The 72,089-nt window shown below is 42.3% G+C and overlaps 2 protein-coding genes and 1 pseudogene across 3 annotated transcripts; all 3 read left to right on the forward strand.

Moving 5' to 3' along the window:
* Window positions 1-11,948: 11,948 nt before the first annotated feature.
* On the forward strand, window positions 11,949-18,361 carry LOC308237401 (T-cell surface glycoprotein CD1b-2-like; the record flags this gene model as incomplete). The annotated part of the gene is made up of 6 exons (XM_080648061.1): window positions 11,949-12,009; window positions 12,299-12,565; window positions 15,530-15,808; window positions 16,016-16,294; window positions 17,236-17,329; window positions 18,340-18,361. 6 exons carry the CDS (start codon window positions 11,949-11,951, stop codon window positions 18,359-18,361), a joined length of 1,002 nt encoding a protein of 333 aa, XP_080504187.1.
* Window positions 18,362-37,060: 18,699 nt separating this feature from the next.
* On the forward strand, window positions 37,061-40,427 carry LOC308237220 (neurofilament light polypeptide-like; annotated as a pseudogene). Its single transcript has 2 exons — window positions 37,061-37,071; window positions 39,271-40,427. The product of its transcript is annotated as a neurofilament light polypeptide-like (transcript).
* A 13,641-nt stretch (window positions 40,428-54,068) lies between these two features.
* LOC308237221 (T-cell surface glycoprotein CD1e, membrane-associated-like) lies at window positions 54,069-56,581 on the forward strand (the record flags this gene model as incomplete). Its single annotated transcript, XM_080647776.1, has 4 exons — window positions 54,069-54,162; window positions 54,477-54,773; window positions 55,735-56,013; window positions 56,205-56,581. The coding sequence occupies 4 exons, from the start codon at window positions 54,069-54,071 to the stop codon at window positions 56,579-56,581; spliced, it is 1,047 nt and encodes a 348-aa protein (XP_080503902.1).
* Between the last annotated feature and the right edge of the window lie 15,508 nt (window positions 56,582-72,089).

Raw genomic sequence — 72,089 nt, forward strand, 5'->3', positions numbered from 1 at the left:
ACCTCAGGGGGAAGGTAGGGGAGGGTGGGGGTAAAAGGGAGAGATCAATCATAGGACTTGTATGCATGCATATAAGCCTAACCAATGGACACAGACAACAGGGAGGTGAGGGCATGAGTGGGAGGCTGGAGGGGTAGTGGGGGAATAAGGACATATATGTAACACCTTAATAAAGAAATTAAAACAAACAAACAAACAAAAAACAAACTTTTATTACCCTAGCTGGTTTGGCTCGATAGATAGAGCATCGGCCTGTGGACTGAAAGGTTTGGGGTTCGATTCTGGTCAAGAGCACATACTAGGGTTTCGAACTCAATCCCCAGTAGGGGGCATACAAGAGGCAGCCAATCAATGATTCCCTCTCATCATTGATGTTTCTATCTCTCTCTCCCTCTCCCTTCCTCTCTGAAATCAATAAAAATATATATATTTAACAAAAAACAAAAAAAACCCACAAAAAATACTTCTTATCTGGGCCATCTTTTAAAATGCAAGTTTCTGGGAGGTAATCCTTAATGAAAAAAAAAATCTTAGCCATTTGAGCAGATCAATTAACTCATTTCAGCTGTTTACTTACTTTGGGCCTTAAGTTTACTTACTTTGGGCCTTTTATTACAGAAAAGCTAGAAAAATAAACTTGGTATGGTTTAGTGAATATCTTATACTTTTTTAGAAATATGTCTCTTAAAAGTGTGAGTGTGGCTCAGTTGGTGGGGCTCAGTGGTTGAATGTCACCCTATGAACCAGGAAGTCATGGTTTGATTCCCCATCTGGGCACATGCCTGGGTTGCAGGCTCAATCCCCAGTGGGGAGTGTGCAGGAGTCAGCCTATCAATGAAATAAATTTAATAAAAAATATGTTAATATAGATATACAAAAATAATGAACAGAGCTTGTATAAGGAGAAGACAAACCTTTTACTGAAGAAGTTGTATGTCTAGAGCATGATTACTCACTATAACCTGCCCAATTAGGAGCTTATGATCAGATCACCCAGTGAGATTAGTTGTCATAAAATCCTTTTTTAATCCATAGTTCTCCCTCTTGGTTACAAATCACTTTAAAGTATGCGTTGATGACCAACCTTTAGTCTGAGAGTGTATCTTATAATGCTGGGGAGGCTTATTCTTAGGAAGTCTCAGTATCAATGGTGTCTTGTTGGCCTTCGGAAATGGGCCAATGGGATGCAAGTTGAAGCCAAAATTTCCCAAAACAAGAAGAACAGGTAAATGGAAGGCACCCAGGTCTTATGGCCTTTGTTGTGAAAAAATACTCCATCATTTTACAATGTGGGCAGCTGCCCTAAAGTGGTAATCTGTTCACTCTAGTAAGTGGTCCATCTTGGAATTTACACTTGCTCTCAGGATGAGATTCTTTCCAATCTTGTAGATATGAGAGGTCAGAGGACATAGGACAGAGGCAGGTTCTGCCATTAAAAACCAGAAAGGGAAGCCCTAGATGATTTGGCTCAGTAGACAGAGCATCCCAGGTTTGATTCAATTCCCGTCAAGGGCACATGCCCAGGTTGCGGGCTTGTTCCCAGTAGGGGGCATGCAGGAGGCAGCCAATCAATAATTCTCATCATTGGTGTTTCTATCTCTCCTTCTCGCTTCCTCTCTGAATCAATAAAAAAATATTAAAAAAGAAAGAAAGAAAGAAAACCAGACAGGAGAGAGATGTGCTTGAAGAAGTGCTGATGGGGAAATGAAAGGCCCAGTAAAAGGCATGTGGCTGTGGGAGGTAATGGGGTTTTCCAAAGAGGGAAGTGGGCAGAGGGCAAGGCTTTTGTTGGCAGAGAGGAAGATAATAGAGTGTGAGACTGGGAAGGGCGTGGCGGGGTGGGGGAGGAGGGTGGGGACCCCATCAAATTTCTGAGGAGAGTTCTCTCTGTGGGGGTGGGGGTGGGAACGTCTGGCCCGAGGGCATTATTTGGTCTGATCCTGCCAAGGCATTAGGGGTGGATTAATTACGTTTGACCAAGATAGCAGGATGATTTTTAAGTTGGTAATTTTGTATGGACCACAAATGATGTTCTAAATATCCAAATGGCCCTTGACAGAAAAAAGGTTCCCCACCCCTGATGTAGGAGAACAAAAACCACCCACTGAGGTGAACTTGGAACAGTGTCAGATAAGAGCTCAAACAAAATGACCATGAGCATGCCGGTGGTCTGAGCACGAATGGGGCGAGACGCAGGAGCATGGGAGAAGCCAGTGACAGAGGAAAAGGCCTCGGTTCCCTCAGGACAGCCAGGACCCCTAGCCAGGCTGGCTTTTAATTATAGAATGTCCCACTCAACTCAGATGATTGTTTTGGGATTAGGTGTGTCTAGGGGGCTTATATAGCCATTTTCTTCTCTCCCCATTACATTTTACATAAATTTCAGATTCTTGGATCTGTGTTTATAAGTGTTCGCTTCGGCAACACATACACTGAAAAAAAGTATTCATACTACAAACAGCCTGCCGGTTTTCCTGGCCACAGAGCCCATTCTCTTACTGCACAGGAGCTCCATTTCTTGAATATGACTTTTCCTAGTTCACGCTGCCTTTGACCAGTGTAACAGCACATGACTCACTTGTCTTCTTTCAACCAGCTCCCTCCACTTTTGTACATATCAGCCATCCAAACCCTTAATCATTAAGCCCTTAATATCAGGTTTTGGTCAGTTCCCAATTTTATCTTAAGAAAAACACCTCAGGTTTGTTGACCAAGCAAACAGAGTTTTGGTCAAACTAAAGGTAAAATCTTTTGTTTTGTTATTTTGTTTTGTTTTGTTCATCCTCACCCGAGAATATTTTTTCCATTGATTTTTAGAGAGAGTAGAAGAGAGAGGGAAAGACAGAGAGAAACATTGATGTGAGAGAAACACATCGATTGGTTGCCTCCTGCATGAGCCCTGACCAGGGCCCGGGCCAGGGAGGAGCCTGCAACCGAAGTACGTGCTCTGGAACAGAATAGAACCCGGGACACTTTGATCCGCAGGCTGACACTATCCACTGAGCCAAACTGGCTAGGGCTAAAGGTAAAACTTTGACTTCAGTTGTGTTTCAGCCCCAAGCCCATGAAAGCGGAACAACCCTATTGACCACAACCTCATGAAACTATACAGAACAATGTCATGATCTGATACAATGACCAACTACACTCTACCCTAACCCCAACCAATGACCCAACTCCACTAGTCATCATGACTAATAAATTTTCCTTATTTAACCTATTCCCTAGGCGCCATCAGAGAGTCAGGTCTTAGAGCAGTGGTTCTCAACCTTTCTAATGCCGCGACCCTTTAATACAGTTCCTCATGTTGTGGTGATCCACAACCATAAAATTATTTTTGTTGCTACTTCATAACTGTAATTTTGCTGCTGTTAATGAATTGTAATGTAAATATCTGTATTTTCCTAAGGTCTTAGGCTCTACAGCAGCGGTTCTCAACCTGTGGGTCGCATTAGAAAGGTTGAGAACCACTGTCTTAGAGCATTAGATCACCTATATTTCTGGGCTTGGCACCATTTCTTCAAATAAACCTTTACTTCCTTTGCTTCAAACTCCTGTTCTCATTCTATTGGGCTTTGATGCACACAGACAAACCCCTTTAGTCTGGTAATATTCTCTTTACTTTCCTTGTTGTTGGGGATTTGTGTGTAAAATTGATATACTCAGGAGTTTTGATTATTTTTCATAAAAGCAATTGAAATGTCTCAAGTGTGAGCTTGCTGTAATAAGGTTTTACCTTTTATGTAGCAATTCTGAAGCAGAGTGCTAAGTAAATATGGAGAGAATGTGGATTGCAATGTACAGCTAAGAGATTGTGGCAGTAATCCAGATCCCGCACAATAAGAGCAGAACTATGTTGACGTAAGGGACATCCAAACTTGTAGAGAATTTTTATAAAAGTTTATTTGAGTCAAACTGATGACACATGATGAGTAACAAGATCTCAAATGCTCTCAAGAATGACAGTTTTGCCTAGCCGGTTTGGCTCAGTGTATAGAGTGTCGGCCTGTGGACTGAAGGGTCCCAGGTTAGATTCTGGTCAAGAAAACATTCTTGGGTTGTGGGCTCGATCCCCAGTGTGGGGCGTGCAGGAGGCAGCCTATCAATGATTCTCTCTTTTCACTGATGTTTTTCTATCTCTCTCTCCCTCTCCCTTCCTATCTGAAATCAATAATAATAATAATAAAAAAAAATATATATATATAAAATGACAGTTTTGCAGTTTCTCTTATGCTTTTAAAATAAAGGAAGGGAAGTAAGAAAGATTACATGAAGGTGGGAGAAAGCAAAGTGGGGATCCGATAGCAAGATTATGTGCTCTCTTGAGGGTGGTTTTGGTTTATTTCTAAGGTGTGTCAATCTAGAAGCACAGAAAGAATGGTGGACAGGGCTTGCTTAGGGCAAAAAGTTATATGCTTGGGGTATGACTACCTACCATGACCTTCCCGGTTAAAATATTTTTTATCAGATCCATCCTGTGAAGTTACTTTCTATGGAACATCATTCTTTGTTCACAACTAAATGTCAATGAAGATAGGAAGAGATAAATTTTACAAATTATGGAGATAAGTGATATGGTGACATGATGAGTATGGGGAGTGAAGGAGAAGTAAGTTTCCAAAGAATACAGGTTTCTAGGTTTCTTTTTAGATAATTGTGTGGGCAATGCCATACATGGGATAGAGCTATTACCTATTCTTCTAGTTCCCCTGGGGGAAATTTCCCCTAAATACTTTATAAAATACTCACTCATCCCCCATCCTCACCCAGCCCATGAAAATAGAGGGAAGTATCTCATTGGTGGATACAGGAGAGAACATGGATACATATTTTGTTTGAACATCTTCTTTCCCCTCTTTATTTCTTGAGCTAAGTTCTCAGAAGTGTCAGTACTGGTCTCCTCCTCCATGCCCTACTTCTCACAAGAGCAGGCCTTCAGTTCAGGAGTATTTGGAGTTTTCCAGCATTTCCCGAACTAAGTGAGTGTATCCGTCTGCTCAGGCTGCCCTAACAAAATACCACAAAGACTGGGTGGCTTAAGGCAGACATCCATTTTCTCATAGTTGTTGAGACCAGAAGTCCAAGGCAATTTGGTTTTTGGTGAAGGCTCTTTTCTTGGTTTGCAGACAGCTGCCTTCTTGATATGTACTCACATGACCTTTCCTTAGTGCATGAGGATAATATATATGTGTGTGTGTGTGTGTGTGTGTGTGTGTGTGTGTGTGTGTGTATGTACACACACACACACACACACACACACACTGAGTGGCCAGATTATTATGACCACCTGACGTTTGTAGGCAAATTAGCCGTACACTGCATCGTATGGGATATGGAAGCCGAAGGCCTGTTCGAACACCTTTGCTGTCTGCAGTTACCAAGATAAAACGTCTCCAATTCGCACAGGAACACAAGGATTGGACAGTTGAGCATTGGAAAAAAGTCATGTGGTCCGATGAATCACGTTTCCAGTTGCATCATGCAGATGGCAGAGTGAGAATTTTGCGGAAACAGCATGAAAGCATGCACCCCACATGCATGAGTACAGCCTTCAAGCTGGTGGGGGCAGTGTTATGGTTTGGGGCATGTTTTCCTGGCATGATTTGGGCCCTTTAATTCATGTGGAACAACGTCTGAATAGCACAACATACCTAAGTATCATTGCTGATCAAGTTCACCCTATCATGTTGATGGCATGTCCCAATGGAGATGGCTTCTTCCAACAAGACAATACGCCATGCCACGGTGCTCATATTGTGCAGGAGTGGTTTCAAGAACATGAGGGAGACTTTACCTTGCTTAGGTGGCCCCCACAATCACCAGATCTCAATCCAACTGAGCATTTGTGGGACAAAGTTAAAAGAGCCATCAGGCAGCTGGTTCCATAACCATCAAATCTCACAGAACTGGACAGTGCTATTCATCAGGCATGGTGTCAGATTCCTCGCATCACCTTTCCACATCTCGTGGAGTCAATGCCAAGAAGAATCGCTGCAGTATTGAAGGCAAAAGGTGGCCCAACGGAGTACTGATGGGGTGGTCATAATAATCTGGCCACTCAGTGTGTGTGTGTGTGTGTGTGTGTGTGTGTGTGTGTGTGTGTGTGTATGGAGAGAGAGAGAGAGAGAGAGAGAGAGAGAGAAGGAGAGTGAGAGAAAGGGAGAGGAGAGACAAAGAAAAAGAGAGAGAGAGGGGGAGAGAGAGAGAGAAGGAGAAAGAAAACTCAGTCTCTGATGATTCTTCTTATAAGACTCCACTCTTAGGACCTCATTTAACCTTAATTACTCTGAGGCCCATCTCCAACAACACTGGAAGTTAGGCCATCAACATATTAATTTTGGGAAAACACAATCATTTTTTTGAGAATGAGTAAGGCCACTTCATTTGGAGCTCAATACCAGCAAGATTCTTGCATTACACACTTAATGGAAATTCTCTGGAAGATTTATCTAGAAGCTTTATACAAAGTTAACAGTTTAATCTATATATTTTATGTTTATATTCTTATTTGATTATGAGTTTAGGAGAACACTAGCCTTTATAATATTAACCAGTATATATAGGTTGAATTGCAATTATAAATAAACTTGAGCATCTTAGAGGTTTAAACACAAAAAAGTTTATTCCTCTTGTAGGCAAACTCCATGTAAATCAGGCAGCCCTTCTCCGTCCTGTAGCTCTGCCATCTGGAACAGGTGACTTCCAAGCTGGCATTGTAGGGCAAGTTTATCAGTATTTTACATGGTTAGGCCTGGAGGTGGCTTATATCTTCAGCACATGACATTCCATTGCCCAGAACTTAGTCACAGAGCCATAGCCCAGTTATAAGGGAGCAAGATGGCTGTAATTTCCCATAGGTGGATAGAAAAAAATATGGTAAATATATAAAATTGTATCAGCTATAGCTTCCTAAACCATTGACCAGGAGATTCAGGCAAAGATGAGATCTGGTGCTTATGAGTAATTTGGGTGGGGCTTACCCTGTACATAGCTCTTAGAGAGTTTGTAGGTCATAGAAGTTGCCTAATATCTGTGTCCAAATATCTGTGTAACTTCCAGCCTCATTATTAATGTTGACAAGTATAAAAGATAAACAATGCTACAAATGCAGTTTTAAATTACTGCTTCCTGCATTCAATAATTGCTTAAAGTTTTTTTAAAGAGGTACTATAATAATGAACACATGGCCTGTATATTAAAAAGATCATGTGTTCATGTGGTCAATGGTTCTCACATTAGCCAGTGAGAACCACTGACAAATCACTAACTATTTCTTAAATAGACTGCTTAAATACACGGAAATATTAACAAATGTTCCTCTTTTTTTGTCAACATATTTTTATCAGGTAACAAAATTTAACTTCCACATGAATTTTTAATGTGCCTCCATGTATCCTCTTGAAAAGCTGCATTTTCTGACTAAGAATAGGGGGCATAATGGAGGCTGCAGGCAGAATTGAGTTGAGGAAACGAATTGTCATCTGCAGGGCCCAGAAAAGCCAAGTAGTTTATGTTTTATTATTATCATCATTTTTAAAATTTTAGAGTTGAGATGCAAGTCCCAAGGAGGTAAAGTGACCTTTCTATATTTTCATGAACTTTTTTGCATTTTATTTGAGGATACTGTTCTAGTGGGTGCTCATCTGCACACAGATTTTCATTTCTATGTTTAATCCAATGACTCATAAATCTTTACCTCCAGTTCAGACCTCTTTTCTTAGTTCCAAACCAGCATATCTGATGGTCTCCTCAACACCTTCATTAGAATTCTTAATGGCATCCCAATATCTCATAGCCAGTCTGATCTCATGCTCTATTTTTCCAAGCCCAGCTCTTTATGATTTCAGCGAATGGTATTACACTCCATCTAGTCCTATTATCCTGATACTTGAGGGTCAGTCAAGTAACTGTTCTCTTTCACCTCCATTCCCCATAATCAATCAGTCTCCTAATAGTGTTCACTTCATCTCTGGAATATATATTTAAAGATAATAATTAATAATAATCATTTTCACTTCTCTCATCTCCACTGCTCCCACTTTTCCCCCCAGCTACTATTGGTTCACCTGATTTCTTGCAATAGGATGCTAATCACTTTCTGCATAGCATCATATTGTCCATCCTTTAAAAATATTTTTTTTATCTTTTAAAAAGTTTACTTTTAAGCATGTGCACTATTATTTAATCTTTCCCTGCTCCCAATAACTTCCTGCTCTGGGGATTGAAAAAAGCCTCTCTTCCTCCCCTTTGTATCTTTCCTCCTTTGCCCTCTAGGATTCAGCCATATGGAATTTATAATTACTTCAGAGGTCTATTCCTCGCCCCCCCCCCCCCCCCCCAGGATTCCTTGTGTTTGATACTCTTTACTCTTTCTATTTAGCACATCCTTCAGGTTTTAGCTCCAAACTTTTTTTTGGGGGGGGGAGGGGTAAGTTTTCCTGAAGTGACCTTTCAATGTCACACACAACTTTGTCTATGGCAGTTGAGCAGGGAAAATACACAGGATAAAGTCTAGTGATAAGAATAGCAGCTGGGCTGGGCTGGTGAGCTCAGTGGTTGAGTGTTGACCTATGAACCAGGAGGTCACAGTTCGATTCCCAGTCAGGACACATGCCGGGGTTGCATGCTTGATCCCCAGTAGGGGTGTGGAGGAGGCAGCTGATCAATGATTCTCTCTCATCATTGATGTTTCTATCTCTCTCCCCTTATCCTTTCCTCTCTCTGATATCGATTAAAAAAAAATTAAAAAAAAAAAGGAAGAAGAACGGCAGCAAAAACCCAGACAGGAGAAAATAACCTTAGGCCAGAGCTAGAGAGGAACTGAGAGATCAAGTAGGAGGCCCAAGACTGAGGCACGTAGCAGATTTTCTTGGTTCCAGTCAGCCGTTGGTGGGAGGTTGTCTATTGGTGAAAGAAGGAAGTCAGAATAGAGACACTGAAGGATAGGTTTGCTGTGAACAAAGTAAAAGAAGAAACATCTGCAAATGACATGCTGCTTTTGCAACTTGCAAAGTTAGCTGTTTTCTCCTGCAGTGACAACCCTGATGGTGAGACATCTGTCAGGGGCCCAGGTGGTGACATTCTCAAAGATGGATCTGGATTCCAAGGATACCGGAGTGCTTCCCCTCGAGCATTCCTGCCTGCAGGCCAGTTTACTCTTCTGAAGAATGGTGGGAGAGCATGGGGGCCCCGTGTCAGGAAAATACACTTTTAAACTAGTCATAACGTCTTTCTCTCCCTCTGTTAACTGGTTTATTGTCCACTTTCTCTCCTCCCTACTTTACTAGTTGTTTTGTGTTTGTTTTTTTTTTTTTACGGAAACCATCTGACCTTCTACCACCCACAGTGGTCCAGTCACATATCTGGTCCCATCTCATTCTGACCTCATTATTTATCAGCCAATCCTAAGCACAAAATCACAGTTCACATTGACAGGATGAGTCACAAACTCATGGCTGGGAGAGTGAAAATGCCACAGTAATGTCCCCGCACACATGGTCCAAAGATAACTTCATCAACAAGGAGTTGATAGACCTGGGGCTGTTACTTTATGTCTACTTCATTGGATTAACTCAGGAGAGTCAAGATCTCTAGTCAATCGCTGTTTGAATGTAACTTCATTCTACTCAATTAAGGGATTCTTCAAAAGGTTCTATTCCTGGGAAACATTCTCACATTTTTCCTAGGTCTTTTCACATTATTCTTATCCCACCATAACATTCTTTATGCATTGACTGCTTGGGGGCTATTCCAGATGTTGACTCCTCAGGATTTCTTCTGGTGTGTGTGTGTGTGTGTGTGTGTGTGTGTGTGTCTACAGCAGCGGTTCTCAACCTGTGGGTTGTGACCCACAGGTTGAGAACCGCTAGCAGGGTCGCCTAAGACCATCGGAAAACACAGATATTTACATTACGATTCATAACAGTAGCAAAATTACAGTTATGAAGTAGCAAGGAAAATAATTTTATGGTTGGGGGTTACCACAACATGAGGAACTGTATTAAAGGGTCACGGCATTAAAAAGGTTGAGAACGACTGAATTCTAGAGGGACACAATTGTCTCACTGTGTGCTTGACTTCCTTTAGATCTGATGTCTTCCTCCATTCAATTTCTTCAGAGGGCCATAGCCCACCAACCATGATGACCCATTTCATGTACCCTGGGAATGTATCCAAAGGAATAAAAAAAAAAAAAATTGAAACTATGTATGCACCTCTATGTTCATTGCAGCATTATTCACAATAACCAAGATTTGAAAGCAGTACAAGTGCCCGTCAGTAGATGAGTGGATAAAAAAAGCTGTGGTACATTTACACAATGCAGTACTACTCGGCCATAAAAAAGAAGGAAAATCTTACCTTTTGCATCAGCATGGATGGATCTGGAAAGTATTATGCTAAGTGAAATAAGCCAGTCAGAGTAAGACAAATACCATATGATTTCACTTACATGTGGAATCTAATGAGCAACAATCAAAAGTTAGAAACAAACTCATAGGTAAAAAGAATAGACTGAAAGCTGCCAGAGGGGACGAGGTTTGGCAGGGCTGAGTGAAAAAGGTGAAGGGATTACAGAAAAAACAAACTAATAGACAAAAAAGAAGTTTTTTTAAAAAAATATATTTTATTGATTTTTTTTACAGAGAGGAAGGGAGAGGGATAGAGAGTTAGAAACATCGATGAGAGAGAAACATTGATCAGCTGCCTCCTGCACACCCCCCACTGGGGATGGGCCCGCAACCAAGGTACATGCCCTTGACCCAGAATCGAACCTGGGACCCTTCAGTCTGCAGGCCGACGCTCTATCCACTGAGCCAAACCGGTTAGGGCAAGAAGTTGTTTTTGACTTAGCCTGAAGCTGCATGTAGCATAACTTCCAAAGTTCTGCTTGTCTCAGAATAATTCGTTACTCAAACTTTCACAGGTCAGAAGTTACAGTAAAGAAGGTCATATGCCAGTAACCAATGTAATTTTTCTTTTCAAAAATCGCTATGGTATAAGATAATTTTGCTTGTATGATAAGCTACAGTATTTATCTTATTTGATTTTGGAAGTTGGGTCTGCAGTACTATAGTCCAGACAAATGTTTTATTTTATTTTTTATTATTGCTGTTTTTAATTCTCACCTGAGGATATGTTTTCTTATTGACTTTAGAGAGAAAGGAAGACAGAGAAACATTCATGTGGGAGAGAAACATCACTCAGTTGCCTGCCATATGTGCCCCGACAGGGAATCAAACCTGCTACTTAGGTATGCCCCCTGACCAGGAGTCAAACCTGCAACGTTTTGGTGTATGGGAAGATGCTCCAATCAACTGAGCCACCCGGCCAGGGCCGGGCAAATGTTTTAAATGCTTTGTCTTTTGTAAATTACTGTCACACTCACACACACACACACACACACACACACACACACACACACACGAATATGGCTTTAGGTAGATCAGAAAAGGGGATCAGATTAAAAAAAAAAAAAAAGGAGCCATTGAGAATGTTGGGATAGAGCGCCAGAGAAGAGAGGGCTGTGAGGAGGAAGGCAGAGTTGGGTGGATAAATCCAAAGAATATTCCTAGGTTAAAGCAGACAATTGTTTAACATTACCTTCTGATGTAACCGATGTTACAAGAAAGGGTGGAAGAGGTAAAACAACTTTTCAAAATCATATGGAGGCTTTTTCAAGGCCGCATGAGAAAGCTGAGGCGAGGAACAACCGCTGGGGGCCCAGGAGACAAGAAGACAAGCTGGAGGTCAGGGCTGGGGTGGAAATGAGAGCAGAGTGGGAGGGCCGGGCGGGGGGAGGCACAGGTCTTCTCTGGCGTGCAGCGTGGACCAGGCAGAGATTTGTCCGTTGGAAGAGAGGAAGACACTACAGAGTGCTGAGGAAAGGTTTGCTGAGCTCAGAGATCCGACGCCAGCTTTGAGGGTCAGAAGTTCTGCCTCCAAGGGAAATGCTGCCTTTGCCACTTTTGCTGCTCGTGGTTTTTGTCCCCGGTGGTGACAGCGAGCCGGGTGAGAGTAGCTCTGGCCTCTCCCAGCGCGGGGGTGGGGTCTGGGTAAGAGCTGTGCAAAGTGTAAGTGCTGGGCCCTCTGTCCCCAGCCTCTCCCTCCATCCGGGGCTGGGGATGGAGCCCGAGGCCCTGGCACAGGCAAATGTCTCAGGCGTTTGTTGTTCAGATTCTGGGTTCTTTTTCTCTGGACCTTTCTGATTTTCATTTCACCTTCTCCTCCCATTTCCTCCTGTTTCTCTCTCTCTCTCTCTTTTTTTTTTTCACTTTTCTTATCCTCCCACTACCCACAGCTTTCCAGGGGCCGACCACTTTCCACCTCAACCAGATATCGTCCTTTGCCAACAGCACCTGGGCACAAAACCAGGGCTCCGGCTGGCTGGGCGATGTGCAGATTCACGGCTGGAACAGTGAGTCGGGCACGGCCATTTTCCTGAAGCCTTGGTCCAAGGGCAACTTGAGTGACGAGGAGGTGACTGAGCTGGTGGAGCTATTCCGAGTCTATTTGATCGGATTCATCCGGGTGGTACAGGATCACGTCAGTGAATTCCAGCTGACATGTGAGTGCCGTGCTCTGTAGAGATTATCAGTGATTTCTCTCTCTCTGGCTGAGGCACCTCACCCCCGGGTCTTTCTCTCCTTCTTCTCAGTTTATCCAACGTCTCTACACTTGCCTTCCACTAGATTCCATACGTCCACAAACGATTGCAGCTTCTTCCTGTTCCCTGTACCCTTGTCTGATAAAGATCCCCCTTTGGAACCATCACCTGGTTTAACTTTTTTTCTCTTGAACCCCACTGGAGAAGCTCTCACTGTTCTCCTCTGTGCCTGAGAAAACTAAAGTGCGAGCTCCTTCTTTCTTCACCCCATCTCCTCGAGCATCTCCTTCCTGCCGGATCCCTCCTCTCAGTGTAATGCTCCCATTCCTTCTGGAATGTTGTATCCTGACTTCATCACCCTGTTCCTCACAGTTCCCCTCCCACTGCTCCCCTCCCTCCCGTATGTCATTACCACAGCCCTTCTCTGCTGTTTGGGACCTGTGTACTTCTCCCCTATGCTCTTCCTTCTGAAAAGTCTATGAATACAGTCAGACTCCACTTAGCAATGGGGGTAGGATCTGAGAAATGTGCTAGGTTCTTAACAATGCATAGGTTCTGACAATTTCATTCTTGTGCGAACATCACAGACTGCACTTACACAAACCTAGATGGGAGAGTCCACCACATACCTAGGCTATATGGTATATGCTGTTATTTCTAGGCCACAGTTCTGTACAACACATTACTGTACCAAAAACATGAGATTAAACCAAGCACTAGAGAAAATGATGCAATCAAGAGATGCGGTAAACATGAGACCTCTGAGGCTATTGCTGGTATAACATGGCAAACTGTGTTACAGCAGACTTCTTTTTCTTATAAAGAGAAAAAGCACACTCTAAAATAACAATCAATAGTATAATAATAAAGCATAATATGCTAATTAGACTGGACGACCTTCTGGATGAAGCCATGGTGGCGGGGGCTGAGGCAGAGGCATGCTGCAGCAGCGGGGACCAAGCCCCTTGCACGAATTTTTTGCACCAGGCCTCTAGTAGTATAATAAATACAGAAACCAGTAACATTTATTATCGTTATCAAGTATTATGTACTGTACATACTGTGTTGCTATACTTTTTTTTTTTTAATATATATTTTATTGATTTTTTTACAGAGAGGAAGGGAGAGGGATAGAGAGATGGAAACATCGATGAGAGAGAAACAATCGATCGGCTGCCTCCTGCACACTCCCTACTGGGGATGTGCCCGCAGCCAAGGTACATGCCCTTGACCAGAATCGAACCCGGGACCCTTGAGTCTGCAGACCGATGCTCTATCCACTGAGCCAAACTGGTTAGGGCTGTGTTGCTATACTTTTACACAAACGGCAACACAGTTTGCGTAAAAGACATGAGCAATGCATTGTGCTAGGATGGTATGATGGCTCTGATGTCACTAGGCAATAAGAAAATTTCAACTCCATTATAATCTTACTAGAGGCCCGGTGCACAAAATATGTGCATGGGGGGGGGTGTCCCTCAGCCCAGCCTGCACCCTCTCCAATCTGGGACCCCTCAAGGGATGTCCGACTGGGCCTAAACGGGCAGTCGGACATCCCTTTCACAATCCAGGACTGCTGGCTCCCAACTGCTTGCCTGCCTGCCTTCCTGATTGCCCCTAACTGCTTCTTCCTGCCAGTCTGACCACCTCCTAACCCCTTCCCTGCCAGCCTGATTGATGCCTAACTGCTCCCCTGCCAGCCTGTTTTCCCTTAACTGCCCTCCCCTGCAGGCTGGGTCCCTCCCAACTGCCTTTCCCTGCAGGCCTGGTTGCCCCCAACTTCCCTCCTCTGCCGGCTTGGTCACTCCCCTGCAGGCTTGATCACTCCCAACTGCCCTCCCTTGCAGGCCTGGTCCCTCCCAACTGCCCTCCCCTGATGGCCTGATCACCCACAACTGCCCTCCCTTGCAGGCCTGGTCGCTCGCAACTGCCCTCCCCTGCTGGCCATCTTGTGGTGGCCATCTTGTGTCCACATGGGGGCAGGATCTTTGACCACATGGGGGCAGCCATCTTGTGTGTTGGAGTGATGGTCAATCTGCATATTACTCTTTTATTAGATAGGATAGAGGCCTGGTGCATGGGTGGGGGCCAGCTGGTTTGCCCTGAAGGGTGTCCTGGATCAGGGTGGGGTTTCCCTTGGGGTGTGGGGTGGCCTGGGCGAGGGGCCTGTGGTGGTTTGCAGGCTGGCCACCCCCCCTGGTGACCCAAGCGGAGGCCCTGGTATCTGGGGTTTATTTATCTTCTACAATTGAAACTTTATAGCCTGGAGCAGAGCCAAGCCTTCTGCTTGCTCCATGGTGGCAGCCATTTCTATTGGGATTTATGTATCTTCTATAATTGAAACTTTGTAGCCTTAAGTGAGGCCTGGGCCAGCCAGGGTGTGTGGAAAGCTTGGCTTCCTCCATCGCCTTGGGCAACCCTAGCCTCCTGCTCTCTCCAGCTCCATGGCTGCCGCCATTTCTGTTTGGATTTATGTATCTTCTATCATTGAAACTTTGTAGCCTTGAGTGGAGACCTAGGCCGGCAAGGGCAGGAGGAAAGCTTGGCTTCCTCCATTGCTGGGGAAACCCAAGCCTCCCTCCTGCTCTCTGTGGCCATAGCCATCTTGGATGGGTTTATTTGCATATTCGCTCCTGATTGGCTTATGGGCATGGCTTGTGGGTGTAGCGGAGTGATGGTTAATTTGCATATTGCTCTTTTATTAGATAGGATTAGATAGGATGGGGCTACTCTCATATATGTGGTTTGTTGTTGGCTGGAAAGTAGTTATGTTGTGTATGACTGTCCTGAATTGGTTGTTGGCTCATCATCTTACACCTCAGACCTTTCTCCCCACCCCAGTAAAATACTCTCTAGGCCCTTTCTCCATCCCTTTCCTCCTTGTTTGCTTGTAAATGGATTTTTCTCTGTTTCTCTCCTATCCAGATCCCTTTGAGATCCAGGGCATAGCAGGCTGCGAGCTGCGTGAGGGGGAGACCACAGTCAGCTTCCTGCGGGGAGCCTTAGAGGGAGTGGATTTCATGAGCATCAGGAATGGGACGTGCGTGCCTGCTGCGGAGGGTGGCATCCGCGCCCAGTGGTTCTGCACACTCTCCTCTCAGTACCAAGGCATCTCTGACATCATCCAGAAGCTCCTCTACCACACCTGCCCCCGGTTTCTCTGGAGCGTCCTCGAAGCAGGGAAGGTGGAGCTGCAAAGGCAAGGTTAGTCCTCTCTCTCCAAGTTCCCTGCTGCACTCCCCACCACCACCCTACATTCCAGTAGGAGGTAGAAGAGAGGGGCTTACTCAGTAAATTATTTGGTTTCCTGAGGAGCGGAAGGGGTTGCTGTCCAAACCTGTGGGTTTCGGAGTCCCTATGTTCTAGATGAGAGTCATAATTTGACACTGTCCCTGCTCCTTCCTGCCCCAGTGAAGCCCGAGGCCTCGCTGTCCAGTGGCCCCGCTCCTGGTCCTGGCCGTCTGCTGCTGGTGTGCCACGTCTCAGGATTCTACCCCAAGCCTGTGTGGGTGCGGTGGATGCGGGGGCAGCAGGAGCTGCCGGGCACTCAGCAAGGGGACGTCCTGCCCAATGCTGACGGGACGTGGTATCTCCGAGTGACCCTGGACGTGGCGGCTGGGGAGGCAGCTGGCCTGACCTGCCGAGTGAGGCACAGCAGCCTCGGAGGCCAGGACATCGTCCTCTACTGGGGTGAGCACTAGGGCCCCGCTGGGAGGGGATGGTCCTCAAACACAATCTCTAGCAAAGTGGTGAGATTTAATGAGTGAGAGAGAGAGAAAGGCAGGGGGCGGGGGGAGAGGGAGGAAAACAGAGAGAGAGAGAGAGATGGCCTATGGCAGTGGTTTTCAACTGGTGTGCCACAGCAATTTGTAAAACATGCAACACCTGACTATATAGTCAGGGGCTTTGGCCTCTTATCCCTTAGGTTGTCAAATAAAACATGACCACAGTTACCCTGGCTGGCATGGTTCAGAGGTCAGAGAGTCTGCCCATGCACTGAAGGGTCACAGGTTTGAGTCCTGGTCAAGGGCATATACCTGGGTTGCAGGTTTGTCCCAGGCCTCCCTCTCCCTCCTGCCCCCCAGTTGGGGCAGGTGCAGGAGGCAACAGATCCATGTGTCTCTCTCACATCAATGTTTCTCTTTCTCCTCCTCCCTCCCTCCCTTCCACTCTCTTTAAAAATCAATGGAAAAAATATCCTCAGGTGAGGATTAATAATAAAAAAAAAATGACAATAGCCAACACAACAATAGGTGTCTAGTGTGAATGAATTAAAATTATACCTATTGTTTTGGGGGGTCAGATTGGCAAAAATATATATTTTTGGGGTGCTGCATAATTTTAGTAATTAGTTTATGTGTGCCATGAGATGAAAAAGATAGAAAATTGCTGACCCAAGGTGTAAAATAGGTAGAAATTATGGACCTATATAGTATTGGGTACAGTGGGGCAAGAAGAAGAGGTAGAAGATAGATTATAGATACGTTTTCAGAAAATATGAGAGAGGGAGTTGTTCATGCCCACACTTCAGAAGCAGGGGAATGACAGTGACCCTCAGGCAGCGAAGGGAGGGCCAGCGAATCGGAGGATGGGCTTTGAAGTGACATCTTTGTGTTTTCTCCCATTGCCAGGAAATTCTACCTCCCTCACTGTGATATTATTGGCAGTGATATTGCCCACCTTGATTCTTTTGATATTTCTTGCTTTATGGTTTTGGAGACGCTGGTAAGTTTTAAAAAATCTTTCTTTTCTGTCACCCTCCCACTCTTTCATACCAATTTTATCTATTTGTATTACACTAGAGGCCCGGTGCATGAAATTTGCGCACTCGGGGGTTAGGAGGGTCCCTCAGCCCGGCCGGCGCTCTCTCACAGTCCAGGAGCCTGTGGGGGATGTCTGACTGATGGGGAACGGGCCTAAGCCATTAGTCGGACATCCTTAGTGCTGCCACGGAGGCGGAGAGACTCCCACCACCACTGGTGCACTTGCCGGCTGTGAGCCCGGCTTCTGGCTGAGCAGCACTCCCCCTGTGGGAGTGCACTGACCACCAGGGGCAGCTCCTGCATTGAGCATCTGCCCCCTAATGGTCAGTGCATGTCATACTGACCGGTCGTTCTGCCGTTTGGTCAATTTGCATATTAGCCTTTTATTATATAGGATTAGCCTCAATCTTTCCACAAGACTTTTTGCACTTTCTCCCAAATTCCCATCTTTTTAATGTAAATCTATTCTTTAATTGTGGTAAAATATACATGACACAAAACTTATTATCTTAGTTATTTTTAAATACATAGTTTAGTAATAGTAATTACACTCCCATTTTTGTGCCACCAATCTCTAGAACTCTTTTTCATCTAGAAAAACTAAAACTCTACACCTTTTGAACAACATCTTGGTATCTCCTGGCCATCTAGGCCCAGACTCCCAACATTCTACTTTTTGTCTACATAAATTTGACTACTTTAGACACCTCATATAAGTGGAGTCATGAATATTTTTCATTTAGCATAATGTACTCATGATTCTTCCAGGTTGTAGCATGATGTCAGAATTTCTTTCCTTTTTGGGGAAGGCTGAATAATATTCCACTGCATTTATGTAACATGTTTGTTTATCCATTCAGTGGACACTTGGGTTGATTCTACCTCTTGGCTGTTGCATTTTCATAATGCTGCTATGAAATAGGTGTGCAAATATCTCATAGATAGAGCTAAAATTGCTTGTGTTCTTAACAGGTCATATCAGAATATCCCGTGAGATGTTATCATGTCTCCTTGTACCCATTTGGAATAAGGACCCAGAAGACAAGAAGCTCAAGTTGTCAGCCCAGGAGTCAATCTCATCATCTTTAATCAAAGAATTATCATATTTGATCAACTCAGGGTTCCCATGGGTGTGAGATATATCATCATTTAGACACTGACAGAAAAATCATTAAGAACTCTGAATTTATTATATGATAGTATCAATAGTAGGCTCCATCCAGGTTTAATAAATGTGAGATGTGAGAAAGGATGTATCTTGGAATAAATAAAATAAAGTACAGATGGTCCTCGACTTACATTCTTTTTTACTTTCTAGTGGTGTGAAAGCAATACACTTTTAGTGGAAATGGTAACTTGAAGTTTGCTTTTTTTTCCTGGGCCAGTAATATGTGTATGATACTCTCTTGTGACACGGGGCAGTGGCAGCGAGCCTAGCTCCCTATCAGCCACGAGATCAGGAGGATAAACAACCGATACTCTACAATGTGTTTGTTGTGTTAGGTGATTTTGCCTAAGGGTAGGCATATGTATGTGTTTTGAGCATGTTTAAGGTAGGGTAGGCTAAGTTATGATATTCAGTAGCTTATTGGTATTAAATCTCTTTTTATTATTTTTAGTTGATATTCTAGATTTTCCTCTTATTAAGATCACGTTCTCCTTGTTTCTGCCCCGAACCCCTCTGGAGAAAACCACGTGTGCCCATACCAGAGTTTGCCCACCAAGATTCATCAGAATAGGATCCCGCTCCTTGTTTTTCAGTGAGGACGAATGCGAGGTAGGGTGTGTGAGGGATGACAGTGCAAGAGGCTGTTAAATGGCCACGTGGAAATCAAGAGGGTTTTTCTTGCCTTCAGGGACTTGGAGGTCTGTGGGATAGCAATTCAGTTTGATCTTTGAGTTACATTTACACTTATTCATTTTTTTTTGCTTATTACATAGTTTTCTAGAAACACCATTAAAAAAAATGCAAATTCATTTGATTAAAACAGCAGCAGGAGGGAAGTGGAGAGAACTCGAGTATCTTTTTTATAGATAAGATACTTAAAAAAGGAAGTCAGAGCAAGCAGAACTTTAGGAGTAGTTAGGGGTACTGGAAGCAGTTCCCCCACATGGAAATTTTAGGACAATATTGACTTCAGGATTTGGGAAGGGTAAAAAATGGCTGAAAATACAGTTTTCTCCTCTCTCGATTATAATAGCAGGTTACTTGTCCAGAATGCATTCAACTCCACCCCATCTGAAAGAGTAGGCATGTTGTTGTATGTTTGCACCCTCAGCTACAATCTAGGGCCTAAATTTATGTGTTTCTTGGAGTGTGGACTGTGTGTTACCACCAGCAGTAGTGCCAATGAGTTTGTTAGAAAAAGAAATTTTCAGGCTTCTTTCTAGACCTATTAAATAATAATAATAAAAAAATCCAATAATAGAAACTAGAAATCTGTGTTTTAACAAGCTTTCTGATTATTCTGATATACATTTAAGTTTTAGAACCCCTTGTCTCAAGATTTCTCAACTTTTGTGCTATTGACACTTTGGGCCAGACAATTCTTTGTTATGGAGGGTTGTTCTGCACACACCGGGATTCTTAGCAGTATTTCTACTCTCTAGATGCCAGTAGCACCTTCCCAGTTTTGACAACCAAATATATCTTCAGATACTGCCAAGTGTCCCCTAGGGGGAAAGTTTGACCCCAGATGAGAGCAGGTTTAGTTGGAATAATTGGTGCATAGTGTGTATGTGACCTAATTTGGTCCAATCCAACTGAAGCCTACAGATTATATTCGGTGGTTGAGAAAGGAAGGCTTCTTTCTTTGTCTGGATGATATGCCACCATCAAAGGTCGGAATTGCGACAGAATTTTGTTCCATAGGAAAAGCTGACCAGGAATAAAATTCACAAATAAAACAGAATGATGAATTGACAAAGTCAAAAATCAAATTAAACTGTATGTGGAGACTGACCTACCTCTGGATATTTTAGTTATGTAAACCCAAGTTTTATTATTCCTTTTAAACCAATTGAGTTGGAACTTTAAATTGCTTGACAAATCTGGTATTTCTTTGCCATCTGATGTCTTCATTTTGCAATAGTCTTCATATTTTTCTCTGTTTTCTTTGCTTTTATTATTTTCACTAACTCCCCCAAATCATCATCTCTCAAAGGTGGTTTTTTGAACTTACGATTTTCCTTTAGATGTCCTCACTATGACCTCTGGATGAATGACTTTTAGAAATAGAGTTTCAATCTGAAAATACAAGGACTTTTCAACTTCTTTGTGTGTGTGTGTGAGAGAGTGTGTGCATGTGTATGTGTTCCTGTGATTTTTTTGCTAATATCTAAAATATTTAGACTTTGCTCCCAGTATCCATGTTAAATTAACATCTTTAGTTTAATATTTTATTTGTAGATCTTCTTGGATTTTCTATGTATACTTTCATGTCATATCTATGAAAAATTCAGTTATGTGTTGGGAATTCTTTCTGAGATGGGGTATATTTAGCAGCTAATTAACAAATAAATAAATATACCTTTATTCAAATTATGTATTTCTTATTGTGTCATCTTTGGTAAGTTGTATTGTTTTTTCAAGAATTTGTCCAAGTTTTTCAAATGTCCACTTTTGTTGGCTCTGTGCATATTTTCTTATTATCATGCTAATGTCTGTAGGGTTCATAGTTATGTCCCTTTTATAAGATCTTGGAAATTTGTTCTCTCTCATTTGTTCTTTCTCTTTCTAATTTTGACAGGCACTTAACAATATTTTTAAAAGAATTTTTATTGGTTAGAAAGAGAGAGAGAGGAAGGGAGAGGGAGGGAGAGAGAGAAAGAAAGAAAGAGAGAGAGAGGGAAAGAGAGAGTAAGAGAGAGAGAGAGAAACATCTATGTGAGACAGAAACATTGATTGGTTGCCTCCTGTATGTGCCCCAAATGGGGATTGAACCTGAAACCCGGATATGTGCCCTGACTGGGAATCGAACCCATGACCCTTTGGTGCACAGGATCATTCTCCAATCAACTGAGCTACACTGGCCAGGGTGGCATTTAATAATTTTATAAAAATTTCAAAAATTAACTCTTGACTTTGGTAGTTTCTTCTGTAATGATATTATTATTATTATTATTATTATTATTATTATTATTGCCAGTTGTTATTTACTTAAATTAAATTTGTTTCAATTTACATTGGTTAATAAAATTATATAGGTTTCAAGTGTACAATTCTATAATGCATTATCTATATATTGCAGTGGTTCTCACCCTTTCTAACGCCACGACCCTTTAACACAGCTCCTCATGTTGTGGTGACCCCAACCATAAAATTATTTTTTGTTGCTACTTCATAACTGTAATTTTGCTACTGTTATGAATCATAATGTAAATATCTGTGTTTTCCGATAGTCTTAGGCGACCCTGCTAGCGGTTCTCAACCTGTGGAGCCTAAGACCATCGGAAAACACAGATATTTACATTACGATTCATTAACAGTAGCAAAATTACAGTTATGAAGTAGCAACGAAAATAATTTTATGGTTGGGGGTCACCACAACATGAGGAACTGTGTTAAAGGGTCGCGGCATTAGAAAGGCTGAGAACCACTGATATATTGCATAGTGTGTTCACCACTCAAAGTCAAATCTTCTTCCATCACCAGATATTTCAATCCCTTTACCCTTTACTGCCCTCCCCCCCTTTCCCTCTGGTGACCACCGTACTATTGTGTATGTTTATGAGTTTTTCTCTGCTTGTTTTTCTTGTTTGTTTATTTGTTGCTTTCAAATGAGTTCTTTACACATTTTGGATTTTAACCCTTTGTTGGAGTTGTTTGCAAATATCTTCTCCCATTCGGTTAGTTTCTTTTTGTTTTATTGCCAGTTTCTTTTGTTGTACAGAAGTTTTTTAGTTTGATGTAATCCCAGTCACTTATTTTTGCCTTTACTTCCCTTGCCTTTGGGGTCAAATGCATGAAATCCACTCGAAGTTTAGTACCTATGTTTTTTTCCATATAATTTATTGTTTCTGGTCTTATATTTAGGTCTTTGGTTTTTTATCTGTTTTGCGTTTATTTTTGTATATATGAGGACTAACAGTAATCTGGTTTCACTTTTTGCATGTGGCTTTCCAATTCCCAGCACCATTTATTGAAGAGGCCTTCCCCCCCCCCTTTATTGTACATTTTGGCTCCCTTTTCAAAAAGTATTTGCCCATATACATATGGGTTTATTTTTTGGATCTCAATTTTATTCCATTGATCTGTGTGTCTGTTTTTCTGCCAATACCATGCTGTTTTGATTATTGTTATTTTGTAGTATAGTTTGAACTAAGAGAATGTGATAACTCTGGTTTTGTTCTTTATTTCCTCAGAATTGCTTTGACTCTTTGAAGTCTTTTGAATTTTTTTCTTTTTTGTAAAATACATTTTTATTGATTTCAGAGAGGGAGAGAGAGAGAAACATCAATATCATTGATCAGCTGTCTCCTGCACGCCCCACACTGGGGATCAAGCCAGCAATCTGGGCATGTGCCCTGACCAGGAATTGAACCATGACCTCCTGGTTCATAGGCAGAAGCTCAACCACTGAGCAACAACTGTCAGGCTGTGATTTCTTACAAAGGTGGTGGTTTTTTGTTCTATTTCTTAAAAAAAAAAAAATACCATTGGGCTCGGCTGGTGTGGCTCAGTGGTTGAGTGTAGAGCTATAAGCCAGGAAGGAGGTCACGGTTGGATTCCCGGTTAAGACACATGCCTGGTTGAAGCCTCAATCCCCAGTAGGGGTCATGCAGGAGGCAGCGGATCAATGATTCTCTCATCATTGATGTATCTATCTCCCTCACCCTCTCCCTTCCTCTCTGAAATCAATAATAAAAAAAAACAATTTAAAAAAAAAGAAACATCAATGATGGGAAGATTTTTGCAGGCCCCCTACTGGGGATAGATCCCGAAACCCAGGCATGTGCCCTGATTTGGAATCGAACTGTGACCTTCTGGTTCATAGGTCAACACTCAACCACTGAGCCATGCCAGGCAGGCTACCCATTTCTTAATAGAATTTATTTTACCATCATTGTCTTTTAATTAGTCTATTTAATTCCAGAGCTGTTACTGCTGTATTTGAGTTTAAATCAATAATATTATTATTGCTTTCCTCTTTTTATATATCTTTTATATTGTGTTTTCTCTCTGACTTTCTGTCTGCTTATTAGATTAAGTATTTTTAATTATACCATTTTACCATTTTTTAGCACAATGGTTTCTTGGCCTTTTACTACTTTTTTATTGGTGATCCTGGAAACATGTACATTCATCCTGAGCTTATTAAATTGTAATACAAATTAGTATTTACCACTTCATGCTAGTGCAATGATTCTAGAAGACTTTGTAAAAAATAATGTAAATGTAGTTATTTTAAAATGGAGCCAGACCTGCCATCCCAAAGGAACTGCCTTGTATATCTTATGGCTCAAACCTTGGAATGTTAAAACATGGCAAAATTACTTTCGGGCTAGGCCTGAAGCAATATTGTTTTAAAAAAAAAACTTTTTTTGCAGGAACAAGAGGAAAGCAGATATTATGACTAAAGAACTGATGGCTTCTGGACTAAAAATTAAAAACACGGTTTAAAATTAACACCACTCTGGTTGCTTATCTGTACCAATCAAAACGCTTTCCTTCTATTGATGTAATTGCCCCTTTCCTTTGTTTCCTTTTTTTAAAAATATTTTTTTATTGATTTCAGAGAGGAAGGGAGAGGGAGAGAGAGATGGAAACATCGATGATGAGAGAGAATCATTGATCAGCTGCCTTCTGACTGCCCCCTACTGGGGATCGAGCCTGCAACCTGGGCATGTGCCCTTGACCAGAATTGAACCTGGGACCCTTCAGTCCACAGGCCGACTCTCTATCCACTGAGCCAAACCAGCCAGGGCTCCTTTGTCTCTTAATCAAAACGCTATTGGACTTCTGTGGGAATCAGTGATTTCCTAGTAGCTGTTCTTTCCTAATCAGTCTCAAAGAAATGCTGTTGCCCCTCACTCTGAAAGGCCTTTTAATTTTAGGTTGAAACTTTAACTCCATTTACACCTTTTCTGACTTACATGCTGCAGTTGTCATATATTTTATTTTATATAGTAAATAAAACATTTTAAATACATTTGAAGTTAAATTTATCTAATAGAGTCAATATTTATTTCTATTTACTCTTTCTATTGCTCAACTTTGCTGTTTGGGTTGGGTGCTAGCAATGTCAGTTGACCTTAATCCAATCAGAAATTACAATTATTCAAGTTTGGATTTCAATCTCTATGATGGCTACCCTATTTTTCTCTATTTCTGATTCACTTTTGCTCTCACAGTATAGGGCTTCAGGATGTAAGGTTTTAGGGTCGTAACGTAGAGTCTGTGGGTTTACCAGGGCTTTTCTTACTCTGTAGAAAACATTTGTCTCAGTCTAATGATTCTGTGGATGGTTCTGCTCACTCTCTCGTCTCCTCAGGCACCATTTTTTGGAATTAGCAGATGCCTGTAGGTGAAGAAAATGTGGTTCCAAATGCAGGCGTGGTTCCATCTCTCAGCACTTCTTACCTTTACTGGATTAAGGCACTCGAATTCCTTAGCATCTTGGCAGTTCTCAGATGTCCTCACACAGATGAAATTTTTCAAAATCTGTTTTTACTAGTTGTTCACAACAGGCTACTTTTTCCCAAAACAATCTAACCTATCATCATTAGAATTAAAATTTTAGTGTAATTTAAAAAAATCAATAAAATGGGTTAAGATCATGACCTTGCAAGTTCAAAAGTTTTATTCAGTACTTGGTGGAAACATTAACCTGTGACATTAGTGCATTTAGGCATCATTACAAGGGAGACATTTATTTTCTCAAGTCACAGAGATCATACATGATGAGAATGATGATGATAATGGTGATGGTGGTTGTAATGATTCTAGTACTAAGATATAATAATTTTTTAATGTTTCTTGTGTGCTTTTTTTTTTTTTTTACATACTCCTCATTCAGTTCTCACAGTAACCCCATGAGAAAAGTGGTATAATTGTTCTCATTTAACAGATGTGGATGACAAACAGAATCATAAAATTTATTCAAGTTATATCTACAAGGAGCCAGATAGCCTAATCATACTCTTGTTTTCTTTAGTATTTTTTTTAGTGACTTCTGAGGAAAAGAACTTAGAATATTTTTATACAGTATTAGGACAGGGGAAGAGATGGCTTCAGCTTGAAGCTGTGACTCATCGTGGAGAACTGATTTATAAAGAAAAGTTAGGGAAATGAATAAGCAGAGACACATTAGTCACTGACACGGGTAGGAGAAGAGATGATAGCAGGTCTTTGAAATCTTAGTAAAACCCAGAATGTAAGATAGGTATATATATGTTTACACAAATATAAGGAAATGGTGAATAAATTAACAAGTGTGGGGAAAAGGACCCATATTCCCTAAATAAGAATCGCAAATAATCTATGCAGATGCTCTCCTTCCAGGAGGTGAAACTTGACTCACTCCCTTTGAATTGGGTTGGACTTAGTGTCTCACTTCCACTGAAAAGAGTGTGGAGAGGTAAAATAGTAACTCCACTGTTAAAAAAAAGTCAACTGGCAGGCACAACCTTAACCAAATGATCAAGGATCCAATTGCCATTCATAAGTCATGTCACTATCATGTGCCCCAGCCATGACATAAGAGACCCATGACACAATGAGAAGGGCATGTCACCTCTGTGGTATTTCCCCCCCTCAAACCCACAACCCCAAACTCATCAGGCAAAAAGCATGAGACAAACCCAAAGTGAGAAAAATTCTAGGTGATGTCTGACCAGTGCTCTTTGAAATGATCAAGGTCATGAAAGCAAGAACAGACTGAGAAGCTGCTCAGATCAGAGAAGACTAAGAAGCAATGATAACTAAAAGCAGTGTAGCAACCTGAATTGAAACTTTGAACAGGAAATAAAAATTAGTGAAAAACCTGGTGGAACCTGGAAAAAATCTGTATTTTAGATAATGATCATGCACCAATGTTCATTTCTTAATTTTGGCAAATTTACCCCAGTTACATAAAATGTTAACTTTAGGGAAAACCAGGTAAAGGCATATGGAAACTCTATACTTATTATCAAACCTTTTCATTAAATCTAAAATTATTTTAAAATAAAGTATTTATTTTTAAAAAGTCCTAGTAAAAACTAAAAAAGGTCAGAGTTCTCTAAAGTATATAACCTGATAAGATCACCCACACATGTGTGTGTCTCATAAAACAGTACTTACTCTGAGGACATGCACTCTATAATATAAACTAAGAATAAGTGAAAAAATTTGGAGTACGAACAATTGGAATAAAAATTTAATTAGAAATAGATGGAAACATGTTGACTTAATTGAAATGAAAAATATAAAGCCTGAAATATATTTTATTTTATTTTATTTTATTTTTTTAAATAAATCTTTATTGTTCAGATTATTACAGGTATTCCTCTTTTTTTCCCCCCATAGCTCCCCTCCACCTGATTCCCCACCCCACCCCATGCCCTTACCCCCTGCCACTGTCTTCATCCATAGGTGTAAGATTTTTATCCAATCTCTTCCCTCACCCCTCACATCCCCTTCCCCCTGAGAATTGTCAGTCCACTCCCTTTCTATGTTCCTGATTCTATTACATTCATCAGTCCATTCTGTTCATCTGATTTTTTATTCACTTGATTTTTAGATTCACTTGTTGGTAGGTATTTATTTGTTGTCATTTTGTTGTTCATAATTTTTATCTTTACCTTTTTCTTCTTCTTCCACTTCTTAAAGAACACCCTTCTGCATTTCATATAATCCTGGTTTGGTGGTGATGCACTCCTTTAGCTTTTTCTTGTCTGTGAACCTCTTTATCTGACCTTCAATTCTGAATGATAGCTTGGCTGGGTAGAGTAATCTTGGTTGTAGGTTCTTGCTGTTCATCACTTTGAATATTTCTTGCCACTCCCATCTGGCCTGCATAGTTTCTGTTGAGAAATCAGCTGACAGTCGTATGGATACTCCCTTGTAGGTAACTAACCATTTTTCTCTTGCTGCTTTCAAGATTCTCTCTTTGTCTTTTGCATTTTAATTATGATGTGTCTTGGTGTGGTCCTCTTTGGATTCCTCTTGTTTGGGGTTCTCTGTGCTTTCTGGACTTGTAAGTCTATTTCTTTCACCAGGTAGGAAAAGTTTTCAGTCATTATTTCTTCTAATAGGTTTTCAATATTTTGCTCTCTCTCTTCTTCTGGCACCCCCATAATTCGGATGTTGGTAGCTTAAAGTTGTCCCAGAGGTTCCTTAGACTATCTTCATATTTTTGGATTATTTTTTCTTTTTGTTTTTCTGGTTGGGTGTTTTTTATTTCCTCATATTTCAGATCTTTGGTTTGATTCTTGGAGTCCTTTGATCTACAGTTGAATTTCTGTATATTCTTTATTTCAGTCAGTGTTTGCTTAATTTCTGACTGGTCCTTTTCCATTTTTTTTGGCATTCTCATTAAGGCCCTTGAAGGTCTCACTAAGCTCCTCGGAGGTCTCATCAAGTTTTTCGGCAATTTTTAGAAGATTCTTGAGTAACCTTATAAATGTGGTTTTGAACTCTATGTCCAGAAGTTTGCTTTCCTCCATTTCTTTCATTCGTGACATGTTTCTTTGTCTACCCATTTTGCTGCTTCCCTGTGTTGATGGAGTGGTTTTCTGTGGTAGGTGACCAGTGGTTCAGCCTATCACCTGAGGTGGACACTCTTGGTGCACCCCTTTGTGGGCTGAGTGCAAAGTCTTGGTGTAGTTAAGCCTTGATTGTTGTTGGTACACTGGGAGGAATTGACCTCCAGGCCAGTTGGCTGTGAGGACCCGCTGTGTCTATAATGGAAGAACTGCTGCGCTGGAGACACGCTTAGGGGGCAGGACTTGCTTCAGTGGGGCTTTGGTATTCACTGAGTCTGCCTCTTGAATGTGTCACTTATGGATGTGAGGAGTTGAAATCTGGTGTCGTCTCACACTGACACTAGCTTCTGGATCTCCAATGGGGTGCAGGTCAGCTTCTGTCTGAGGCCACCCAGCAGGAGCTACAGCGAGAACTACAGTTTTCACCTCTTTGCTTGGGGTTTGGAGGTTTTTTAGCTGTCTGACCAGAGCTGCAGTTTGTTAGGTTAAGCTGCGATAGGACAGACCATCTATATGCAAAAGCCGCTGCATGGAGCTTGGGTGGGTTTGTAGATTGTGCGGGGCGGGGTCTCAGGGAGTCACTAGGTTAGGGCGTGGCAAACAGCGATGGCTTCCAGTCGGCCATCTCTGCGTCTCCACGTTTCCAAGTCCCCAGCGCAGTAAATAATGATTGCTGCATGCACCTCTGCAAGAAAGCCACCCTCACTTTCCGACCCGATGGCAGACAGTCCAGCTTCTCCCCATAGGAGTTTGGGTCCCCAGCCTCTCCCCAGAAACTGGAGTTCAGAGTAATCTGGAGCTTGTTTCCCTTTGGGTTGAAAAAAGCAGTGCGCCTAGTCGCCCGCCGGCAGCCCGATTTGCAAGCCTCCGTACCTCAGCTTTTCAGCACTTGTGCAGGTCTCAATGCTCTTTTCTCTTTCCTTCAAGTTGTAGAACTTCCACTCAGCCAGCTTTCCCGTGGTTCTGGGTGATAGACGTTTTGTCTTTTAGTTGTAGTTTTGAAATTGTTGTGAGAGGCAGCAGTTTAGGTATTTACCTATGCTGCCATCTTGGTTCCTCCCCTCTAAAGCCTGAAATTTAGTATTAAATCTATTATTCAAATTTTTTGCCATTGGAAAACTTCATAAATCCACTGAAGTTTTTGTGATTGAAAACCTTCATAAGGCAGGACATGGCAACTATTCTGGCTGGAGATCATCAGAAAACTGACATTTGGGTTAATATAAACAGCCTTATGCAATGGCCACTCCATCTTCTGTTGTACTTTCCTAATAGTGCAGGGAATAAAGAAACAGTAATCTTTAGCCATCCTAGCTAATAAAAGGGTAATATGCAAATTAACGGTCACTTCGTCACAAAGATGGAGGCGCCCAGTCCTCTCAGCCCAGCCGGAGTCCCCCAGTCCTGTTGGGGGGGGGGGGGCGGCCACTGAGAGCAGGCAGCGTGAGTGGCCTGGCAGAATGCTTGCTTCATTGCCCCTGCAACGAGGCAAGCATTCCGCGCCTGGCCACGGAGCAGCTAGGCTCCGCAGACAGCTACTGGTGCACAGATTCGTGCACAGGGCTACTAGTAGAATGAGACCTCAGAGAGAAATTGTTATTATATTTAAAATTTGATTTGGAGAGGAAAAAGCTGGAGTATAAAAACCTCCTAAAAATTAACCATAGGAAGGAGTTGGCTGTGTGGTCAGAGTTGAAAGATTAAATAATTGCTGAGTGAATGAATGAGACTGAGAAAAGGCCTAATTGTGTGATTTTATAGGACAGCGTGGGCACTCACCTTCCTTAAGACATATGATGAAAGAGCAACCTGTTCAAATTGAAAGATGAAATTTTGTACTATACAAAACTTTAGTTGGCAATTGAATGTTTATAGATATAATTATTATAGATCTAATGTTATTTTATAACTTCTGCTAACATTTTATTAAATTGGCATTGTTTATTTTAATATCATTAACGTTGTAAATCAGACTTCTTTGAAGGAAATACAGGAAGGTCATCAGATGATTACCAGGGTTTCAATAATAGCAGATGGAACATTTTCTTACATTTATACAAATTAATTAAAAATATGATTTTAAATCAATCCTAGGTGGTATCCCCTCATCATTTTCTTAGGGATTTTAATTTGTCTAAAGCACATCTTGTAATATGTTTTCAGTGAATTTTTCACTGTTGGCAGGAAGTTTAACAAAGGGGATCTGTGAGTATGACTATGGGACACCCCCAAGGAAACACATAAGAAGGGGAATTTCTTCTTAAAAGAGACCTGGCCACAAAGAATGAGTATTTTTAGAAACAAATGGTGATTAAGAACTAATACAATTTTGTCAAGCTAGAAATAAATAAATTAATGTTAAGTATTTTTCCCTTTGGAATTTGTCTTCTGCATGATTTTAATTTAGAAGGAATTTCACTAATGATTTTGTTTACTGTTGTTGCTTGTTATCAGAAATTTATTTCTGCTTTACCCAGTTCATTGCTGTGACTTGTGAATTTGATTGCTTCAAAATTGAAAAATGGTGTTTGGCTATTTTTACCCATATAATAGAAAAATTTTTTTGTGGAGTAATAAAATTATTTTATTCACTTTTTTGTTTGTTTTATTTTGTAAATGATCCTAAATTTTCTCAAATTAGTACAATTATTTGTAACATTTATGTTTGGCACATGTCATTTTAATCTCTTGACTATTAATTTATTTTAGGTTGGTATATATTCTCTTCAATATCTATCCTTGTCTATAGTCCATAATGGTATTATAAAACCAAGATAGATTTACAGAATAATTTATAGCTTAAAATTTATTTGTGAAGAATAAATGTTGAAAATAAATTATCTAGAATTCACTCTGAAAGCAAGTAGAAAACACCACCACCATAAAATATGTCCAAAAGTGTAGAAGAAAGAAAATCGATATGAAGGCTGTATTATTAAAATAGAAAGTAAGACAAACCATATAATAGAATTATCAAATTATTCACAAACTGTGTTTTGGAAATATTAATAAAATATAAAAGTAAATTCTAGCAGAATTGATGAAACAACATCGGGGTTTTAAAAGTGGGTGTTAATGGATTTAGTAAAGAGTAAAAGATAATAAAAGAAGGTAACCTTTATTTCAAGTGGTTTGAAGTCAAAATGTGATGAACATTTTCATTGAAAATTATAAGTGATTATACTAGTAAGAGCCAAAGGAAAAAAAAAAACAACCCTAAATATGCCCGTTACCATAAAAATGAAACCTAATGGCAAAGTAATAACTAACCTAAAAAGCCCCAAGCACTTATATGAGATGGTTAATTTCAGGATACAAAAAGGACAGAAAATGAAGTCATTTTATGAGGCTAGGATATCACAACAGAAAAATACCACAACCTGACAAAAAACAAACAAACACAAAACTTAAAACAAATGAAATACTCGCAGATAAACCAAACACCCAATAACTGTTATCCAATTTTACTTATGGAAGGAAGTAAATTTAGATGTACATGTAGACTTTTTGCCAGGAGTGTAAGAATAATTGACATTAAAAAATCTATTAATGTAGTTTAGTTTAGCTATAACCAAGGTATAGGAAACATACTTGATAACAAAAGAATTAGAAGATGTAACATTAAAATTAGGGACCAGAACAAGGGTGTCCGCAATTGCCATTACTATTCAAAGTGGTACTTAAGTGGTATTTTCTAGCCTAGTGAGTAAATAAAAATAGAGGGTATAAGGGAAGATAAAATGGTCATTATTTGCATGTGTTGTGTTGTGTGCTGTTGAGTCGCTCTGAATCCTAGAGACCCTCTGAATGAGCGCCGTCCACAATGTTCTGTCCTCAGCACCCTGCTCAGCCCCTGCGGACTCATGTCTATGGCTTCTTTTATGGAGTCAATCTGTCTCATACTTGGCCTTCCTTTTTCCCTACTGCTTTCTCTTTTCTCTGCATCACTGTCTTTCCCAAAGAACCCTGCCCTCTCATGATGTGCCCCAAATACAACAGCTTCAGTTTTGTCATTTTTGCCCCCAGCGATGTTTCAGGTTTCATTTGCTCTTGGGCTGGGATGTTGGCAGTCCAGGGTGCTCAGAGAGGTCTCCTCTGACACCACATTTCCAGTGAATCACTTTTTCCCCCAGGGACTTTCTTCACTACCTAACTTTTGGGTCTGTGCATATTACTGTAAGAGCTAATTCTTGGTAAAAAAGGAAGCACAGGGGGAGACACTGCTGAGCGTGGTCAGCTGGGAAGCAGAGGCCTGTTTGCTTCACCAGGAAGCTACAGCTTCACACTGTCCCCAGAGAGCCACTAGTCCACTCCCCACAGGTCACTGGGGCAAGGGATGGAGCAGAGGGAGGAGCAAACACATGCACAGCACAGTAAGACCTCCATATCACGGACTGTTCAGGCATGGGGTGCCCATCAAAGCCAAAAGACCATCCTATATAATAAAGAGGCAATATGCAAATTGACCCTCACGCCATCACATCACAAGATGGCCACCCCCACATTGTCACAAGATGGCCGGCAGGGAGGGCAGTTGGGGGCAACAGGGCCTGCAGAGGAGGGCAGTTGGGGGTGATCAGGCTGGCAGGGCAGCAGTTAGGTGTCAATCATGCTAGCAGGGGAGTGGTTAGGGGGTGATCAGGCTGGCAGGCAGAGTGGTTAGGGGCAATCAGGCAGCCAGGCAGGTGAATGGTTAGGAGCCAGCAGTCCCAGATTGTGAGATGGATGTCCGACTGCTGGTTTAGGCCTGATCCTGTGGGACTAATAATGTCCAGCAGTCGGACATCCCCCGAGGGGTCCCAGATTGGAGAGGGTTCAGGCTGGGCTGAGGGACACCCCCGCCCCATGCACGAATTTTGTGCTCCGGGCCTCTAGTTATATAATAAACTAGGTTTTTCAATGCACATATTAAAAAATTGACAAATTAGTTTACCCATTTTTACTTATGTATACACCATTGTGTAATTAAAATTAAGTATGTATGAAAAGTTTAATTTCACAGAAAGATGTTCTATATGTATTACTGTAATTTTTCTTTTTCTTTTTGTTGTTGTTAATCCTCACCTGAGTATATTTTTCCATTGATTTTTAGAGAGAATCGAAGGGAGAGGGAGAGACAGAGAGAAACATTGATGTGAGAAAGACACATCGATTAGTTGTCTCCTGCACACACCCTGACTAGGGCCGGGGAACCTGCAACTAAGGTACATGCCCTTGACCAGAATCGAACCGAGGACCCTTCAGCCACAGGCCAATGCTCTATCCACTAAGCCAAACTGGCTAGGACAGTATCACTGTAATTTTAAATTTATACTGAATAGGTCTAGTAAATGCATTTGTTCACCCGTCACCTTGAGTAAAAACATGCACATGGCTGGGGCATGGCTTAGCACATGTCCGAACATCAGCCAGCACGTGTTAAAACTGCTGCAGAAAGTCACACCACGTGACAACAGAGTCAATTACTGCTCCTGATGTGGTGTGATCACATGCTAATAACTTGTGAACCTTGTTTATGGTGCTGACTCTAGTTGTAGATACGTAATATTTACTTATGTTAGCGAAATTACTAGTGTTTTTCCCAACATATGGCCTATTCACTAATATTTGTTAAAAATAACAGTGAATTAACAAAAAATAACCTGTTAATTCAATTATAAGCAAATCTTGGTTAAAAGTACTTTAAAATTAACAGGGTGTTCATTTTCACATGTGATATATGGACTGGAAATTTTATCCATTAAATCTGAAGTCCATTAAATTGAGGTCCAAAAAATCGAGGGTTTACTGTAAAGTTAAAATGTTGTGGGGCAGAGGGGGTGTACTTAACCATAGAAAACTGTCAGTCTAACCTGGGAAAGGGATCATTGGACCCATCAGATGCCTGCAAGTGTTTGGGAAGCTAATTGGTTATTTTAAAAAAGCATCTAGTTCCTCCCAAGCCTGAGAATACATAATTCCAGGTGACCCAAGCTCTCTCTTGCTGGGGACCTGCACTCGCCCCACCCAGTTCTGTGCCCATTCTCTCTGCCTGGGAACATGTGACCATGTGGGCCTAGCAGTAACCTGGCAGCAGACTGTGTGGGATCCCAAAGACTAAGCTTTAATGTGAAGCGGAAACTCTAGGCACTGGTTTTTATTTTGCCCCCCTGAAGACATGGGGGCTTTTTCTATGGCGGGAAGGAGGGAGGTGAGAAACGGGGAAACCAGGCGGGAAACTTCTTTGATTTCGCATCACGAATAAGCCACCTTGCCGCATCACAATCTCCCATGCGTGGGTCCTCGAATTGCTTTTCTCTGGATCCCATGGATGAGCCTCCTTCCCATGCACAGAATATATAGTAATTGGGAATAAGAAGATGATCTCCAATGGCACATCTTTACTCTTGGTGATCTTTCCTAATTCTTCTGTTGCTGCCCTTTTATTGCTCAGCCTTCTCTTGATTTCTTTGCCACAGTCTCCATTTTTTGCATATGATGTAATATGCATATTTTATATAATATGATATAATTGGATCTATTTCCCTATAAAACAGATTAAATAATAGAGATTAATATAAAAAAGAATTCATGCTGTCTCAAAGAGTAAGAGATCCTTCCTTTTACTACTGCATAGTATTCCATGGTATAAATGTACCACAGCTTTTTTATCCACTCATCTACTGATGGGCCCTTGGGCTGTTTCCAGATCTTAGCTATTGTAAAGTGAGAGTATTATGCTAAGCAAAACAAGCCAGTCAGAGAAATACAAGTATCACGTGACCACACCCATATGTGGAATCTAATGAACAAAATAAACTGATGAACAAAATAGATCCAGAGACATAGAAGCTGTCGAATCTCAGAGGGAAGGCGGAGGTGAGGGGGTGGATGGGAAGAAATCAACCAAAGAACTTGTATGCATATATGCATAACCCATGGACACAGACAATAGGGTGGTGAAGGCCTGTGGAGAGGGGCAGGGGCAGGCTAGAAGGGGTCAATGGGAGAAAAAAAGGGACATATGTAATACCTTCAACAATAAACATTTAAAGATTAAAAAAAATTCAGCTATTTAGGTAAAAAATCAGTATATTAAATAAGTATAATAATACTAAATCACTAAATTAGCTATTGGATCCCACTTACCAAAATGATGTCCAGCGAAAACAAAACAAAATAAAAGGGGGAAAAAACTTTATTGGCAGAAAATCAAGAGGAGTTATTTATGACATATGGAGATGGAGAATGAATATGTTACATTTTTGTTGATTTCATTCCTTCTACTTATTATTTTTGGTGTTTTTGTGATTGCATGAAGTATTTCTCCATTTATTTAGATCTTTAATTTCTCTCAGCAATCTTTTTTTGAATATATTTTTATTGATTTCAGAGAGGGAGAGAGAGACAGAAACATCAATGATGAGAGAGAATCACCGATCAGCTGCCTCCCATACACCCCACACTGGGGATCGAGCACGAAACCCAGACGGAGTTGAACCCGGGACCCATCAGTCCGCAGGCTGACGCTCCATCCACCGAGCCAAACCAGCCAGGGCAGCAATCTTTTTAAAAAAAATGTATTTTATTGATTTTTACAGAGAGGAAGGGAGAGGTATAGAGAGTTAGAAACATCGATGAGAAACATTGATCAGCTGCCTCTTGCACACCCCCTACTGGGGATCGAGCCGGCAACCAAGGTACATGCCCTTGACCAGAATTGAACCCAGGACCCTTCAGTCCGCAGGCCGATGCCCTATCCACTGAGCCCAATGGGCTAGAGCTCAGCAATCTTTTTTAGTTTTCACTGTACATGTCTTGTATGACTTTTCATAAAATAATTTTAATTTATTAAAACTAATCAATTAAATGGGGATGAGGTGGTGGGCTAGAAGGGGTCAATGGGGAAAAAAGGAGGCGCATGTAATACTTTCAACAATAAAGATTTATTTTAAAAAATTACTCCTATGTATTTTGTTCTTTTTGAGGCTTTTGTAAATGAAATTGATTTTCTTATTTTAACGTTATTTATTGTTAATACATAAAAAATGTAATGTGTTTGGTATATTTATCTTGCATCCTGTTAGCAATTTATTGTACATTTCAATCCAGAATTTTTCTTGTTAAGTATATGTTATATTTCTTCATCGATAGTCTATCTGAGTCATCATTGTTTTCATACTCTCCTTTAATTCTTAAATGTGAGATGTATTCTTTGACATATTTGATGTTCATTGTTGTCCAGCTTTGACGTTTTCCTGCAATGTTTAACACTTGAGCCACGTCAAAGGCAGTTTACGTGCATTTCTTTCTTCCCCTGTGTGTAGTCACACTTCCCTTTTTCTGTTCATGCCTCCTCTTATGTTGCTGCAAAATGCATGATGATATATTGATTCTGATCTCCCAACAGTCACGTGTGTTGCTCTTTATTTCTTTGTATGCTTGTTTAGTGACTTGCCTGGAATAATTCCGTACAGTGTGACTCCCACACAGCATGTGCCCACAGATACGTTTGCTAGTTGTTGTTTTTTTATTCTTACTTTTCTTTTTAAAAAAATTTTTAGGGAACACTTGTATGTCAGCATAGCTTAGTAAATTGTGTTCAAACACTGAGCCTGTAAGGCTTCTCCTCTTTGCCAGTGGATCTTTGCTTGTGTTGGGTGTGCATTGAAGGTCCAGAAAGTCTTCCCTGAACTTCACTTTCCTCTCCACTTTCTGTGTCTTTTCACAGCATGTGCACAAGCATCATATTCATCCAAGGACCTGCAGAAACCTGGAGCTGGTCATTTCTGGTCTCTTTTGAGCATGCATGCAGCCTTGCACCTGTGTGCGTCCTTCCACACGGTCAGGGAGATGTGGAATATTCTGAGGGTTCACTAGGGCCATCTGATTCACAGGATCTCCCTCTAAATGTTGTCGCTAGTCTGCAGGTATGTTGCTTCCCCCATCCAGTGTGACACCCTCAGGCCAGCAGGGAAGGTAGGCTTTCCATGTGCTTGCTTTTGAGTTTGCTATTGTTTCTGGCGCTATGGCCCCTGAGTTTGTGTTTTGCCCCTTTTCCTTTCTAAATCAAGTTGGCCACCTCCAGCAGAACAACTTCTGACTCCATGGCTCTAGCTGCCCTGCTTCACTGCACTCAGAGTACTGGCTGGGGAGGAGATGGCAGCATCCCTGGTTAGAACACAGCTGTGCTTATGCCAGGGTTAGTAGTTTTTTCTAGAAGAAACACTTCTTAATTTGTTTCATGCCTTCGATCCATTTCCAGAAACTTCATATGGTTGTCTTTGAAAAAAATAATAATTGTTTAGCCCAGCTGGTGTGGCTCAGCGGTTGAGCATCGACCCAGGAACCAAGAGGGCAGTGACAGATTCTTGCTAAGGGCACATGCCTGGGTTGCAAGCTCAATCCCCAGTGGGGGGCGTGCAGGAGGCAGTCAATTGATGATGTTTCTCTCATCAATGTTTCTATCTCTCTATCCCTCTCTCTTCCTCTCTCTCTACAAATCAATAAAAATATTTAAAAAATTGTCCAGTGTCATCACTGATTTGGGAGAGCGGATTAGGTAGCCTCCTCACTTCAATGTTCTGGAAGTTCCCCATACGAGAGAAATTAGGGGGTCAAATTTGCTGCAGCACCTTTTGTCTGCATGGTATTCCGGTGCGTGGTGAACATTCCACTTACAGAAGGCCATAGTGTCATGCACAGAACTACAAAACCTCAACAAAAGCTTAAAAGGGCCTTGGAGGCCTATTAGGTGGTGGTGTAGCAAGGTGAAGTACTCGAGCTTGCTCGAGCGCACATCTGTGCAACATGGTAGGAGGTGGGGAAGAAAGATCTCATGTTACCCAGAAGTTCTCAAAGAGGCTGTTATTCTGAAAATGCTGGGTGGCACCAGCACATAGGAACCTGGTGTTTGGATGAATAATAAGTTCTGACACATCCATTACTGAGTTTGAGATGGGCAGATGCTGCACACATGAGTAAACTATGTCATTATCAGATAATCAGCCTCCAAATATATTACTAGACATAGACATGATATAATTTTTATAAGAGTATAATATGGAACCCACTGCATAGTTATATCCCAAAGTACCTTTTGTCCATTTTTTAAAATATCCCATATAATAAAAGCCTAGAGACCGAACAGCAGAACAACCAGGACGAACGGCTGACCAATCACTATGACGTGGACTGACCACCAGGGGGCAGACGCTCAATGCTAAAGTTGCCCCCTGATGGTCAGTGCACTACCATAGGGGGAGTGCCACTTGGCTGACCAGGATGAGTGGCTGTACCCACAGTGAACCCTGGGCCAACGGGCAGGAACCCGGGCTGTGATTGTTGCCTCTTCGCCCCAGGCTCCTCCTTGCCCCAGGCTCCTCCTCCTCACTCCCTGCCATCTCCTCCAGATGTCCACAGGCTGCACAGTGCCACCACCACCAGGTTCGCAGAGCTGACCCTGGAGGCTGGGAGGCGGGTTCGTGGCCACTGCACGACTGAGGCCTACTCCGCCGCTTCTCAGTGCTATTGTTCCTGGGCCTGGCCCTGACCGGGTTCCCTGAAGAGGCAAGTGCTACGGCTCCATGTAAGATGCTGGACCAGGGAGCAGCCACTCAGAGAGCGGGTCCACAGCCACTCGGCTGACCAGGATGAGCGGCGCTCCCAAGACAGGCCTATCCTTGCAGGCCATGCCCCCACCAGTGCATGAATCTCGTGTACTGGGCCTCTAATATATCTACACTAATAAAAGAGAAAGATGCTAATTGACCGTACCTCCCCTACGCCCACAGCCAATCAGGAGTGATATGCAAATTAACACAACAAAGATGGTGGGTAAATTTGCATATGCAGGTGGGGCAGGCAGCGCCAGTCACCACCCTCGGGGTCCAGGCCTCAATCGGGGACCTGGGCAGGAGGCACGAGCAGCGCCTGATGCTGCCCGTGGGGTCCAGGCTGTAATCTGGGACCGGGCAGGCGGAGCAGGCAGTGCCAGTGCCTCCCGTGGGGTCCAGGCTGAGATAGGGACTGGGCAGGCTGGGCGGGCAGCACCAGACGCCGCCTGCCCAGGGTCCGGGCCCTGATCAGGGACCCGGGCAGGCAGGGGTGGCCAAAGTCTTCAGGATGACTCTCTGACTCCTGGCTGGCCCAGGACACAGGTGGAACAGGCCTGGGTTGAACATTTTAATGAAAATGGAATGCCTGTGCTCTGCCCTACCGCACCCCATTCCTGGCAAGGAGAGGGCAGTGGGCAGGTAGGAGGCACCGGGGCTCAGAAGGGACTGGGAGCAACCTGCAGGCGAGCTACCAGGAAGAGGTGCTGAACCATGAGGATGCCGAGGGCTGGCTGATGGAGGCACACAAAGGTGCAGAGGAGGTGGCTCTTGCAGGTGCTGAGCTCGAAAAGCACATGGACAGCCTGATGGACGAAATCGTCTTTCTGAAGAAGGTGCACGAAGAGGAGATCGCCAAGCTGCAGGCGCAGATCTAGTACGCTCAGATCTTCGTGGAGATGGACGTGTTCTCCAAGTCCGACTTCTCCGCCATGCTCAAGCACATCCGGGCCCAGTATGAGAAGCTGGCTGCCAAGAACATGCAGAATGCTGAAGAATGGTTCAAGAGCTGCTTCAACTTGCTGACCGAGAGCGCTGCTAAAACACCTACACTGTGTGCGTGCTGCCAAGGACGAGGTGTTCGAGAGCTACTGCCTGCTCAAGGCCAAGACCCTGGAGATCGAAGCAAGCCGGGGCATGAATGAAGCACCAGGAAAGCAGCTGCAAGAGCTGGAGGATAAGCAGACTGCCAACGTTAGTGCTATGCAGGACACAATCAACAAACTAGAAAATGAGTTGAGAACTACAAAGAGTGAAATGGCATGATATTTAAAAGAATACCAGGACCTCCTCAATGTGAAGATGGCTTTGGACATTGACATTGCAGCTTACAGGAAACTCTTGGAAGGTGAGGAGACCTGGCTCAGTTTCACCAGCGTGGGAAGCATAGCCAGCTGCTACTCCCAGAGTTCTCAGGTCTTTGGTCGATCTGCCTATGGGACCAGCTCCTACTTGATGTCCGCTCGCTCCTTCTCTTCTGAATACACCAGCCACGTCCAGGAGGATCAGATCGAGGTGGAGGAGACCACTGAGGCTGCAAAAGTTGAGGAAGCTAAGGATGAACCCCCTTCTGAAGGAGAAGCTGAAGAGGAGGAGAAGGAGAAGGAAGTGGCTGAGGAAGAGGAAAGAGAGAAAGAGGAAGAAGGTGCCAAGGAAGAATTTGAGGATGCAAAGGAGGAAGAAGGAGGAGGTGAAGGTGAAGGAGAAGATGCCCAAGAAGCTGAGGACGAGAAGAAAGATGAAGGTGCTGGGGAGGAGCAAGCAACCAAGAAGAAAGATTGAGCCCCCCTTTCCTTAATTATTTCAGGAATAATCCTCCTGAAACCAGGTCAACCCCATCACAACCAAGCAGTTGACTTCCTGATACTATATGAATTAAGAAGTCAATATATATAACATTCTGAGGTGACTCAGGTTGGACATTAATTGTTGTGCTATGACTTTTCTCCTTATGCAGAGTATCTGTTTGCTTGCAGAGTGGCTTCCTGGCTTGCTGCCAGCCTGTGCATGGTCCACACTTATGAGTTCAGAATCTATGACAATGTGAATAATTCAGATGTTTACAATAAAAACACATGAATACATGAATTCACTAATGTTAATGTTAAACTTCCTGGAAAAAATAGTCCTTTGAATCTTTGGTGGTTAGAAATTAAAGACCTCAAATCATGTGCAATAAACAGTAAATAAAGTTACACTGAATAAAAAAAAAAAATACATTAGGGGCCAGGAAATTGTTCAAAGAACTGGGGAACCATTCCCAAATCAGGAAGGGAAGTCACATGGTGTATATTATTGCTATGAATACAGTATTTCCTACTACTTACAACATATACAATGTAATGTATTAGATGCCTTCCTATCGCATGAAGTACGTATTCTCATAGAGCAATGCTGGTAGATATGTTATAGTTATGGCAGTATGATATATCCTATCTATATTAATAAAAGGGTAATATGCTAATTAGACCATGAGACCTTCCAGACGTCCTTCCAGACAAAGCCATGGTGGCGTGGCTGAGGCAGAGGTGGTTAGGGGTGATCAGGCCAGGAGGGGAGGGCATTTGGGGGTGATCAGGCTGGTGGGGGGGGCATGGCTGTTGGGGCAAGCAGGCTGGCAGAGGGGACCAGTTGGGTGTGAGCAGGCTGGCAGGTGGGTGCAGTTGGGGGCAAGCAGGCCAGTATGCAGAGTGGGTAGGGTCAATCAAGCAGGCAGGCAGGTGAGCGGTTAGGAGCCAGCAGTCCCAGATTGCAAGGGGGTTGTACAAATGCCGGTTTAAGCCTGAACCCACAGGAGTCCCAGATTGGACAGGATGCAGGTCGGGCTGAGGAACACCCCCCCCCCCACCCTGTGCACAAATTTCATGCAATATATATATATATATATATATATATATATATATATATATATATATATATATATTTATATAATTAGCATATTACCCTTTTATTAATATAGATAGGATATGACATACTGCCATAACTATAACATATCTACCAGTATTATTCAGTGTATATCCTATATAATAAAAGGCTAATATGCAAATTGTTCCCTCAACCAGGAGTTCGACCAGCAGGCAGGCCGGCCAACTGCCCATGTACCTTCCCCCTGGTCAGGCTGGCCGGACCCCACCCATGCATGAATTCATGTACCGGGCTCTAATATATATACATTGAGTGGCCATATTATTATGCATTCAGAGCTCATAATAATCTGGCTACTCAGTGTGTGTATGTGTGTGTGTGTGTGTATGTGGCCTGGTGCACAAAATTAGTGCACGTTAAAAGGGGATTAATTAGAGGAAATAATTTAATATTGCTATTTGCCCTTCCTCTATAATAGAAGTGTCAGATATGAAAGAAAATTAGTAAAATGTATATGAAAATCTTCCTCCTGTTAGAGTCTGGGGCGCACCATGGGACCCAGAGTCAAGTCCCTGCCCACCGACATGCGCCTCAAAATCGCGTGAGACCCAGACTTGGCCGGCCCCCTGCCCTCATTGGGCTAGATCCAGACCTGGCCAGTCCCACCCTTGTCAAGCCCCGCCGGGAAAGGGACGTAGCCTCAGGTCCCCTGGTCTAGTGCCAGGTTGTGGGGGATGCGGCCTGAGGTCCCCCAACACAGACCAAGGCAGGGGGCCTGCCTTGAGGTCCCCCATCAAGCCCCGCTGGGTGGGGGGCATGGCCTGAGATCCCTCGTCAAGCCCTGCCAGGCAGGGGGCGCAGGTTCAGGTCCCCTGTCAAGCCCCGCTGGGCGGGGGGTGTGGCCTGAGTTCCCCTGACCCAGCACTAGGGGTGCACCTTTGGGTCCCCCGTCAAGCCCCGCTGGGTTGGGAGCGTGGCCTGAGGTCCTCTGTCAAGCCCCGCCAGGCAAGGGGGTGCAACCTCAAGTCCCCTGGCCCAGTGCTGGGGCAGGGGGTATGGCCTGAGGTCCCCTGACCCAGCACTAGGGGTGCACCTTTGGGTCCCCCGTCAAGCACCGCTGGGTGGGGAGAGTGGCCTAAAGTCCCCTGTCAAGCCCCACCTGGTGAGGGGCGCGGACTGAGGTCACCTGGCCTGGTGCCGGGGCAGGGGGAGCAGATCATCCCTGCCACCTGCCCCAGACTATCACTACCCTGTTGTTTGTGTCCATGGGTTATGCATATATGCGTGCAAGTTCTTTGGTTGATCTCTTGCCACCCACCCACCCTCCCTGGTCTTCCCTCTGAGATTCTGCAGTTTGTTCTATGCTTCCATATCTCTGGATCTATTTGGTTCATCAGTTTATTTTGTTACTTAGATTCCACGTGTGAGTGAGATCATGTGATACTTATCTTTCTCTGACTGGCTTATTTTGCTTAGCATGATGCTCTCCAGGTCCCTCCATGATGTCTCAAAGGGGAAGAGATCCTTCTTTTTTACTGCTGCATAATATTCCATGGTATACATGTACCACAGCTTTTTTATCCACTCATCTACTGATGGGCACTTGGGATGTTTCCAGATCTTAGCTATTGTAAAAAGTACTGCTGTGAACATAGGGGTGCATACTTGCTTTCTGATTGGTGTTTCCAGTTTCCTAGGTTATAATCCTAGAGGTGGGACCACTGGGTCAAATGGCAGTTCCTTATTTAATTTTTTGAGGAAACTCCACACTGTTTTCCATAGTGGCTGCACCAGTCTGCATTCCCACCAGCAGTGCAGGAGGGTTCCCTTTTCCCACATCCTCGGGAGCACTTGTCATTTGTTGATGGTAGCCATTCTAGCAGGTGTGAGGTGATAGTTCACTGTAGTTTTAATTTGCATCTCTCTGATGATCAGTGACTTTGAGCATTTTTTTCATGTCTCATCTGTATGTCCACTTTGGAGAAGTGTCTATTTAGGTCATTTGCCCATTTTTTAATTGGACTGTTTATCTTCCTTTTGTTAAGTTGTATGAGTTCCTTATATATTTTGGATATTAACCCTTTATCCGATGTATCATTGTCAAATATGCTCTTCCATGCAGTGGGCTCCCGTTTCATTTTGTTGATGGTTTCTTGTGCTGTGCAGAAGCTTTTTATTTTGATGTAGTCCCATTGGTTTGTTTTCTCCTTAGTTTTTCTTGCCCTAGGAGATGTATCTGCAAACATATTGCTACAAGAGATTTTGCTGCTTATGGTTTCTTCTAGCATTTTTGTGGTTTCACGACTTAGTCTTTTTCAAGTCTTTTATCCATGTTGAGTTTATTGCTGTGTATGGTGTAAGTTGGTGGCCTAGTTTCATTTTTTGTATGTATTTGTCCAATTTTTCTAACATCATTTATTGCAGAGACTATCTTGAGTCCATTATATGCTCTTACCCCTTTGTCAAATATTCATTGAGTGTAATGGCTTGGGTGGATTTGGGAGGGTCTCTGTTCTGTTCCATTGATCTATATGCCTGTTCTTGTGCCAGTACCAGCCTGTTTTGATTACAGTGACTTTATAGTATAACTTGATATCTGGTATTGTGATCCTTCCAACTTTGTTCTTCTTTCTCGAGAATGACCCCTTTTAGCCCATGTACCACATTGTTTTATCCATTCATAAATCCAATGACACAAGTAATTTTTATGTCTTGGCTACTGTGAATAATGCAGCAATGAACATAGGGGTACATATATCTTTATGAATAAGTGTTTTCAAAATTTTAGAGTAGATAGCCAAAAAGGGATTGCTGGGCCCTGTGGGAGCTCTATTCTTTTTTAATTAAAAAAATTAAATTTATTGTGTGCCTACCACCCAAAGTCAAATCCTCTTTTGTCACCATATATTTGACCCCCTTTACACTTTACTAAACTCTCACCCCCTTTCCTCTGGTAACAGCCATACTGTTATCTGTGTCTGTGATTTTTTGTTTGTTTTTCTTGTTTGTTCATTTGTTACTTTCAGTTTTATATCCCACACATGAAGGAAATCATGATGTTAGCTGAGGTTTAGTGGTAATTACCTTATTATGTTGAAGTAATTTTCTTCTATAACTAATTAATTGGGTTTTCATATATATGTGTGTGTGTGTAAATATATATATATATATATATATATATATATATATATATATATATATATATTGATTTCGGAGAGGAAGGAAGGAGAGAGAGATAGAAACATCAGTGATGACAGAGAATCATAGATCGTCTGCCTCCTGCATGCCCCACACCAGGGATGGAGCCCGCAAACCAGGCATGTGCCCTTGACCGGAATCGAACCTGGGACCCTTCAGTCCGCAGGCCAGTTCTCTATCCACTGCGCAAAACCAGTCAGGGATAATTGGGCGTTTTAATTATTAATGAATGTTGTATGTTATCAAGTGTTTTTCTGCATTTATTGATATGATCATATAATTTTAATCCTTTATTTTGTTAGTGTGGTGTATAACATTGAGTGATTTGCTTATGTTTAACTATCCTTGTGCTTCTGAAATGAACTCCATTTGATCATGATGTATTATCTTTTTAATGTATTGTATTTGATTTGATAGTATTTTGCTTACGAATTTTGCAGCTATATTCATCAGAGATATTGGTCAATAGTTTTTGTTTCTTTGTTTTTGTGGGAGAGTTATCCTTGCAAAGTTTTGGTATCAGAGTAATATTGGCATCATAAAATGTGTTTGGAAGTATTACATTTTCTCTAATTTTTTGGGAAATATTGAGCAAGATAGGTGTTAAATCTTCTTTGAGAGAGAAACCAAGATGGCGGCATAGGTAAACACCTAAACTGCTGCCTCGCACAACAATTTCAAAACTACAACTAAAAGACAGAACGGACACCATCCAGAACCGCAGGAAAGCTGACTGAGTGAAAATTCTACAACTAGAAGGATAGAGAAAAGCTCACAGAGAATTGGAGGTACGGCAAAGGGTCTTTGTGCGCGCAGAGAGGAAGGGCGGCTGAGAGCCTGGCTGACTTTCTCTGGCGGAAGGGGGAAGGGAGCCCCCGACCGCACTGAACCCCAGTTCTGACTGCACTGAACCCCAGTTCCGGGCAAGCCCCTGGGGACCCACGCTCTTGTGGGGGGAGTCTGGACTCTCAGGCGGAGACTCGGGAGCCGGGGAAGGCGGAGGACTGAAAGTCCGCTCGCGCCAGTGCGCACAAAGGCTGCGGAGGTTGCCACAGGCTTTCCCTAGCAGAAGGGAGTCAGAGGCTCCTGATGGCACTGAACCCCAGTTCTGACTGAAGTGAGCCCCAGTTCTGACTGCAGTGAACCCCAGTTCCAGGCAAGCCCCTGGAGACCCACGCTCGTGTGGGGGGAGTCTGGACTCTCAGGCGGAGATTCGGAAGCCGGGGAAGGCGGAGGACTGAAAGTCCGCTCGCGCCAGTGCGCACAAAGGCTGCAGAGGTTGCCACAGGCTTTCCCTAGCGGAAGGGAGTCAGAGGCTCCTGACGGCACTGAACCCCAGTTCTGACTGAAGTGAGCCCCAGTTCTGACTGCAGTGAACCCCAGTTCCAGGCGAGCCCCTGGGGACCCACGCTCTTGTGGGGGGAGTCTGGACTCTCGGGCGGAGAATTGGGAGCCGGGAAGGCAGAGGACTGAAGGCACACACGTGCGCTCAAGGGCAAGGCTGATGGGAAGCCAAGACTGAGCCTCCACCCCATCCAAGCTGAGCACAGAGGCTATTGCAATTTGGCAAGTCTAATCCTATAAGGCTGTCTCCAGCACCGAACTTCTCCCAGCATAGACACAGCTGATCCTTACAGCCAACTGGCCTGGAGGTCAATTCTTCCCAGTGATACCAACAACAATAAAGACTTAATTACAACAAGGCTGTACACACAGTCCACAAAGGGGTGTACCAAGAGTGTCCACCTCAGGTTAACTGGGGAGGCAGACCCACTGGGCCAAATTGGAAACCTAGCACACAAATCTACCAACTCAGGGAAGCAGTGAAAATGCAGCGTCTAAGAATCAGATCACAAACGAAAGAAATGGAGAAAAACAAACGACTGGATATAGAATTCAAAACCACGGTTATAAGGCTTTTTAAGAATATCCTAGAAAAGGCCGATAAATATAACGAGACCCTCGAAGAGATGAAAAAGGACCAACTAGAAATTAAACATACACTGACTGAAATAAAAAATATTATACAGAGACCCAAAAACAGACAAGAGGAACACAAAAATCAAGTCAAAGAATTGAAATACAAAGAAGCAAAAAACACTCAACCGAAAAAGCAAAAAGCAAAAAAAAAAATCCAAAAAGTTGAAGATAATGTAAGAAGACTCTGGGACAACTTCAAGCGTACCAACATCAGAATTATGGGGGTGCCAGAAGAAGAGAGAGAGCAAGATACTGAAAACCTATTTGAAGAAATAATGACCGAAAACTTCCCCCACCTGGTGAAAGAAATAGACTTACAAGTCCAGGAAGCCCACAGAACCCCAAACAAAAGGAATCCAAAGAGGACCACACCAAGACACATCATAATTAAAATGCCAAGAGCAAAAGACAAAGAGAGAATATTAAAAGCAGCAAGAGAAAAGCAGTTGATTACCTACAAGGGAGCACCCATACGACTGTCAGCTGACTTCTCAACAGAAACTATGCAGGCCAGACGGGAGTGGCAAGAAATTTTCAATGTGATGAATAGCAAGAACCTACAACCAAGATTACTCTACCCAGCAAAGCTATCATTCAGAATTGAAGGGCAGATAAAGAGCTTCACAGATAAGAAAAAGCTGAAGGAGTTCATCACCACCAAACCAGTATTATATGAAATGCTGAAAGGTATTCTTAAAGAAGAGGAAGAAGAAAAAAGTAAAGAGAAAAATTATGAACAACAAATACATATCTATCAACAAGTGAACCTAAAAACCAAGTGAATTAAAAACCTGAGGAACAGAATAATCTGGTGAATATAATAGAATCAGGGGCATAGAAAGGGAGTGGACTGATAATTCTCAGGGGGAAAGGGTATGGGGGGTTCATGAAGAGACTGGACAAAAATCATACACCTATGGATGAGGACAGTGGGGGGGAGGTAAGGGCAGAAGGTGGGGTGGGAACTGGGTGGAGGGTAGCTATGGGGGGAAAAAGGAGAAATAATTGTAATAATCTGAATAAAGATTTATTTAAAAAAAATCTTCTTTGAATATTTGGTAGAATTCATTAGTAAAGCCATCTGGTGCTGAACTTTTACTTTTTGAGAATTTTTGATGGTTCTTTTAATTTCCCCACTCTTGATCTGTCTATGTAGATTTTGCAGTTCTTTGTGATTCAGTCTAGGGAAGATATATATTTATGGGAACTTACCCATTTCTTCTAGGTGGTATATAGTCCTTTGTAGAATTTTTTGTATGACCCTTTTTATTTCTGTAGTGTCTGTGATAACTTTTCCTTCACTTCTGATTTTGAATATTTCAATGTTCTCTGCTTTCCTTAGTGAGTCTAGCCAGAGGTTTGTCAGTTTCATTATTTCTTTCAAAGAACCAGATATTTGTTGATTTAAATTGGTGTTATCTTTTTGTTCTCTATTTTATTTATTTATTTTTTTCTGCTGACTTTGGGCTACATTTGTGATTCTTTTTCTAATTTTTAAAGATATAATGCTAGGTTTTTAATTTGAGATTTTGATTTTGTGTCTTTTTTTAAAAGATAGGCTTGTAGTGACATAAACATTTCACATTACTACTTCTACTTCATCCTAAAAGTTTTGATATGTTGTATTTTCTCTATATAATTTTTGATCTCTCCTCTTATTTCTTTCTTGACCCATTCATTTCTAGTAGCATTTTGTTTAATGTCCATATATTTCTGTTTTTTTCTGCCTTTTTATAGCTGATTTCCAATGTGAAAACATTGTAGTCAGAGAAAAATGCTTGATATAATTTCAATCTTCTTAAATTTGTTCAGACTAGTTTCTACTCTGATATGTGGTGTATCCTTCATAATAATGTTTCATGTGCACTAGAGAAGAATATATATTCTCATGCTCTGGGGTGAAAGGCTCAGTATATGTGAATTATGTTCATTTGGTCTAGTGTTTCATTTAAGGCGATTTTCTTCCTGATTTTCTGATCTATCATAGCTGTCAATGGGATATTGAAGTCCTCTATGTTAATTGGGATTTTGTTGTTGTTTGTTTGTTTGTTTTTAGTGCTGTTAGTAGTTGCTTTATATATTGGTCCTCGTTGATTGAGTGCATAGATATTGAGAAGTGTTGTGTCTTCTTAATATATTGTTCTCTTTATCATTATAAAATGTCTATCTTTGTCTTTTGTTACCTTTTTATCTTGAAATTTTTTGTCAGATATAGGTAATGCTATACCTTCTTTCCTATGGATATCATTTGCTTGGAGAATTAATTTTTGCCCTTTCAGTTAGAATCTATATTTGTTTTTCATCTGAGATGTGTCTCCTGAAGGCAGCATATGTTTAGGTTGGTTTTGTTTTTTATCAAATCTCTGCCTTTTTATTGGTGAGCTTAGTCCAATTACATTTAGTTCTGTGTGTTTTTGTGTGTGTGTCTGGTTACCACTAGGTTTACGTAAAAGAAAATTTCATATGGACAGTATTCTTTTTTCTTCTGAATGCATCTAATCACCATCCCGTTTCATAAATTCATCCTTTTACTTCTCTTTTTTTTATGTTTTTGTTGTTGTCACAGATTATCCCTACTTATGTTGTGTGTTCATTTCTGAATTTTAGTAGCTTTTGTCTTCTTCCTTTTTTAAAATGCTATTACCTGCTTTTGCCTTCGTGTGATATTTAAGTGTACGGTACAGTACCCTATTCTAAAAAAGGGTTGTAATATCATGCTTCTGTCTGCCTGTGGGTAATCTCCATGTAGTTCTGTGACCTTTTGTTCTTTGTTTCAGTTATATTCCCCCCCTTGGACATTTCTTGTAATGGAGATCTTCTGTGGCAAATTGCCTCAGCTGCTGTATGTCTAGAAAATTTTTTTTTTAAATATATTTTATTGATTTCTTACAGAGAGGAAGGGAGAGGGATAGAGAGTTAGAAACATCGATGAGAGAGAAACATCGATCAGCTGCTTCCTGCACACCCCGCACAGGGGATGTGCCCGCAACCAAGGTACATGCCCTTGACTGGACTCGAACCTGGGACCATTGAGTCCGCAGGCCGATGCTCTATCCACTGAGCCAAACCGGTCAGGGCTGTCTAGAAAATTTTTTATTTCTCCTTCATATCTAAAGGATAACTTTGCTGGGTATATTATTCTTGGCTAGTAATTTCTCTCTTTAAGTAGTTTGAATATTTTATTCCCAGCTCTCCTCCCTTGTAGACTTTCTTCTGAGACATCTGATGATAATCTAATGAGACTTCCTTTATAGGTTACTGTCTTCTTTTCTCGGCTAGCTTGGTAATTCTTTCATTGTTATTACTTTTTGACTGTTTTAATATAATGTGCCTTAAGTAGGCATTTTTGAATGGAGGTAATTAGGTGTTCTATTTGCTCCTGGGAATTAAGGATTTAGTTTTTTCCATAGGTTTGGAAATTTCTCGCCAACTATATTCTTTGGAGTAGGCTCTCTGTTGCCTTTCCCCTGTCTTCTTTTTTCTGATATGCCCATTATTCTTATATTGCTCTTTCTGATGGAGTCAGATAGTTCTTATAGAGTTCTTTCATTTAAAAAAAATTTTCCAGTATCTCTCTTCTCTGCCCTGCATCATTTCTAGATTTCTGTATTAATAGCACTAATTCTTTCCTTCATGTTGTCAACTCCATTTCTTAAGATTGCTGGTTTATTCTTTATCTATTTTACTGAGTTTTTCATCTCCAGAATATCTATGTGGTTCTTTTTTACAAGTTTTAATCTTGTTGGTAAAGTAGTAGTTTTGTTCATTGATTTTATTTCTGGGTTCATTAAATTGCCCATCTGTGTTTTCTTGTATCTTGTTGAGTTTTTTGTAACGGCAATATTGAATTTTTTTTCAGTTAAATCACATGTTTTTATGTCTTTAAGTTCATTTTCTCGAGATTTAAAATTTTTTCTTTCTGAGCTGCCTCATTACCTTGGTTATTCATGGTGTTTGATGAATTTCTCTTCTGTCTAGGTTTCGATGTATGCATGGCACTACCCTAGTAGATTGATTCAAGAAAAGTCTTTCTAATGATTTCTAGTAGGTGACACTGAATCACAGTTTTTTTTTAGTTCTCTTGAACTGCTCTGGCTTTTTAGATCTCTGCGAGTTAGTGGAAAATGTCCTGTGATTTCTGGGAAGTTGGACATCTTTTCTGTGTCTAGATCACTTCAATCTCAGGGGACAAACTCTGCAAGGGAATGCGGTGGACATTAGGTTTCCCAATCTGTAAAATCCCTGTGTGGTCTCCTGAAGCTAGACACGGCTGGCAGTTAAGCCACAGTGGGTGGGTGTGGGGTTAGCTGGGAGAAGCAGGCTGCTACCTTTGTTGCTTTATATCCAGTAATGGTGACTGGCAGACCTCAGTGGCCTCCCCTTTGTATCTCCACTGAGCCTGGAATTAGTTGCAGAGTGCAGCTCTTGCTCAGGGAAAAATGTTTCTGTAGTATTAGCTATCAGGTTTGCAGATAATGCACTCTGCAATCCCACACTCACTGCCACAGCTTCTTCTGGGCCCTGCTGCTAGCTCTGGGAGGGTGAGAGAAGGCAGGCTCTGGCAGGGTGATGGGAGGTGGCCAGGCTTGGTGGCTTTGTTTCTCGGTCTGAAATGCCAGTTGCCAGACAACCATGGCCATACCTCTGTTCTTTATGCTTGCCCCGGTCCCTGGGTTCAGCTGCAGCACACACTGACCACTTCCCTAGGAATGCTCACTGTATTTCTCTGTTCCTCTCTGAAGGGAGTGCCAGTGACAACCCAACCCCTTCCCTCTCTGGGCTGAGACTCACAGTGAGCTGCAGGTTGCAAGCTCAGGGATTCACCCCTGGCACCATCTTATCTCTTCTCTCTCCCACCTCCCTGGTTTGCTCCCCTTGCCCACCTTCAGGTGTTTCATTGCGCAGCCCTCAGATGTGTTTGTGGGTTGAGAAGGGAGTTCTTTGTTGCATTACAGCTGTTTAAACAGCTGAAACTTCAAGGGGAGAAACCAAGGGGACCTCTCACTGCACCATTTCTCTGACCTCTATTATTTATTTATTTATTTTGAGGAAACTCCATACTGTTTCCAGAGTGGCTGTACAAATTCACATTTTTGCCAGCAGTGTATGAGGGCTTCTTTTCCTCTATGTCTACACCCTCTCCAACCAGGTTATTTCTTGCCTTGTTGATATAGCTATTCTAACAAGTCGGAGGTGGTAACCCATTGTGATTTTAATTTGCATTTCCTTTTAACTAGTGAAGTTGAGTATCTTTTCATATATCTGTTGGACATTTGAATGCCTTCTTGGAAAAAGTGTCTTTTCAAGTCCTCTGTCAATTTGTAAAAATTGGATTGTTTTGTTGCTGTTGTTGAGTTGTATGAGTTCTTTATATAATTAGCTCCTTATCAGAGATCTTGTTTGCACATATCTTCTAACCTTTAGTTGGTTGCTTTTTATTTTGTTGATGTTTTCTTTTGCTGTGCAGAAGTCTTTTGGTTTGATGTACTCTCATTAATTTATAAAAATTGCCCTGGCTGGCATGGCTCAGTGGTTGGAGCGTCAGCCCATTGCAATTCAATTCCCAGTCAAGGGCAAGTATCTGGGTTGCAGGTTCTATCCCTGATCCTGGTTGGGGCACATCTGGGAGGCAACCAATCAATGTGTCTCTCTCAGTGTTTCTCTCTCTCTCTCTGCTTTTCTCTCTCTCTCTCTCTCTCCCCATCCCCCACTCCTTCTCTCCCTTTCACTCTCTCTAAAATAATTTATATCAGTATTTCTTGCATTATTCAGGTTAATTTTTGGGTTGAGTCAGATCATTAATTTCATAAGAAGAATTATGTGGCATATTCTTTGAGTTTTTGAGTGTTCAAATATGGATTGATTTTGGCCATATAAAATAATGGTAATTTGTCTGAACAAAAAAATTTAAGATTCTTACATTACCTCAGAATTCTCAAATGTTTCTCCCCAGCATTGAACATGAGGTATCTAATGCTAATGTCTTAAAATTCAGACAACGGGTGAGACTGAGTGTAAACTTTTCTCAATAACTGGGAGCACAATTCTGTGAATCCTCTGTAGTAGAAAAGTAGAGGTTTTAGGATGGTTTTTTGTTGTTGTCGTTTTCTCCTAAGGACATCTATCTGAAATATTAGTGGCTGGCATATCTTTTGGGCTCTGACTAAATGTCAGTTGAATGCTTACATGAAAACCAAGCAAAAGAATAATAGTTAAACTGTCTTCAGGCTGCCACACAAGCATTAATGAAAGGTAAGAAATAAAGACTCAACACAGTAATTAATTCTCCCATGAACACTCTAGTCCCCTGAGTCAATTCTCTGCCTCACATAAAACTCCTCTCTAATCAAATACCACCCAGGGGACAGCAGTGCCCCCAGGCCATGAACTGTGACCAGAAAGCTGCATGGCTGCTCTTCAAACTCAGAGCACCTGTGGACACACTCAACTCATTTAGGGTAGAATGGGGATCCGAGGCCTCTCCCTCTGTATTCCCTACAGACCCATTCATACAACATGAGTGAAAATGTCTGTCTGTCAGCTTGCCACTTCCAGGTCAATCCCACTCATGGGTCCCTCTAACAGCCACCGTTTGTCTCACTGGGGAAACTGAGAAGAAGTGTGTCTTCCTTAGATGATCTGATCATCGGTATTGCTCCTGCTGCTCCCTTTTCACTATGGAATATGGAGAGTTGCCTGTGATGATACAGCTACACTCAAAGTGCCCGTGTCTTCTAATAATGTTTTTGTGAAGAGCAGAATAAAAAGATAGAGAGAGTCTGAGGGGATAAGGAGAACAGGCAAGGGAATGAGAAGAATGACGGTAGACTCCAGAGGAAAAAATGATGGGTGGGTAACATAATACAGAGAAGATAAAGAAGAAAGGAAGGCTGGGATGCTGATAGGAGGGGGAGAAGACCACAGAGAGATAAGGAGTGGGGGCACTGCTGAAAAGGCCACTGGGCACTACCAAGGACCTTCTATCACCTCTTTTTGTAGAAAAGGATATGAGGACCCCAGGATGGACTTGATTTCTCCAAGGCCAAGAGGGACATAATTTTCCAGCCAGACCACCGACTGCAGACCTTATTGGAAGCCAGACTCATTTCATAGTTGTTGGCACCATGGGGAGGTTAGGGCGCAGACAGGAGCAGGTAGAAAATGTGGAAGCCAAGACAGTGGTCAAGATCGGGGGGGGGGGGGGGGGAAATGAGAGACCTTGTGGGAGGCTGTGGCAAGGGAGGCAGCAGGGTTTCTCTGACAGAGAAGTGAGCAGAAGGAGAGGTGTGTTTGTCTGTGTGGCAGGGGAAGTTAGATAAGAGCGCAAAAGGGTTTGGAGGGGAAGGTGGTCTCCGAGTTCCGAGGAGCACTTGTCCTGCTATGGCATCCTTTACCCAACAAGCTTCAATGCTGCTGCCGCTGCTTCTGCCCCTGCTCTTCAAGGGAATTCTCTGCCTTGGGCCAAGCCCAGAGGGTAAGGAGAACCTGGGTGGAATGATACCTGTGGCTGGGCATAGCAGCGTGGAGAAAGGTTCTGGGGAGGAGCTGGGGGCAGGGAGTAACACTCCCCATTGGTGCCCTTGTAATCTGCATGCCAGGCTAGTTCTGGGCAACATATCCTTGACCCCAGCCTCAGTTTCTCTCTCTGATTTTGGGGAGAAGAAATTGGATCAGAGGGAAGGGGAGATGAGAATATGTGCAAACTTTATCTGCGTTTCTCTTTTCCTATATGGGCCCTTCTTCTCCCATCCTTTCACCTCTCTCAGTTGTCATTTCTCTGTCTCTCAGCTGGCCAAGTCCTAGGACCCCATCATCCAGCAGGAGAAGAACCCCTCTCCTTTCACATGCTCCAGATCGTCTCCTTCGCCAACCGCAGCTGGGAGAACACCCAGGGCTCAAGCTGGTTCGGTGAAGTGCAGACTCATCGCTGGGACAGTGCCTTGGGCACCGTCAGCTATCTGTTGCCATGGTCCCGGGGTAATTTTAGCAAGGAGGAGTTGGCCTACATCAACTCGCTATTGCAGATGTACTTCGATGGATTTCCCAAGGAAGTGCGGGCGTATTCCAGTCAGTTTCAGTTGGAATGTGAGTTTGCTATTCCAAGCTGGTTTTTGCCTGAGGGGTCTGACCAGATGAAGATGGTATATGGGCTCTGACCTTCATTCAACCTTCCCGACCTTGTTTTCTGTCTCCCTTCACTCACTCTCTCCTCTTTGCTTCACCCTTCCAGTCATTCCCACTTTACCTCCCCCCAGCACAAATACAGAAGGACCTACATGCACATATCTCCTCACACCCTTGAATGTACCCTCATATTCTGGCTCCTTGGGATAGCTCTTTTTGATGTTCCTTCCTCACCCTCGGCCTCAGATTCAGCTTTTCCCAGCCAGGATCTGCTCTCCTTTCTTCCTGGCCTGAGTGTTCACATGGCCTAACCAGTACAAGCCCTCCCAAGTAAGCTCTTCCTGATGGTCTGCTATATTTCTCAGCCATCCCATGTAGCTCCTTCAAATTAATTATTATTTTTTAAAAACCCCCACAATTCTTTATTGTTGAAAGTATTACATATGTCCCCGTTTCCTCCATTGACCCTCTTCAGCCTCTCTCCAGCCTTCCCCCCTCCACCCGCCCCCCGCTCCAGGCCTTCACTGTCCCATTGTCTGTGGCCATGGGCCTTGCATGTATGCATACAAGGTTCTTGGTTGATTACTTCCCACCCACCCACCCTTTCCCTGCTTCCCTCCAAGATTCTGAACTCTGTTCCATGCTTCCATGTCTCTGAATTCACTCCATTCTTCAGTTTATTTTGTTTCTTAGATTTGACATATGGGTGCAATCATGTGATACTTGTCAGATTAATTATTTTTACATACCTATATTCTCTTCACATTTTCTTCCCACAATTCCTCTCCCCTTTTCATCCCAGCACGACTATCCCATGCTATTCGCCAGATAATTTTTCTTCCCTTGATTCCCTTTACTTTACAGATTGTTCACTTTCCCTCCCAACAATTCTTTCCACACTGACTTCTTTGTCCACCCCCAGATCCCTTTGTGATCCAGATATCATCCGGCTGTACAATGCATCCTGGGAAGGCCTCAGAAGCCTTCTTATATGGGGCATACCAAGGATCAGATTTCCTGAGTTTCCAAGGATATTCCTGGAAGCCGTCTCCAGGAGCGGGAAGTCGGGCTCAGAATGTCTGTAAAGAGCTCAATCGCTACCGAGTTATTAAAGAAGTTGCGAAGAATCTTCTCGGTGACGTCTGCCCTCGCCTTCTGGCTGCTATCGCTGCAGCAGGGAAGTCAGAACTGGAACGACAAGGTCAGCCCAACTCCCTCTCCTCTCACATCCTTAGTGTTTCAGTTCTTGTATTTGAGTTTTTAAGTCTTTATCATCTTTGAAACACAAAATAAAAGGCTAGAGGATGAGTTTCCAAGAGAAGAGACAGAAGTGGTTACTCAAAGTGCTAAGGTTCCTGACTCACTAAAGTCCACTTCTCCTCCTCTTTCCAGTGAAGCCAGAGGCTTGGGTGGCCAAAGGCGCCAATCCTGGTCCTGGGCGTCTGCTGCTGGTGTGCCATGTATCTGGCTTTCATCCCAAACCTGTGTGGGTGCGGTGGATGCGGGGTGAGCAGGTGCAGCCAGGCACTCAGCAAGGTGAAGTCCTGCCCAATGCTGACAGAACATGGTATCTCCGAGTGACCCTGGACGTGGCAGCTAGAGAGGCGACTGGCCTGACTTGTCGAGTGAAACACAGCAGCCTGGGAGGCCATGATCTAATCATCCACTGGGGTGAGGAAGAACCAGGCCATGATCTAATCATGCACTGGGGTGAGGAAGATCGAGGGCCGCTGGGGGAAATGAGAGTCTCCCCCATAGTTCCAGGCTAGTGAATGAGCACCTGGGGAAATGAATAGGAATGCTATGCACAGAGGATGGAAGTGGGAAAATCCAAGTAAAGAAGGGTGAAGAACGAGAGCAATTAAATTTTAAGAAACAGGAGAGGATTAGAGGTAGTAAAGGGAAAAAAGCCCTAACCGGTTTGGCTCAGTGGATAGAGCGTTGGCCTGCGGACTCAAGGGTCCCAGGTTCGATTCTGGTCAAGGGCATGAACCTTGGTTGTGGGCACATACCCAGAACCAAGGTGTGCAGAAGGCAGCTGATCGATGTTTCTCTCTCATCGATGTTTCTAACTCTCTATCCCGCTCCCTTTCTATCTGTAAAAAATCAATAAAATATATTTAAAGAAAAAAAGAGGGATCTGATGATGTGGTAAAAAAAGAGAGAGACAGGGGTGAGATCAGGGACATAGACCAGGAAGAACTGAAAGGAGGGCTCTAGAAAATACAGAGGAAAATGTGTGGAAGGCCCCACCCCTCTGAAATGAGAAGCATTAACTGAGGTAGAATAGAGACACTTCATAAATTGGCATTCTTATTTTATCCCCAACCAGACGGATACCACATCCTCCCGATATTGACCTGTTTGGCTATAATGGTTACCCTAGTTGTGTTGGTTGTGGTTGGTCCATGGTTTCAAAAGCAGAGGTGAGATTTTCTTGTCCTGTTTCTTCAACTACTTATCAAATCACTCTTTTATTCCTCTGTTGGTTTCTTTCTTCCCCCATTCTTCCTTTTTCTTTTTCTAAAACGAATTTTTGTGAGTTTTTTTGAGCCAATCTGTGGACAATTGCTGGGAAGCAGTATCTCAACGGATTGGGATAGTGCTCCAGAGAATGGCGGGTTTTCATCTATTTCATACATTGCCATCCAAGCAGGGGATGTAGGTGGTTACATGAAATCCACTGGTGATAAATTAGAGAGATAGGAGAAAGCAAACAGGGGCAGGGCAGGGAGGACCTCTGGATTGGATAAAAAGTAAAATGATAGACACATACCTAGGTGGGTGCAGGATAGTTAACAGTCCACAATTAATATGATACTAATAACAATGAAGGAATTTGTGGTATCCTGTCCTGGCGCCCAGGCTCATTAGGTTGTGCCCCAAGGGGTCCGGAAAAAGGGAAGTTACAAGTTAACCAGACATTTCAAGGATGTGTTATCACAGATGCAAAAAGACAGATAGGCTCAGTTAAGGTGGAGGCTGACCTTGTCAGACTTCCCCCTTTCTTGATTTATTTTTGTTGAGATCAAGATTCTCTTCTTCTCCCACAGCTCAAACTGGACCATCTGCTCTCCCCATGCACCCAACCTTGCCTTTGCCACAGAAGCCAACATCCAACAAGCCAGGAGTTTAGGAAATCAGCTCTACTTGGCACTGAAATCATGGATGAAAAACAGATTCTCAAAAAAAGGAAAAATAAGCCTAAGCAAACTCTGATGGCATTTGTTTTACCTCATGCATAACATTCTTGTCCGCTTCTTTAAAAAAACACCGCACACCTATTTTTATTGTAGAAAGTATTACACATGTCCTCCCTCTTTTCCCCAGTGACCCCCTCCAACCTGCACCTGTCCCTCCCAAGCCTTCACCACACTATCGTCTGTGTCTATGGGATATGCATGTATGCATGTACGTTCCCCCATTAATCACCACCCCCCATTCTCCCACCCACGCCTTCCATCTGAAATTCGTCAGTCTGTTCCATGCTTCTATGTCTCTGGATCTATTTTGTTCATCAGTTTATGTTGTTCATTAGATTCCACCTATGAGTGAGATCATGTGACACTTGCCTTTCTCTGACTGGCTTATTTCGCTTAGCATAACACTCCCCAGGTTCCTCCATGCTGTTGCAAATGGTAAGAGTGCTTTCTTTTTTACAGCCATGTAGTATTGCATTGTGTAAATGTACCACAGCTTTTTTATCCACTCATCTACTGATAGACACTTGGGCAGTTTTCGAATCTTAGCTATTGTAAATCTGTCTGCTTAAATATGGTTCATTAAATAAACAAAGCATGATTTTTTAAAACAGCACATTCTGATAGAGAACTGGACTCATTTGGAAACCTCCCACCAACCCCCATCTTGTGATAATCTCTTTTCTGCTTTGGCCACATGTTTATTGATCCTTCAAACTCCAATTCGGCTATCTGTTTGTCATGGAAGCTTCCTGGGATTGATCAATTGAAATCTCAAGACAAATGCATTAATGCATGTGTGGGACCCTCACAGTGGATCAATGGACTCAATCTGACTGAATGTGCGGGACCCAGCTACACCGTGGAACCCAAGCTCTGGACTCTGGCCTTGCTTCGGGCTCTGCTGGGGCCCCAGCTGTACCTTTCTCAGGGCTGGGCTAAGAGGCAGGGGACTTTGGAGCCTGAGGAATGTAACTCCATGCAAATAAAGTCTTTTACCTCATCCCCTTCTCCCGGGACCTTCTGAAAGTGCTCATGTCAGCGGAGTCCCCAGAGCCCAGCTCCCACCAGCGACAGAGAAGTTCAATTCTTTGGTAACAAAAGGACATTTTTCTTCTACGCCTTTCCTTTAAGTATTATATATTTAGACTCTGGATGCAGATTCATCTCCCTCTCTTTCTTCAGAGCATGCCTTTACTGTGAAAACTAGCCAATCCAGAGCCCATACCCTCAACATTCTACTTTTTCCAGCTCTTACACTATTCCCCTGTCCAATCACTCCACGACCGACCAAGCATCAGACCTCTGATGTTCTACACTCAGAAGTTCACTAAAACTATTCAAACTAGCTAATCCTAAATCTGTTTAGCCTGTTTACCCTGCCTTTGTCATTCACATAAAAACCACAAAAAGGTCCTAGCTGGTTTGGTTCAGTGGATAGAGCGTTGGCCTGCAGATTGAAGGGTCCTGGGTTCGATTCCGGTCAAGGGCACATGCACAGATTGCGGGCCCGATTCCCAGTAGGGGGCATGCCCGAGGCAGTCAATTGATGATGCTTCTCTCATCATTGATCTTTTTACCTCTCTATCCCTCTCCCTTCCTCTCTCTCTATAAATAATAATAAAAAAAAACATTAAAGAAATTGTCCAGTGTCATCACTGATTTGGGAGAGAGGATTAGGTAGCCTCCTCACTTCAATGTTCTGGACGTTCCCCATATGAGAGAAATTAGGGGGTCAAATTTACTGCAGCACCTTTTGTCTGCAAGGTATTCTGGTGCGTGGTGAACATTCCACTTACAGAAGGCCATAGTGTCATGTACAGAACTACAAAACCTCAACAAAAGCTTAAAAGGGCCTTGGAGGCCTATTAGGTGGTGGTGTAGCAAGGTGAAGTACTCGAGCTTGCTCGAGCGCACATCTGTGTAACATGGTAGGAGGTGGGGAAGAAAGATCTCATGTTACCCAGAAGTTCTCAAAGAGGCTGTTATTCTGAAAATGCTGGGTGGCACCAGCACATAGGAACCTGGTGTTTTGATGAATAATAAGTTCTGACACATCCATTACTGAGTTTGAGATGGGCAGATGCTGCACACATGAGTAAACTATGTCATTATCAGATAATCAGCCTCCAAATATATTACTAGACATAGACATGGTATAATTTTTATAAGAGTATAATATGGAACCCACTGCATAGTTATATCCCAAAGTACCTTTTGTCCATTTTTTTGAAATATCCTATGTAATAAAAGCCCAGCGACCGAATGGCAGAACGACCAGAAGGAACGGCTGACCAGTCACTATGACGTGCACGAACCATTAGGGGGCAGACGCTCAACACCAGAGCTGCCCCCTGATGGTCAGTGCACTACCATAGGGGGAGTGCCACTTGGCTGACCGGGATGAGCGGCTGTTCCCATTGTGAATCCTGGGCCGACGGGCTGGAAACCAGGCTGCGATTGTCGCCTCTTCGCCCCAGGCTCCTCCTTGCCCCAGGTCCTCCTCCTCACTCCCTGCTGTCTCCTCCAGATGCCCACAGGCTGCACAGTGCCACCACCACCGGGTTCGCAGAGCTGACCCTGGAGGCTGGGAGGCAGGTTCGTGGCCACTGCACGACTGAGGCCTACTCCGCCTCTTCTGAGTGGTATTGTTCCTGGGCCTGGCCCTGACCGGGTTCCCTGAAGAGGCAAGTGCTATGGCTCCACGTAAGATGCTGGGCCAGGGAGCAGCCACTCAGAGAGCAGGTCCACAGCCACTCGGCTGACCAGGATGAGCGGCGCTCCCAAGACGGGCCAATCCTTGCAGGCCATGCCCCGACCAGTGCACGAATCTCGTGTAATGGGCCTCTAATATATCTACACTAATAAAAGAGAAAGATGCTAATTGACCGTACCTCCCCTACGCCCACAGTCAACCAGGAGTGTTATGCAAATTAACCCAACAAAGATGGTGGGCAAATTTGCATATGTAGGCGCGGCAGGCAGCACCAGTCACCACCCTCAGGGTCCAGGCCTCAATCGGGAACTCGAGCAGTTGGCACGAGCAGCGCCTGACTCCACCTGTGGGGTCCAGGCTGTGATCCGGGACTGGGAAGGCGGAGCAGGCAGTGCCAGATGCCTCCCGTGGGGTCCAGGCTGAGATCAGGACCAGGCAGGCTGGGCATGCAGTGCCAGAAGCCACCTGCCATAGGTCCCGGCCCCGATCGGGGACCCAGGCAGGAGGGGGGGGCCAGTATCTTCAGGATCACTGTCTGCCCCCGGAACCGCCTGAGGACACAGGTGTAGCAGGCCTGGGCTGAACATTTTAATGAAAATGGAATGCCTGTGCACTGTCCCACCGCGACCCATTCCTGGCGAGGAGAGGGCAGTGGGCAGTTAGGAGGCACCAGGGCTCAGAAGGGACTGGGAGCAACCTGCAGGCGAGCTACCAGGAAGAGGTGCTGAACCATGAGGACGCCGAGGGCTGGCTGATGGAGGCGCGCAAAGGTGCAGAGGAGGTGGCTCTTGCAGGCGCTGAGCTGGAGAAGCACATGGACAGCCTGATGTACGAATTCGCCTTTCTGAAGAAGGTGCACGAAGAGGAGATCGACAAGCTGCAGGTGCAGATCCAATACGCTCAGATCTTCGTGGAGATGGACGTGTTCTCCAAGTCCGACTTCTCCGCCATGCTCAAGGACATCCCAGCCCAGTACGAGAAGCTGGCTGCCAAGAACATGCAGAATGCTGAAGAATGGTTCAAGAGCTGCTTCACCTTGCTGACCGAGAGCGCTGCCAAGAACACCTACGCTGTGCGCGACGCCAAGGACGAGGTGTTCGAGAGCCACTGCCTGCTCAAGGCCAAGACCCTGGAGATCGAAGCAAGCTGGCGCATGAACGAAGTGCGGGAAAGCAGTTGCAAGAGCTGGAGATAAGCAGAACTCCAACGTCTGTGCTATGCAGGACACAATCAACAAATTAGAAAATGAGTTGAGAACTATAAAGAGTGAAATGGCACGATATTTAAAAGAATACCAGGACCTCCTCAATGTGAAGATGGCTTTGGACATTGACATTGCAGCTTACAGGAAACTCTTGGAAGGTGAGGAGACCTGGCTCAGTTTCACCAGCGTGGGAAGCATAGCCAGCTGCTACTCCCAGAGTTCCCAGGTCTTTGGTCGATCTGCCTATGGGACCAGCTCCTACTTGATGTCCGCTCGCTCCTTCCCTTCTTAATACACCAGCCACGTCCAGGAGGAGCAGATCGAGGTGGAGGAGACCACTGAGGCTGCAAAAGTTGAGGAAGCTAAGGATGAACCCCCTTCTGAAGGAGAAGCTGAAGAGGAGGAGAAGGAGAAGGAAGTGGCTGAGGAAGAGGAAAGAGAGGAAGAGGAAGAAGGTGCCAAGGAAGAATTTGAGGATGCAAAGGAGGAAGAAGGAGGAGGTGAAGGTGAAGGAGAAGATGCCCAAGAAGCTGAGGACGAGAAGAAAGATGAAGGTGCTGGGGAGGAGCAAGCAACCAAGAAGAAAGATTGAGCCCCCCTTTCCTTAATTATTTCAGGAATAATCCTCCTGAAACCAGGTCAACCCCATCACAACCAAGCAGTTGACTTCCTGATACTATATGAATTAAGAAGTCAATATATATAACATTCTGAGGTGACTCAGGTTGGACATTAATTGTTGTGCTATGACTTTTCTCCTTATGCAGAGTATCTGTTTGCTTGCAGAGTGTCTTCCTGGCTTGCTGCCAGCCTGTGCATGGTCCACACTTATGAGTTCAGAATCTATGACAATGTGAATAATTCAGATGTTTACAATAAAAACACATGAATACATGAATTCACTAATGTTAATGTTTAACTTCATGGTAGAAATAGTCCTTTGAATCTTTGGTGGTTAGAAATTAAAGACCTCAAATCATGTGCAATAAACAGTAAATAAAGTTACACTGAATGACAAAAGAAAATACATTAGGGGCCAGGAAACGTTCAAAGAACTGGGGAACCATTCCCAAATCAGGAAGGGAAGTCACAGGGTGTATATTATTGCTACAAATACAGTATTTCCTACTACTTACAACACATACAATGTAATGTATTAGATACCTTCCTATCACAAGAAGTACGTATTCTCATAGAGTAATACTGGTAGATATGTTACAGTTATGGCAGCATGTCATATCCTATCTATATTAATAAAAGGGTAATATGCTAATTAGACCATGAGACCTTCCAGACATCCTTCTGGACAAAGCTATGGTGGCGTGGCTGAAGCAGAGGTGGTTAGGGGTGATCAGGTCAGGAGGGGAGGGCAGTTGGGGGTGATCAAGTCGGCGGGGGAGTGGTGCAGTTGGGTGCAAGCAGGCCAGCAGGCAGAGTGGTTAGGGGCAATCAAGCAGGCAGGCAGGTGATGGGTTAGGATCCAGTAGTCCCGGATTGCAAGGGGGTTGTCTGAATGCCGGTTTAGGCCTGATCCCACAGGGGTCCCAGATTGGAGAGGATGCAGGTCGGGCTGAGAAAACCCCCCCCCCCATGCACGAATTTCGTGCACTGGGCCACTAGTGTGTGTGTGTGTGTGTGTGTATGTGTGTGTGTGTATGTATATATATTAGCACATTACCCTTTTATTAATATAGATAGGATATGACATACTGCCATAACTATAACATATCTACCAGTATTATTCAGTGTATATCCTATATAATAAAAGGCTAATATGCAAATTGTCCCCTCCACCAGGAGTTCGACTAGCAGGCAGGCCAGCCAACTGCCCATGTCCCCTCCCCCTGGCCAGGCTGGCCGGACTCCACCCATGCACGAATTCATGCACCGGGCCTCTAATATATATACACTGAGGGGCCAGATTATTATGCATTCAGAGATCATAATAATCTGGCCACTCAGTGTGTGTGTGTGTGTGTGTGTGTGTGTGTGTGTGTGTGTATACTTAAAACAGAGTAGCTGATTGTTATGATATTTGAGAAGTTTTGTGTCATGAAATACATGTGAATTGTTGCCTTTTTTTCAGTTCCTCAAATGGATATACATCTCTTTACTGGGTCTTAGCGTAAACTATGTTCTCTTTTTCAGGTTAACTCCTCATCTTCTCTCAGAATGCAGGTCTGTCCTCACTTTATGGGAATCCTTCTGGATCTCCTTCACTTGGTCCATGCCTCCTGTCATTTGATATCATGGCACCGTATACTTCTAAATTATCTGTTTATGACAGCTGTATTTATATATTCATTTGTATAAATCTATTCACTCACACTAAACTCCACAAAAACAAGGAATTTATACCTCTTTATCTACAGTTAATTTGCTTTACCATGATATTCTCAGCTCTTAATAAAATGCCTGGCATATAGTAAATGCTCAATAATTATTTATTAAAAAAAAACAAATTAAACATTTAACATTTTCCAAGATACAGAAAATACTATTTATTAAATTTAACTTAAAATATAATTTGAAAGAGAGGGACAGTTATACAGATATCTATACTTCTTCCTATGGCACTGTGTGCTTAGCAGATGCTCATCTCCTTGCAACAACCCATATGCCTCGAACCACCCAAATACCTCCAGCTGGAGTCTCAGTTTGAACATGACCCAAATGGACCTGTGCATCTCAACGGCATCCTTCCAAAACGGTGTTGTTGATCTTCGTAAATGATACCACGTTACCTCCTCCTGGTCACTCTTTGTTTGATTAATCCGAATCACCACCATGCTGTGTCACTCCACTCTCCGTTCTCACTGCCACTGCCTCCTTGTTCAGGTCACTCTCAGATTGTAAACCTCATCGCGAACTAGGGAACTTTTCAAAATGCTATTTTAACTACATCAGTCTCGTGCTCAAAATCCTTCACTTCCTTGAAAAACAGAAGAATTTTTCAATATGGCACCTGTCATCAGGGCCTACTCTGGCCATATCTCTTTTCTTCACCTTTGGTCCCTAAGCTTCAATATCCACTTCTCTCATTTAAGCTTCTATACATTTCCCTGTAAATTAACACTAACTTTCTAGTATGTTTTACTATGTGATAAGGCAGATATTCCCTTCATTACTTTTTAGCAAAAATATGTAGGATCTTATTCCTTCACTCCCCCCAGGTAAAATAAAAAAAAAGTAAAATCTCCTTGAACCTTCTATAGACCTAAAGGGCTGCTACTCAAAACACACCCCGCTCTCCTTTATATTTCATGCACATGATGCAATGGATCCTTTAGTTTCTAGTATAAGCAGAGGAGGTGCTGTAGGGGTCCAGGTGCCGTAGTCCCTGCTTTGATTTCTTGCAGGTACAGTACCTCTTTTCAGGATGGAATAATTTCCCAGGCAAACTTATAACTCCGCTGAGGGACATTTTTGGGTTACTGCCATATGACCAACTGCTCTTACAGCTTGAAACTCAATAAGCCAGTGTTAATAAATAATTCTCTGACTATTATTAGCAAGACAAGTAATAATAAGTGTTGGAGAGGTTGTGGAGAAAAAGAAACCCTCATACACTGCTGGTGGAAATGTAAATTGTTATAGTCGCTATGAAAAACCAGTATAGAGGTGCCACAAAAATTAAAAGTAGAGTTACCATATGAGCCAGCAATCTCTTAGTTGGTTACTACCTGAAAAATTGGAAAGCATTTATTTGTAAAGATATATGCTCCCTTATGTTCATTGTAGTATTATTCATGGTGGCCAAGACATGGAAACAACCGAAGTGTCTCTCCATAGATGATGGAACAAAGAAGATGTGGTACATAAATATAAGGAAATACTACTCAACCATAAGAAAAAATGAACTACTTTCATTTGTAACAACATAGATGGATCTTGAGAATACTATGCTAAGTGAAATCAGTTCGATGTAAAAAAGTCAAAAACTATGATTCACTCAGACGTGGAACATAAAACTGAAAGCAACACATGAACAAACAAGACAAAGAAAAAAACACTTCTACACAGAGACAACAAACAGTATGGCGGTCAGTCGAGGGAAAGGGGGTTGGGGCGAGGTAGAAAAGGGTAGAGGGGGTCAAATACATGGTGCCGGAAGAAGACTTAATTTTGGGTGGTGAACTCTCATTACAAAGTACAGAGGATATGTTATAGAATTGTACAATTGAACCTCTATAATGTTATTAACCAATCATTTAAAATGAAAATAAATCTTTAATTATTATTTTTTGTATGCTTTTATTTACACTTATGATATTTGCATTCTCATATTTGTATTATTTTTCCTTTGCATGTATTTTGAGCTGTGAATTTAGAAACATATTTTCTGCTTTCCTTTTTGTTTTACTTTCTCTCTCTTTTTTGTTTAAAATCTATTTTTATTGTTTTCAGAGAGGAAGGGAGAGGGAGAGAAAGATAGAAACACCAATGATAAGAGAGAATCATTGATTGGCTGCCTTCTGCATACCTCACACTGGGGATTGAGTCTGAAACCCAATCTGTCTCAACCGTCTATTGACCTCTTCTAGCCCATCCCTGCCACCTGCCCCAGGCTTTCACTACCCTGTTGTTTGTGTCCATGGGTTATGCACATATGCGTGCAAGTTCTTTGGTTGATCTCTTGCCACCCACCCACCCTCCCTGGTCTTCCCTCTGAGATTCTGCAGTTTATTCTATGCTTCCATGTCTCTGGATCTATTTGGTTCATCAGTTTATTTTGTTACTTAGATTCCACGTGTGAGTGAGATCATGTGATACTTGTCTTTCTCTGACTGGCTTATTTTGCTTAGCATGATGCTCTCCAGATCCCTCCATGCTGTCTCAAAGAGTAAGAGATCCTTATTTTTTAATGCTGAATAGTATTCCCTGGTGTAAATGTACCACAGTTTTTGTATCCACCCATCTACTGATGGGCACTTGGGATGTTTCCAGATCTTAGCTATTGTAAAAAGTACTGCTATGAACATAGGGGTGCATACTTGCTTTCTGATTGGTGTTTCCAGTTTCCTAGGTTATAATCCTAGAGGTGGGATCACTGGGTCAAATGGCAGTTCCGTATTTAATTTTTTGAGGAAACTCCACACTGTTTTCCATAGTGGCTGCACCAGTCTGCATTCCCACCAGCAGTGCAGGAGGGTTCCCTTTTCCCACATCCTCGGGAGCACTTGTCATTTGTTGACGGTAGCCATTCTAGCAGGTGTGAGGTGATAGTTCACTGTAGTTTTAATTTGCATCTCTCTGATGATCAGTGACTTTGAGCATTTTTTTCATGTCTCATCTGTATGTCCACTTTGGAGAAGTGTCTAGTTAGGTCATTTGCCCATTTTTTAATTGGACTGTTTATCTTCCTTTTGTTAAGTTGTATGAGTTCCTTATATATTTTGGATATTAACCCTTTATCCGATGTATCATTGTCAAATATGCTCTTCCATGCAGTGGGCTCCCGTTTCATTTTGTTGATGGTTTCTTGTGCTGTGCAGAAGCTTTTTATTTTGATGTAGTCCCATTGGTTTGTTTTCTCCTTAGTTTTTCTTGCCCTAGGAGATGTATCCGCAAACATATTGCTACAAGAGATTTTGCTGCTTATGGTTTTTTCTAGCATCTTTGTGGTTTCAAGACTTAGTCTTTTTCAAGTCTTTTATCCATGTTGAGTTTACTGTTGTGTATGGTGTAAGTTGGTGGCCTAGTTTCATTTTTTGTATGTATTTGTCCAATTTTTCTAACATCATTTATTGCAGAGACTATCTTGAGTCCATTATATGCTCTTACCCCTTTGTCAAATATTCATTGAGTGTAATGGCTTGGGTGGATTTGGGAGGGTCTCTGTTCTGTTCCATTGATCTATATGCCTGTTCTTGTGCCAGTACCAGCCTGTTTTGATTACAGTGACTTTATAGTATAACTTGATATCTGGTATTGTGATCCCTCCAACTTTGTTCTTCTTTCTCGAGAATGACCCCTTTTAGCCCATGTACCACATAGTTTTTATCCATTCATAAATCCAATGACACAAGTAATTTTTATGTCTTGGCTACTGTGAATAATGCAGCAATGAACATAGGGGTACATATATCTTTATGAATAAGAGTTTTCAAAATTTTAGAGTAGATAGCCAAAAAGGGATTGCTGGGCCCTGTGGGAGCTCTATTCTTTTTAATTAAAAAAATTAAATTTATTGTGTGCCTACCACCCAAAGTCAAATCCTCTTGTGTCACCATATATTTGACGCCCTTTACACTTTACTAAACTCTCACCCCCTTTCCTCTGGTAACAGCCATACTGTTATCTGTGTCTGTGATTTTTTGTTTGTTTTTCTTGTTTGTTCATTTGTTGCTTTCAGTTTTCTATCCCACACATGAAGGAAATCATGATGTTAGCTGAGGTTTAGTGGTAATTACCTTATTATGTTGAAGTAATTTTCTTCTATAACTAATTAATTGGATATATATATATATATATATATATATATATATATATTGATTTCGGAGAGGAAGGGAGAGGGAGAGAGAGATAGAAACATCAATGATGAGAGAGAATCATAGATTGGCTGCCTCCCGCATGCCCCACACGGGGGATGGAGCCCGCAACCAGGCATGTGCCCTTGACAGGAATTGAACCTGGGACCCTTCAGTCTGCAGACCAACGCTCTATCCACTGAACAAAACCAGTCAGGGATAATTGGGTGTTTTAATTATAAATGAATGTTGTATCTTATCAAATGTTTTTCTGCATTTATTGATATGATCATATAATTTTTATCCTTTATTTTGTTAGTGTGGTGTATAACATTGAGTGATTTGCTTATGTTTAACTATCCTTGTGCTTCTGAAATGAACTCCATTTGATCATGATGTATTATCTTTTTAATGTATTGTATTTGATTTGATAGTATTTTGCTTAGGAATTTTGCATCTATATTCATCAGAGATATTGGTCAATAGTTTTTGTTTCTTTGTTTTTGTGGGGGAGTTATCCTTGCAAAGTTTTGGTATCAGAGTAATATTGGCATCATGAAATGTGTTTGGAAGTATTACATTTTCTCTAATTTTTTGGGAAATATTGAGAAAGATAGGTGTTAAATCATCTTTGAATATTTGGTAGAATTCACTAGTAAAGCCATCTGGTGCTGAACTTTTACTTATTGGGAATTTTTTGATGGTTCTTTTAATTTCCCCACTCTTGATCTTTCTATTTAGATTTTGCAGTTCTTTGTGATTCAGTCTAGGAAAGATATATATTTATGGGAACTTACCCATTTCTTCTAGGTGGTATATAGTCCTTTGTAGAATTTTTTGTATGACCCTTTGTGTTTCTGTAGTGTCTGTGATAACTTTTCCTTCACTTCTGATTTTGAATATTTCAATGTTCTCTACTTTCCTTAGTGAGTCTAGCCAGAGGTTTGTCAATTTCATTATTTCTTTCAAAGAACCAGCTATTTGTTGATTTAACTTGGTGTTATCTTTTTGTTCTCTATTTCATTTAATTCTGCTCTAGTTATTTATTTATTTTTTTCTGCTGACTTTGGGCTACATTTATGTTTCTTTTTCTAATTTTTAAAGATATAATGCTAGGTTTTTAATTTGAGATTTTTATTGTGTGTCTTTTTTTTTAAAGATAGGCTTGTAGTGGTATAAACATTTCACATTACTACTTCTATTTCATCCTAAAAGTTTTGATATGTTGTATTTCCTCTATATAATTTTTGATCTCTCCTCTTATTTCTTTCTTGACCCATTCATTTCTAGTAGCATGTTGTTTAATGTCCATATATTTCTGTTTTTTTTTCTGCCTTTTTATAGCTGATTTCCAATGTGAAAACATTGTAGTCAGAGAAAAATGCTTGATATAATTTCAATCTTCTTAAATTTGTTCAGACTAGTTTATACTCTGATACGTGGTTTATCCTCAATAATAATGTTTCATGTGCACTAGAAAAGAATGTATATTCTCATGCTCTGGGGTGAAAGGCTCATTATATGTGAATTATGTTCATTTGGTCTAGTGTTTCATTTAAGGCGATTTTCTTCCTGATTTTCTGATCTATCATAGCTGTCAATGGGATATTGAAGTCCTCTATGTTAATTGGGTTTTTGTTGTTGTTTGCTTGTTTGTTTTTAGTGCTGTTAGTAGTTGCTTTATATATTGGTCCTCGTTGATTGAGTGCATAGATATTGAGAAGTGTTGTGTCTTCTTAATATATTGTACTCTTTATCATTATAAAATGTCTATCTTTGTCTTTTGTTACCTTTTTATCTTGAAATTTATTTTGTCAGATATAGGTAATGCTGTACCTTCTTTCCTATGGATATCATTTGCTTGGAGAATTAATTTTTGCCCTTTCAGTTAGAATCTATATTTGTTTTTGCAGCTGAGATGTGTCTCCTGAAGGCAGCATATGTTTAGGTTGGTTTTGTTTTTTATCAAATCTCTGCCTTTTTATTGGTGAGCTTAGTCCAATTACATTTAGTTCTGGGTGTTTTTTTTGTGTGTGTGTGTCTGGTTACCACTAGGTTTATGTAAAAGAAAATTGTATATGGACAGTGTTCTTTTTTCTTCTATTCACCATCCCGTTTCATAAATTCATCCTTTTACTTCTTTTTTTTTATGTTTTTGTTGTTGTCACAGATTATTCCTACTTATGTTGTGTGTTCATTTCTGAATTTGAGTAGCTTTTGTCTTCTTCCTTTTTTAAAATGCTATTACCTGCTTTTGCCTTCGTGTGATATTTAAGTGTACAGTACAGTACCCTATTCATGCTTCTGTCTGCCTGTGGGTAATCTCCATGTAGTTCTGTGACCTTTTGTTCTTTGTTTCAGTTATATTCCCCACCTTGGACATTTCTTGTAATGGAGGTCTTCTATGGCACATTGCCTCAGCTGCTGTCTGTGTAGAAAATTTTTTATTTCTCCTTCATATCTAAAGGATAACTTTGCTGGGTATATTATTCTTGGCTATTAATTTCTCTCTTTAAGTAGTTTGAATATTTTATTCCCAGCTCTCCTCCCTTGTAGGGTTTCTTCTGAGACATCTGATGATAATCTAATGAGACTTCCTTTATAGGTTACTGTCTTCTTTTCTCGGCTAGCTTGGTAATTCTTTCATTGTTATTACTTTTTGACTGTTTTAATATAATGTGCCTTAAGTAGGCATTTTTGAATGGAGGTAATTAGGTGTTCTATTTGCTCCTGGGATTTAAGGATTTAGTTCTTTCCATAGGTTTGGAAATTTCTCACCAAGTATATTTTTTGGAGTAGGCTCTCTGTTGCCTTTCCTCTGTTTTCTTTTTTCTGATATGCCCATTATTCTTATATTTCTCTTTCTGATGGAGTCAGATAGTTCTTGTAGAGTTCTTTCATTTAAAAAAAATTTTCCAGTATCTCTCTTCTCTGCCCTGCATCATTTCTAGATTTCTGTATTAATAGCACTATTTCTTTCCTTCATGTTGTCAACTCCATTTCTTAAGATTGCTGGTTTACTCTTTATCTATTTTACTGAGTTTTTCATCTCCAGAATATCTATGTGGTTCTTTTTTACAAGTTTTAATCTTGTTGGTAAAGTAGTAGTTTTGTTCATTGATTTTATTTCTGGGTTCATTAAATTGCCCATCTGTGTTTTCTTGTATCTTGTTGAGTTTTTTGTAACTGCAATATTGAATTTTTTTTTCACTTAAGTCACATGTTTTTATGTCTTTACGTTCATTTTCTCGAGATTTAAAATTTTTTCTTTCTGAGCTGCCTCATTACCTTGGTTATTCATGGTGTTTGATGAATTTCTTTTCTGTCTAGGTATCGGTATATGCATGGCACTACCCTAGTAGATTGATTCAAGAAAAGTCTTTCTAATGATTTCTAGTAGGTGACCCTGAATCACAGGTTTTTTTAGTTCTCTTGAACTTCTGTGGCTTTTTAGATCTCTGTGAGTTGGTGGAAAATGTCCTGTGATTTCTGGGAAGTTGGACATCTTCTCTGTGTCTAGGTCGCTTCAGTCTCAGGGGACAAACTCTGCAAGGGAATGCGGTGGACATTAGGTTTTCCAATCTGTAAAATCCCTGTGTGGTCTCCTGAAGCTAGACACTGCTGGCAGTTAAGCCACAGTGGGTGGGTGTGGGGTTAGCTGGGAGAAGCAGGCTGCTACCATTGTTG

The sequence above is a fragment of the Plecotus auritus genome, assembly GCF_963455305.1.
Source record: "Plecotus auritus genome assembly, chromosome: 12".
Lineage (NCBI taxonomy): Eukaryota > Metazoa > Chordata > Mammalia > Chiroptera > Vespertilionidae > Plecotus > Plecotus auritus.